At 29.5% G+C, this 62241-nt stretch overlaps 4 protein-coding genes across 5 annotated transcripts; all 4 read right to left on the reverse strand.

Moving 5' to 3' along the window:
* Window positions 1–7485: 7485 nt before the first annotated feature.
* On the reverse strand, window positions 7486–10340 carry LOC109804145 (leucine-rich repeat extensin-like protein 4). The gene has a single exon (XM_020365930.3). The coding sequence runs from the start codon at window positions 10107–10109 to the stop codon at window positions 7971–7973; it is 2139 nt and encodes a 712-aa protein (XP_020221519.2). The 5' UTR covers window positions 10110–10340; the 3' UTR covers window positions 7486–7970.
* A 10978-nt stretch (window positions 10341–21318) lies between these two features.
* On the reverse strand, window positions 21319–25618 carry LOC109804237 (aldehyde dehydrogenase family 2 member C4). Its single transcript, XM_020366029.3, has 9 exons — window positions 25419–25618; window positions 24395–24537; window positions 23247–23630; window positions 23073–23162; window positions 22660–22833; window positions 22441–22578; window positions 21961–22098; window positions 21787–21848; window positions 21319–21677 (listed from the first exon to the last, which is right to left on the reverse strand). Exons 1-9 carry the CDS (start codon window positions 25531–25533, stop codon window positions 21404–21406), a joined length of 1518 nt encoding a protein of 505 aa, XP_020221618.1. The 5' UTR covers window positions 25534–25618; the 3' UTR covers window positions 21319–21403.
* A 3979-nt stretch (window positions 25619–29597) lies between these two features.
* LOC109804144 (aldehyde dehydrogenase family 2 member C4) lies at window positions 29598–34919 on the reverse strand. The gene is made up of 9 exons (XM_020365929.3): window positions 34761–34919; window positions 33574–33716; window positions 31579–31962; window positions 31410–31499; window positions 30769–30942; window positions 30553–30690; window positions 30244–30381; window positions 30104–30165; window positions 29598–30016 (listed from the first exon to the last, which is right to left on the reverse strand). The coding sequence occupies exons 1-9, from the start codon at window positions 34867–34869 to the stop codon at window positions 29743–29745; spliced, it is 1512 nt and encodes a 503-aa protein (XP_020221518.1). The 5' UTR covers window positions 34870–34919; the 3' UTR covers window positions 29598–29742.
* A 10961-nt stretch (window positions 34920–45880) lies between these two features.
* Window positions 45881–54884, reverse strand: LOC109804027 (FRIGIDA-like protein 4a). Of its 2 annotated transcripts, none has more exons than XM_020365766.3 (3): window positions 53874–54884; window positions 46763–46932; window positions 45881–46648 (listed from the first exon to the last, which is right to left on the reverse strand). In XM_020365766.3, the coding sequence occupies exons 1-3, from the start codon at window positions 54688–54690 to the stop codon at window positions 46064–46066; spliced, it is 1572 nt and encodes a 523-aa protein (XP_020221355.1). In that variant the 5' UTR covers window positions 54691–54884; the 3' UTR covers window positions 45881–46063. The 2 variants fall into 2 exon arrangements, with proteins under 2 accessions (XP_020221355.1, XP_020221354.1); XM_020365765.3 differs by having other exon boundaries at window positions 46757–46932; window positions 53874–54882.
* Between the last annotated feature and the right edge of the window lie 7357 nt (window positions 54885–62241).

Raw genomic sequence — 62241 nt, forward strand, 5'->3', positions numbered from 1 at the left:
GCGAATATGAGGTGAATATGAGACTAATTTTCATTCAACATAGCGGGAACGGGTTTACTATTATCCACCCGCATGTGCCCAATTGACATCCCTAGAACTTACTGTTAATCAGTAAGAAATTGTCGTTGAACTAGGATGTCTGAGAAGAAAAGGGGGACTCGGAGTCAAAAGTTTTTCTCGTAAAATGACATTGGGAGTCGTCGAAGAAACAAAATGCAGAAAAAAAAATTCAAAATTTAGATAATAATTTTAAAGTTTGTAAAAAAAAGACTTTGTTTCTTTGTGAATTATTTTTAAAAATAATAAATAATAAAATTATATAATAATAAGTAATTATTAAAAATTATAGATATTTATAAAATAAATTTTATAAACTAAATAAATAATTATAATTTATAAAAGAATAATTATAATGATAAAATTGTCTAAAAATATAGATATCAAATAAGACAATTGTCTTTATTAATAGTATAGATATAATATAATAATAGAATAATTTTTTTTAAAAATATATTCAATTAAGTGAAGGACTATATTATATTCAAGCATGATTGGTGGGTTTTGGTTGGATTGAAGAAAAAAGTTAAAAGAGGATGCCTGGGTGGAATACAACTATATAGAAGAGCTATATCTTAAAACTATTTTCAGATTCTAATGACACTAACAAATTGGCTGTAATGACAGGAAGAACTAAAACTTACAAATGATTTTTGAATTGAAGAACTAGGGAGACGTCATAAAAATTTATTCATTTGGAAAATGTTAGATTTTTTTTAAAATATATTGTTTATCAAATAAGATTTCCGGCCTGAGAGTCAAATTTGTGAGAAAAAAATATATCATTTCATATATATATATATATATATATATATATATATATATGAATTGTTTGGATGATAATCTTAAGTAATTATATTTATATTTTTTGTTATTTAATATTGTAAAATGTAATGATTTATCCAGTCATTACAAATATGAGAATATTGTAAATCTTGCTTAAATTTTAGAAAATAACTTAATTAAAGATGACTGATTTAGTTTTTTTAAAAAAGAATAGTTTGTTTTTGAAAAAAAATTAAAATTGTACAAAATATAAAGATGTAATTTTACAGTGGTCATAACACGTGAATCTGGGAAAACTTCATGTTAACATTATAAGTTGCTTGAATTTAAAAAAAAATATTTAACTTTCCATCATATTTTTTACATGTTATTATTATTTCACTCTTTTATGCTCCCATCATTACAACGCTATATTATCCTATCCTAAAATACCAATATAGGATCTGAGTCACTAAGTCCAACGTTTTTAAGGCTTGAGAATAAATATTGAGCCAAACAGCCGAGACCAAGAGTATCATGAACCCAAAATTGATGCAACCAGAACAGCAAACGCCATACGTTTTTATTTTTTTTACGAGAACGAGAACATTCATGAGTTCATATGTTTTTGTTTGAAATACTCACGAGTTTAACTTTGCACATGGACTTTGCTCATTGATGATCCAACAAGCCCGTCTTAATTCAGACCCAGGATTTGATTCCATTTCGGGTGAAAACCTATGGGCCAGAAGATGGAAAGGGCTATTCACACCCTTTTCTTAAACTCTTTGCACTCCCTGCCATTTTTTTCTATTCTTCTTCACAAAAAATATCTTTACGAAACATAAAATCTAGGGGTGAGCAACGGGTGAGTTTGGTCGGGTTCGGGTGAAAAATATCCAACCCGTTGTAAACCGGCTTTGAAAAAATGTGACCCATATCCGACCGACTGAACTTTCGATTTGAGGCGGTTCGGGTTAAAACGGATTCAGATTTAAGCGGGTGGGTATAATCGGGTTTGAATTTTTTTGTAGACCAATTTATCTTAACGAATATGAAGCTTAAAACGATAAAAAGTATTTTTAAAATAGTGTATAAAAATAGAATGAAGGTGACAATAGATGGTGTAAATAGATTCGTAGTTGAAACATTTATAAACTAAAGAAGCAAAAATAAAAGATAACAAAATTCATAGTTGTTACATGGAAAAGAAATATAAAGCTAGATTACAATCCATAAGAAATCACAGTCACACAAAATGTACTCAAAATGGAGATAAGAAGATGGAAAAGAAAGACAAAGAAAGAAGCAAAAAGATAACTCTAAAAATGGACTAGTGTGTTGAGAAGTTGAATGAGGAAGGAGAAGACAAAATAAATATCTAAGTTATGAGAAAAAAGAAAAAAATAAGTTACAAATTGATGGCTATATTATACTTGAAATAAAGACTTTTAAATTTGGACCATTGTTGTTTAGTTATACAAAAGTAATAAAAATTTAAACTTATCTCATTTTCGGTTGGGTTCGGTTTTTAGCGGGTTTAAAAATTCAAAATCGAACCCGCCCAATATAACCCGTATAAAATTAAAATTTTAACCCGATTTACCCATAAGACCCGCCCGAACCCACCCAAAAGCAATATTTTTTTTCGAGTTTTTCGGGTTCAGTTCGGGTGTCGGTTTAATGCTCACCCCTAATAAAATCATACGGAAATTTATTTATTACGTGCGTAATTCTTATTTTTGTTAAATAATTCAATCATTTTTATGAGTTGAATAACTTATTAAACAGTAATATACGTATTACTGTACTTAATTTAGTTAATTTTGATGTTTAATTTTTTTTTTATGTTAGATAACTTTAATAGTTGAATAACTTGACAAATAAAACATGAAAAAAAAAATGTTATACAAATTTAAATAAGTCAACACAGACATTATTTTGAGATAATGAAATATTTTTTAGATGTCTCATGTATGACGATCCACTATAGTTATCACATTATATAGTTTAGCTATTCGTAATGAAAAGTAAACAACTAATTACTTATGATGTGTGTATTAGTGTATACACACATGTGTAAAGAAATTCAAAACAACTAAAATAATAGAGTAATTATATAAGTATACAAATATGTATAATAATGCAGTACATAAAAAATAATAATTCTAAGTCAACAGTGAAGTAATACTAGCTACTAAATTAGTTACATTGGAGTAGCTCAAAAGATTAATACTTCCATTACAGATATGACCTCACAAAACTCCACCTCTAGCCTGTTCTTGCCCACTCTCATACAACTCTTAAGGGAAGGATCCTACAAATTCTTAGGGCCAATTGAAGAAAGGAATTATCTTTGACTGCTTTAGAGCACCTTTATCTAATTTATCTCTAAAATTTATTAAGAAATAAAATTTTGAAACTCAAGTATTAAAAGAAATATTATATACCTTATTCTTACGGTCAAACTGTATTTATACTAAGAGAAACTGAAACAATATAATCCTCTCAATAATTTTTAAGTTTTGAGAGTTTCTCAATAATTAAACCACAAAATCATCACAACATATAATTTAACAAAATTAGCAAATAAATAAATACAATTGCACAGTGTTACATCATGATAACTTTCATCCTAAATCTTTTTTACACATAAAAAATCAATAAATAAATGAAAAAAAATAGTAATTTTATGCAGCTAATCTAATTATTAATTTTTTTATCAGAAAAATGAAACAATGCAACTCAAAATAATATTATTAAAAGTTAAAAGAAAAGATATAATTAATATTACGTTAAAAAAACTAAAATAACGCTTATTTAAAAAGTCATTTTTATTTCTTATATGACGCAATAAATAAGTGTTACAGTTAGGGGTGGGTATATGGACTTGAGCGGACTGGTCCGTAAGTTCGCGGACTTCACGGATAACAGGCTCATTTTTTTTAATCCGTATAATCATACGGACTTTTTAGGTCCGGTCCGTTTAGTCCGCGGATTTTGCGGATTTAATCCGCGAGCCCGCGGATTACCCGTTTAAATGTGGACTCAAATTTTATTATTGAAGATGCTTGATTCACTACAAGAAAATTGTCGTATAGTGACACACACCCTATAGTGACATAATACGTGTCACTAAAAACTACTTTTACCTACACAATAAATATAATATATGTTGGTATATTGTTAAAGAATGTAGGTATAGGCTATAGTGACACACAAAATATGTTGTTAAATTTCATTCAAAATCAACACTAAAATTGTATGTAGCTATATGTCAAATAGGTATATACCTACATATATTATACCTATAGTGACACTTTTTGTATGTCACTATATAGAACATTTTTTGTAGTGATTATATTTGATAGATGTAATTGGACTTACAAATATTTTATGTTTGTTTTTAAGATATTAATTAAGACTTTGATGTTTTAAGGTATTTAGACTTTGATGTACTTGGACTTAAAAATGTTTTATATTTGTTTGGTTGTGTATTAAGACTTTTAAAGTTTTAAGGTAGTAAGGCTTTAATATTTGGTTAATAGTTGGTATGCTTGGACTTTAAATTTTAAAGGCATTGAGACTTAAATATTTCTATTAGAAATTTAGAATGTGTAAACTTTGTTATTTAAGACTTTGATTTATTATTTACAATGTTTGATTTTATTATTAGAAGTATATTTATATCATTTTATATGTTTTTTTTTTCCTCATGTTTTCATAGGTTAAATAAAGAAAAAAAAATTTAAAATCTGAATCAATATTCATTTAAATAATTTAGATTTAATTGGGCTTGCGGACTTATCCGCTTATCCGCGGGCTTCACGGTCCGGATACGGACTTGAAGATTTAAGTCCATTTATTTCGCGGACTGGATTTATCTGGCCCGTTAAAAATGCGGACTTCGCGGACCGGGCCTTAAATGGGCCGGACCGGTCCGCATTGTCTTGTTAGCATTTCTTTATGCAACAATGCGGACTAGTAGGCGAATCTCATTTAATTTGAGAAATTTTCCCTCCTATTAATAATTTGATACTAGAATATTTTCGGTCCATCTTGAAACAGAGACCCATCTATTTATTTTAATGCGAGGAGGGGGATCAATGTCATGAGCACGATCACTTTATGAAACGTCATTAAATATGTTTGACAATCACAGGCTGGTTGTCCCTAGAGATCTAATTGAATGGTAGTTATTATCGAGTAGAGGTAATCGATTAATAAGACAAGTATGCCAACTTCGAACATCAATATTTCCATTGCATGTTGGATGTCAAAACTCAAAAGCCCTTACAGTACAGGCCATGTGAACTTATTCACGAGGGCCCCTTTCATTCACTTTAAGGTTCAAGGGTAGCAATACCATGGATCATGTTTATTTTCTATCTTATTTTCCATTCCAACACATGATGTGTTGTTTAAGAGAGAGAGAGAAATAAATAAAAACATGAGTAACAATATATGTTTTTTCTATTACAAAGAAAGTGAAAAAGAAAATCATTTTTTTATTTAAATTTCAAATTTTTCTCTCCACCTTTCTAAACACTTTATGGTTAATATGGAAGGGCCAAAGCCAGCAAGGTGCATGGAACTTTCACATTACTTACTAAGCTGCTATGGTTTCTGGTGTTGAGAAAAGGGTCTACATTACTTTTTTTTTTTTTTTTTTAATTATAACGAAAAACCTGCATTACTGACTTCTGCTGTTCTGCATGTAGACCATTTCAAAATGATTAAATGCTTTTCACATATTATTTGGTACATGCATTAAGTGGTGAATAAAATATGCTGTGTCCAAAAAGGTACAAAGTGAATCCAATGTCAATGATTTATATGGCATGAACTTCTAATCCAACCGTAAAATTATGATAATTAAATTTATTGAATAGTAAGTTACTTTTGCAGTATATAATTTATTTTAAATCACGTTGTTTTCGTATACGTACAAATAAAGTTATATATATTCCACTTCTTTTCCCGAATGGGAATGAAACTGCAAACTGGAAACGTTACTTTATTCTATTCATTTTCGTGTCTCTCTCCTCCAGGTAAAAAACAAAGAAACGATGATACACTACAATGTACCATGGAAAGTGGAAAGAGGTTCCCATAAAGACTGTGCTAATTATATTCCCAGTAAGAAGCAAGCATTGATCCCAGCTTGGGTTGTCGATTCCACACGCAACGCATTAAAGGAACCCTTCTGGAAACTTCGGTAAAACAGTTGCTAAATTAAAGACTAGTAGCACGGTAGCTAGAAGAGACAGCCTTTGATGCAATATTTTGTTCTTAGAGTGACAAGTGTAACAACTGATTCATAGTTTTTAATTTTACAATTTATAATGTACGTGTAAGTATATTTTTTTCGTAACTTAATATTTTAATTTCTAAAGTATAGCGATAAAATTGTAAAAGGAAAAGCAATAGCTGAGGGAAATAGACACAAACATGATGAGCCGATAAAGGCTTGGATTAGAACAGAAGAGTCTTGGTGGCTGCAGTTAAGCTTACAGTTATATTGTTCACGATCCAACGCTGAAGACGGTGTGCAAATTTGAATTCAAATCTCGAAACCAAGATTGTTTGCACATGGAGGGGTGTTCCTTGAGCAATAAACTTTTAATCAAATACTTCATTAAATACATTGATCCTCGTCGGTGCCCCTAAATTAATGGTTCTTGGGGATATATCTCTATAGACGCCCCACAACCATAATCTCCATCTGCACCTGTAGATGGTGACCTCCATGGTTGGGGACCATTTCAAACCGTAGCAGGTATGTTCTTTGATCTTGACCGTTGACATAATTACTCGTCTAAATCCAAATCATTCAATGAAGAAATATTATTTTTTTTCTACGTAGTTATCCCAAATAATTCGCTGTTTATTTTTTTTAATTGCACTGAAAGAACAAAAAACATCTTATTCTTTCTCAAACAATTTCTCATTTTTAGTTAAAAGAATTTGAACTTAGATGAAGTTCTGGCAATTTATTAGACAGAAACTATTGGCTCGGTATCACTACAATCTCATAATCCATACATAGTGAATTAGTCATATATATTCACATCATAATCCATAACATGTTAATGGAAAGCCAAAAATTCTACATGTCAAACAAGCTGCAAGAACAATATGTTCCTATTTCCTCTACCCACTAAATGCATGTTTCATTCAATTTTGCACTCAAAGGAACAAAAGGCTTTAGTTGTATGCCAGACGCCCCCGAAAAGAACAATATCTTCCCATTCCTCACACTCTGAACAAATAATTTCATCCAATTTTGAACTCAAAGGAACTAGAATTTCTAATTGTATGCTACGGTAGATCCTTTCAAAGACAACAGATAGGACGCTTTATGCTAAACAACACTGCTGACACTGATGAAGTTGAAGCTCTCAACAATGCTGCCATGCATATCCAATAAAAGATTAGATTGATTATCCCTCTGAATGGTGGAAAGAAAAGGAAGCTTAAAATAGTCAAGGGGGGAAAGAAAACTCTGTATAATACACACGATCTATCATTAAGATGCTTGCTTATGTAAGCAACATCCTTTTTCATAACATACGATCATTAATGAGATGGATAATGACAGCCTAACTAAAGAAAAACATTCAAATAAAAGATCTCATGATCGCTACTGATTTGAGACGCTGATAAGAGAAAGGAATTATCACGGTTTAAGTGGAATGTTGATAAATTGTACTAACAAATTGACAAGCGAAAGAAACAAAATTTATAAAAAAAAATATATAAAAGTATGATATAAAGAGAGACGATAACAATAAAAATAAGTTGCAGCGGCAGCAGAAAGTGCAACCGCTACTGTCATTGCAGGCATAACTTAAAGCTCTCCAATTCATCCTATACATACATTTCTCTGCCATTATTATTTCGCAACTGCGATATTCAAATCAATATGGAGAGATAGTTTCTCCTCTTATCTTACCCCCCCTTTGCTGCAACCTCTTCTCTGTTTCTTTTGACTATTAAACACAGAACAAAAGCTGCTTCGCAAAGTCTTGTCGTTGTAATCAGTTTTCTTCATAAGCGACGAGAGTCGCATAACATTGGAGGATAAAGGGCCGCAATAATGAAGCGTGGTACTTGTTTGGTCGTGGAAGGAAAAATCCTCAAAAGAACTAATAAAAGGGTGGTGGCGGAGGCGATGCGTATGGGACTCCGATGATAGGTGGCAACGGCCCTTCATATACAGGGGCAGGAGGAGGGTTGTATACAACCGGTGGCGGCGGAGAAGCTTCCGGTGGAGTTTCGCATGGAGGCGGCGTTGTCGGCGGCGGAGATTGGTAAACCGGTGAAGGTGGCGGCGGCGAAGGGTAAGTGTATTGAACCGGTGGAGGTGGTGAAGGGGAAGGAGTGTGAGATGGGTGTGGTGGTGGTGGTGATAAATGAGGATAAACAGGTGGTGGATGTGATTTTGGGTGTGGTGGAGGGAAGAATGTTGGAGCAGGCGGAGGTGGCGGCGGAGACTGGTCACAGTAGGGTGGCGTTGGAGTGGGTGAGGGTTGCTCCGGAGAAGGTGGTGCAGGGGAAGAATGTGGTGGCCAAGGATGTGTCGCCGGTGATGGAGGTGAAGGTGTCCCTGGTGATGGAGGTGAAGGTGTTCCAGGTGACGGAGGAGAAGGTAGTGGTGAAGGTGTTGAAGGTGATGGAGGTGTGTGAATTGGTGAAGGTGTTACGGGTGATGGAGGTGTATGAATTGGTGGTGTTATAGGTGATGGAGGTGAAGGTAGCGGTGAAGGTGTCGTAGGTGATGGAGGTGTATGAATTGGAGAAGGTGTTGTTGGTGAAGGAAATGGTGAAGGTGTCGTAGGTGATGGAGGTGTATGAATTGGAGAAGGTGTTGTTGGTGAAGGAAATGGTGAAGGTGTTGAAGGGGATGGAGGTGTATGAATTGGAGAAGGTGTTGTTGGGGAAGGCAATGGTGAAGGTGTCGTAGGTGAAGGTGTTGAAGGGGATGGAGGTGTATGAATTGGAGAAGGTGTCGTAGGTGATGGAGGTGAAGGTGTTGTAGGTGAAGGAAATGGTGAAGGTGTTACAGGAGATGGAGGTGAAGGAAATGGTGATGGTGAAGGTGTTGAAGGTGAAGGAACAAATGGTTTACACTTAAAGGAGTTACAGTCCACAGGCTTAGACAAGAACGACTTACATTGCGCCGGAGGCCTCTGAAGAGGCCTGGCCGGCAAGCAGTTTCTCTGATCATCAAACGCCGGCAAGGCGAGGCACGCCGGAGGCTCGCCGGTGAAGAAGTTAAAAGAATAGGTAAAGTTCTGAAGATTTGGCAACATGCAAATACTAGCCGGAATTTTACCCGATAGCAAGTTGTGCGCCACATTCAGCTGCTCCAGGCTGACGGCGTTTCCGACGGCGTCCGGCAACGGACCCAGCAGCTGGTTGATGCTCACGTCGAACACCGTTAAGTTCTTCAAACGCCCAATCTCCGAGGGCAAGCAGGATCTGAAGGCATTGTTCATCAAGATAATCTCGTTGAGGTTCGACATGTTGCCCAGGCTGGGCGGAATGCAGCCGTGGAAATGGTTGTTAGCGAGCACGATGACGGAGACGGGCGAGTTTCCGAAGTTGTCGGGAAGGTCAAAGACGAAACGGTTGTCGTTTATGAAAATGGCGTCGAGGTCCTTATCGAACAAGTCCCTGGGCACCGTCCCTTCGAACTCATTGAACCTGAGATCCAAGAATTTGAGCGAGGGAAGCCGCAGCACCACCTCAGGGAACTTCCCTGCGAAGCGGTTGTTACTGAGATCCAACTCGTAGAGAAGTTTGAGCCTCTCAAACTTGTGCGGCACAGTGCCGCAGAACCTGTTGGAGTTTACATGGAAGAGTGCGAGATCGACGAGCAAGCCAAGCTCTTCGGGTAAGTAACCGGCAATGTCGCCGTGGTTGAGATCAATGCCGGCTACGGTGCGGATCTTTGGGTTGTCGAGCGAGGGAGCACAGTAAACTCCGGTGTAGCTGCAAACATCGGATCCAACCCAGTCGGTTGTCTGGTTGTGGGGATCGGACAAAATGGCTTGCTTCCAAGCCTGCAAGGCTATGTAAGCGTTTCTGAGAGGGTCGTTTTCGAAGGCTAGGGAAGGGTCTAGCGTCACATTCTCTTCCCTGTCGCCGAACTCGTCTCTGTAGTAGAGAAGCTGGCGTTGCCCAACATTGCCTTGCGCTGAGGCACACGCTGCCAAGTAGAGTGTGGCTAGCAAGAGTGTGAGAGTAGTGGAGGAGTAATAGTATGCTTCTTTCTGCTTCATCTCACCTGAGGAAAATGAGGATGCCTTCTAGGGATTCAGGAGCTGAGAGGGTTTCTTTATGACGGATAGAGAGAGAGGGTATGGGTGAAAATGTGAAATAATTCATCAAAGGGACAGCTACACCACAGCTCAAACCTACCAGATTCTCTCTCACTCATTTATTTTTTTTCATTACTAAATTTTGCTCTTTAATTTTTAAAATATTTCTTTTTCCGTTTTATGTTGTACTATCTGAAAACCCAAATGAGAGGAAAAGACTTGATTCATAGTCTGCCAACCAGCAATATTCAATTGCTGCTAACAGTATTTTAAGTAGTTCTTGTTTCCCTTCTTGAGTGTTATAATATTAACCAGGATTTGGAGGGGTTTAGTTAGTTATATGGTGCAACGCCTCACTTGTTTGACAAACAATAAGTTAACTTGATAATTGGAAGCATCAGGGTGGATTTAGGGAAAATGAGCGAGTCGGTGGCGGGGGAGTGTCGAAATGGTAAAATTAAGAAATTAATGTTTGGTGGTTGATTTGGTAGACATTGGATTGGATTTAAGATGTGGAAAGTAGAGTAAATTTGTTGAGTTGTGTTGGTAAGAAGGGCGTTAAAAAAATTGAATTAAACTAAATTATTTGTTAATTAAATTAAATTATAAAAGTAATTTATTTAAATTGAACAAAATTATAAAATAATTTAGAAAAATTAAATTAAATTATTTTTTAATTTAATTAATTATAATTTTAAAAGTTCAAACTATACTATAATTTAAATTGAACTAAATTATTTTATTATAATATTAATTAAACTACATTATTAAAAAATGTGTCTAACATAATTTAATTTAAAAAATAACTAAAAAAATTTAAGTGGTAAATCAACTAATATTATTTATCAAAAATTTAGGTAAAATAATTTAAATTGATTTTCTTGAACTATATTTTATATTGAATTACTTTTATGCTTTAAATCAAACTTTTTCTTGTAATTTGAATTAAATGGAATTGATTTTGTGATAATTTAGTTTTTAAAATCAAATTTAAGTTCAATTTAATTTTTATAAAAAGATAGTCGAGCATTTTTTATAATTTAGTTCAAGTTTTCTAGTAATTTAGTTTGAAATAATTTTTAAATAGCTCTATCAACTAATAAAAAATTATTTCAACATAATCAATTTTCTCGAATTTTAAGTATATGTAGTTGTGTTAAAAAAAATTAGACAAAAAAAATATGTGACTCTTGAAAAATGTCATTTTTTTTCTTTGTATTTAACTTAAAATATTATAGATGAACCATACATACATAACACAAATTAATTATTGTAATAATTTTTAAGTGTTAAATAGTTTAATTTATAAACAATGTGTTTTAAAAGAAAGTTTAATTTTAATACATTATTTATACAATCAAATCAATTAAAAATCATCATAAATACAAATTATCAAATAATTATTAAAAATATCATATTTAAGATTCTTGTTAATGTATAATTGAATATATACATTTTAAAAAAATCTTTAAAACATATAATTTTATTTATAATAAAAATTATTACTTATACAAAATAAATATAATAATTATACAAAATTCACTACAATAATTTTTTTTTATAATTACATTGCACTAAATTACATCTAATAATAACTTGATTTTTTAAATTGACTTTAAATATAATTTAGTTTTTCTAGTTTAGTTTAATTTAATTTAATTTTTAAATAATTTAGTTGAAAATAATTTTAAGAGATTAGTATCAAGTACTACTGAACAGAAGAAGGAAGGAGAGGGGTCTATAATGTCCACGTCAGTAGCCTTGGACTTTCTCATTGGGTAGGCCTACATTCCGGGGATAAAGTTAGAACCCTATCTAAAAAAAAAAGTTGGAACCCATTATTACCATTACTTGTGATCCATTTATGTTCCCTGACGTGCACACGTACAATGCGTTAGATTAATTACTCCCTTAATCTGTAATAAATATTATTATAGATTTTTTTAAAATATAACCTCAAAAAATTAATAAATAAATAAAATTAAATAATTATTTTACAAAATTAATATTTTTTTTAAGTATACCTTTAATTTTTTATTTTATTTTTTAGATTTATTTTAATATCTTATTTTTTAAAATATTCATTTTAATTATTTGTATTTTATATTCAAATAAATTTATTTTTTTAAATAATAATTATTTTCACTTTTGTGACATGATTTTAAATCAATTATTGACTAATTCAAGATATGAAACTCATAATATTATATTTATTTATATGAAAACTATGAAATGCAATTGATGTTTTAGTTCAAAAAGATTATAAATATAATGAAAATTATGTAAAAATTTATTTCATAAATAAATAAATAAATATATGAAATTAGATCTTTAAACAAATTTTATTTTCACCATGTTTATAACATATTTGGTTTGAATCTAATTGCGTTCATTAGTTTTCATATATGTGAATTTTATAAAACGTGTTTCAATTCTTGAATCAGTCAAAAAATAATTTAAAATAACTAAACTAACCTAAGTTTAGGAGATAAATGACTAAAATATATATTTTAAAAAAAATAAATGATCAAAATGAATATAAAAAATAAGATAAAGGATAAAAAATATAATATTATTGAGATTATAAATAATAAATAATTAATATATAAAAACACTATTTATTTTGTGATTTATTTTCTCACATAACACTTGTGTTAATGGAGTAATAAGATTATACTTTCTTTGTCCCATAATATCTGTTGTTTTGAGTTATTTTATGCAGATCAAGAAAAACTAATAAATAGATGAAAGAGAATAATGATTTTACAAAATTAACCATGTGATTAATCTTCTTTGATAAAAGTAATGCAACACAAAACTACTTTTTACATAACATTATTTGGGTATAAATGGATAAGAGCTAACTAATACGGCATTGAAAAATTATTATGACACTCATTTTAGGACAATTTTTTTATACAACATTTATTATGAATCGCGAGAGTATTATTTATGACATTTCATCAATTTTATGTCAAACTAATTAGATTTTGTAGTACATAGTATTACATTAGCAATGAGTTAAACATTTTGAAAGTGATAACTAATAAACAAACATGTTTCTTTTAACTGTTGTTAATACCAAGTATCTATCAGTTTAGTTGGTGATCAATTTCTAAAAAACATGTTTGACCACATTTAGTGAAGTCTCTCTTTTCAATCATATATTTTCATACACAAGAATCGAATTATAGACTTTTCTCAAAGTAGTTAAGTCTAGTAGACTTGTTAATTATAAAATCTCATTTGCAATCACACAAATAGAATTTCACATTGTTCCAAATGCAAAATAAGGAAGCAACATTTATTTTTTGTTTTGACATTAAACTAATTTTTTTTTATGTTCTAACTCTAAATCAAACACATTTTAAATTGTTATTTTTGTAGCAAATGTAATGATCTGACAAGTTACAAAACTTAATATAATACAATTATTACGTAATGAAAATTATTAATTAATCGGCTACACTACAATTCTCATGCAATAGTCACGTGGATATTCATGAAACAAATATATGTATAAGGTGCAAAAACTTAAAACATTTATTACTTATAAGATTGAAAATCGTGAAGTCTCTTACAGGATTTCGCATATACCTTGTATATATATACGATATACATCAAAATAAGCATGTACCAGTAACATAAATCTATCACCAATCAAGCACCAATGCAGAACCATACTACATTAGAAACATTAGAACATTATATACAAAATTGGTCATCTCCAACATGACCATCCAGTAATAAGTTAGAAAATTTACCCCTTAACTTTATATCTTATTCAATTGGTCACCTTATACATGACTTGATTTGACCCTATATTATTTCCATATAAAACCTATATGATACAACATGAAAGCAACATTAAATTAATTATAACATTTATATTTTAAAAAAATTGATATATCATTTGTTAATTTTTTTAATAAAAAATTAAATGTAAATTTTATGCAAAGAATAAAATAAAAAACAATGCTAAATAGAAATTAAATTATAATTAAAAAAAACAGTTGGAACAATCTTATCGAAAAATATTTGTAAAATAAAATAAACTATTCTATAAGCTATAATAACTATATGTTATTTTTTGTTCATTTTATTTCCTTATTTTCTCTCTCTTATTTTATCCATGATAAACTTTAATTTGCAAAGCTTGCAATTATAGCTTGGGTAAAAAAAATAAAAAAAGTTTTTACAAATTTTAAAAAATAAAATAGAAACAGTGACAGCTAACAGGAGCGTCACTTTGTCCTTGACCAGTTCATTCTTTGATCCTGTGACTTTCATGTTATTTTTTGCCTCTAACGTGTTGCGTTGCGTGTCCATATCAGATTGTTGTGCACCTTCTCCTCTGGGATTGGACCCACCAAACATGACGGATTGAATCCTGTCCACTGCGCAACGCAAAGCGACAACCAATAAAATTGTCGTCTTGGGACCCACGACTCACGTTGTTCCCAGCTGGATCATCAACGTTGAGGATTGCGGACCCATCTAACACTGTTATGGTGCATCGCGTCCGCATCTCTTGCACTTCAACACGCACCACCTTTGCACTTTTCTACTCCAAATCAATCGTCTGAGAGCATTTACCATACTCTCAATCATTTTAAACGGGGCTTACTATGTCACGTTACTCATAAGTAATTCATATTATATTTTTACAATTTTTGCTCCAATAAAAATTGCTTATAAGCATCCCAACTTTTTTATAATTTATACTACACTTTTTGACACCTCACACTATAAATTTTTATAAAATTAATTATTATAATAATTTATGTACATAAATTTAAATGATGAAAAAGGAAAGTAAAGAAAAAGAAAACAGAAGTAGGAAAGCACTGTTGCTTCTGCAAGACACAGAGCCAAATTTTTTTTTCCTTCTTATGCCACGTAAGCCTACTCCAATGGGCATTCCTTGTTAGAGACGATACTTATAAATAAGAATTTGGTTAAGCACCATCCGATGGAGGTGCTCTAAGTCTATACACTCTGCGTGTACCATTCACAAAATTAATTAGCTTTCAATAAAATTGAATTTGTGAAAAATATTTTCATTATAATAAGTTTTGGTATAATGTGATTTATATTTGAATATTTTATTATAAAAATAAGTTAGTATTAAATTCAATATAATTTTTTATGAAAAAAAAATTAAGTATAACTTTTTTTTTATTTAACATAAAAGTTATTTAAAGTTACTTTGAATTACAATCAATTTTAGATTCAAAACTAATTCTTAAAGTTAAATATATGAAACTAGGTTATCAAAGGTTGTTAATATAAGAGACTTGACACTTCTCAAACAAGATTTTAAGTTTGATTTTTGACTTCAAAATGAAATCACAATTAAAAATACTATTTTATTTTTATAGGAATTAAATTGAAAAATAGTTACATCTCCACAATAAATCATGTTTACTAAGTGTAATGTAAGTTATAATACTAGACTATTAGGTGGTGTTATAAAAATAATCCAATATCTAACACCAAAAGTAAAATATTTCATGTAAACTTAAACTATACTTGATAAACATGATTTACCATGGGATGGAAGAGATGAGTGTTGTAGGTAGTTGAAGAAAAAAAAGAGTTTTCTGAAGACAATGATTTGAATGCATTTAAAGATAAATGAGAGTGGGTTTTACAAAAAAAAAAAAAAAAAAACCAAACATAAGATGATTTGTATGGAAATCAAAAAACAACAAAATATGTGATTTGATTATCACTCATTTTTCACTCTTATTTATAGAAAAAAAAAATCTTGTCAAATAATCAAATGTATGTAACTGTCTGTTATAATAATATATAATCGATTATCAATATACATAATCAAATATATATTTGAATATGGATATACATATTCAAACATGCAATCAATTTTATATTATTTTAAGTAAAAAAATTAAAATATAATTAAAAAATAATAATTATCATAAATAAGTAAAAATTGAATAATTTATTTTATATAAATATTCAACTATATAACATACAATTTTAAAATACTAACTATCATCTATTTTTACTTAATTGTACTTTATCAATCAACTATAAATTTATTTTATTTTCTAACAAATCAACCATCACTTATTCTCTCTCACTTCCTTCAATTATTCTACTTCTCTCAAACAAAGCATTATAGTGTGTTTTATAATCAAGATAAATGTGAAGGTTTCTGTTTGATATACATTGAAAAAGTAAAAATATAAAAAATCATAAGCCAAACACAATTTATAAATTAACTTAAAACTTTATTTAATTTAAAGTTATGTAGTTAATTTTTATACTTTTTGTAACCATGTGAGTTATAGGTGTTTAGTTTTTTTTATGTGATATATTGCATGTTGTTGTTAATAGTGTTGTATGAGAATTCTAGAGTCAACGAACTCTGAGAGTTAAGTTGGTTCCTAGGACAACTAAATCAAAGATAAGTTGTGTTAGCTCAAAAAAGGTTTGTAAGAGTTTTCTTGAGTTTTGAGCCTCAAAACTCAAGTTTTCAACAATCTAGAGATAGAGTCTGATGAGAGGTTCTATGTAATTTGAGTGACTCCTCTTCACTTTTATTTGTTATAAACCCTTTTTTTCCTCTCCTTGTAGCTCATCAGGCTTAGTTGAGTTGGAGAATTGAAGTTGTGAAGCTTAGAACATAAGGTCGGAGTCATGCAGAAACATTTTTTCTTCCTTTCTCATTGATTCAGTTCCTCAAGAGGTAAAAGGAGCTTTGTGATGTTTTTTGGGTTGCATGTTAATGTTGTTGTTGGATTTCGATTAATTGTCGATTCCCTAATCGAAAAATATGAGATGATGAATTTGTTGGATTTTCAATTATTTTTTAAGTTTCTCATGGCTAGAATGTGATGATTCTTGATTCTTTATGAGTGCATGTTGTTTTTGTTGATGAAAATGAGATCCTTGTGTTGCTTATATGTTATATTTTGCAATGCATGTTGTTGGATTTATGGTTTTGAGGTGGATTGCACGAAATCAATTTTTACATAAGTGCAAAAAATGATATTGTGCTAGGCGTGGTTTGAAGTCAAGGGTTCTCATTCTCTAGGTGTTGGGCACAAGATTGGTGGTGCCGAACATGGGTAGTTATTTTATGTTGTCTTCTCTAGGTTTTATGTAGTATTTGTATATGAGTAAGGCCGAGATATACATGTATAAAATAACCAACCAAGTAAAGTACGAGGTTGGAGACTAAGTCTCTAACCAAGTATTAGAGGGACACAATACTTAAAGAGTAGTTAACGAGTTAATCTCATATGTCACTTAGTATTATATATAGACTAATGTTGTGGTATAGTCATAACCAAGTTATTTTACCTTATATTAATATTTGACTTCTTAGTTTTAGTGGTAAAACCAGATAAATCAAATTAAGTTGTTAAACAGAATCTTTATGAGACATGAAGTTTATATCTGACTTGGTTGCCATAGGTCAAACAATGTGGTTCGATAGGATATAACTACTTAAAATGATCACCCTTTTGTGGGAGATTTCCTTAGTAGATATGTGTGATAACACATTAGTTATATATTGTTGTATGGTGATTATATCATTGAGATGAAGTTGTTAAGTTATTTTTTGTTGTAAGTTGCATGTTGACGTTGATGTTGTTGTATATGTTGTTCATATTGACATTGAAGTTATGCTCACATGTTTTTATTTTACAAGTTTACCTTGTATTTTCTTTACAGTTAGAACTACGATGATTATACTTGATAGCTTGCATGATGGTGAATGGTTAAGAGATGATCAATTTTCTTTTAATAATTATTGCTCTGATTGTAGTGTTTTGTGTAGTTACTTGACTGATAGTTAGGGTTTATTTTATATATAATACTTACTCTTTGATGTATATAGCTTTATGTACATGATTTTAGTACATTTTTTTTCTCCTCACATAACTATATGTACGAGATTATATACCGAGTACATGATGGTTTTATTTATTTTTCATAAAAATTAAACCATAATAAATATAATGACCTAATGAATCGTTTTATTTATAATTAAAAATACGTGTTTTATATTTTTATATTTAGTCACCTTCGACAATTTAAATTTGATTAAGTTAAAATCAATTTACCTGGCTCTAAATCAAGTAGAGATTTAGAGTTAGAAATCGATCTATTAGACATGAACTTGCTTAACATGCAATGCATCCACATTTGAGGAATATACAACCCATACAGATTTTAAATTATTAAACTTTAGAATACCGAATTTAGCACGATGAAACATAAAGTAGGCAATCACGCTCAAAACTCTGCTAAAGTCATCAAGTTGAACATGGGAGACACCTACTTGTACTTTACTACTCCCCCTCCCTCCCATAAAAAGACATTCAATTTCCTGCAAAATCATATAAAGAAATCAGCAGAGAGAAATTTATAGAATGGAAAAGAATTGGTTAATTATTCATTTCTTTTGTAAGACATGAACTTGTTGGCACGTTAGAATCAACAACGTTTGAGTTGCTCTAAATAAAGGCTGATTCGGTGCAAACGCGTAACCCCACAACAGAGGAAATACCAACCTTTTTAACTCCAGCTCAGTTTGGTAAGATACATCCAGAAGATACAAAATGATGCATGCTAATCTTTTTTAAAATCTAATCTGTGTTTGGCAGAATACTTTTTTCGTTAATTTTCTGATTCTCTAGTCTTCGACCACCTTTTTGATTGCTCAAATAATGTTCATTAAAAGGTAACCGAATGATTGCCTATGATTGGGACTTCCTTTAATAATGAGCGCGGGGCTTGTATTAAGAAAAAAAAAAAACAAGGTGTTAGCAGTAATTCTACTACGTATTAGTACAGGTTTAATTTTTTATTTGACCAGGAATTTTTTTAACCATGTTTGTACACGAAGCATCTATAAAGAATTGTAATAAAAGATAAAATTTGCATTAGATATATAGTTAAAAGTTTAAAATTAATAAATATTTTTGAGTTAAGAACTTTTATTATTAATATATAATTATTTAAAAATGATTTAGGTTTTAAAAGAAAGTGAGATACTAGATCATCAAATCGGGACGATTTATATTTTAAAGTATAATTTAAACTCCTCTTCAAAATATGTTGATATCTGAAATTAAAACCTAAAACTTAGTTCAAGTTTGATTAGGTTAATAAGATAGAATGAGTTGTGCACATTCCTAAAGCTAAGAATGTCTAAAACCTATTTAGTTAAGCAAAAGCCATAGGAATAAACGAAAACTACAAAAGTATAGGTAAATTATAAATAAGGAAATAAATAAAATAATCAACATGTCTTAATTATTTTGGAAAATTTGAATACATTTTAAATTTTTAAAACTTGTAATTGTATTTCTAGACATTTTTATTTTTATTTTTTTATAATCGAGTCCCTTGTGTAGGGTTCTTTGACTTTGACTATTACAATATTTTCAATTAAATCTTTATACTTTTAAATTCATAATTGAGATAAAGACTATTTTGTATAACTTCACGGTTTAGTAATGAAGCCTTACTTTAAGGGAGAAAGGAACGTATTGCAAATGATTTAAAAATTAAAGATTTAATCACATTTTTTTTTAAATATAAAGACTTCTCTAAAACTGTCAAACAATTTAGGAACGAACCTATTAATTTAATCTAAAAAAACGCTAAGGATATCTTTAGGAATGAGATTATAGAGGAAAAGAAAAGATAAACCTTTTTGTGTTTAAACCCTAAACATGCATAAAAAACATTAGGACGTTAAAATCACGCTAATCTATCATTTTATTTTTTATTTTAAAGAATTAAATTAAATAATATTTATTAGAAATACAAAAAAATATTTTCTCATCCTTCTTCTTCTAACATTTTTCTCCCAAACTTACCTTAATACATTTTGTTAAGATACCTTTACTCCGTAATACTCTCCATCATAGTTTTTTTATTATTTGTTTTAGGTCTGGGTTATGTTGTAACTTCAAAGATTTCAGCTCGACCCTTATAAACGCGGGCCATTTGTGGAACCGAATCCACTTGGTTCTATTTTCGGCCCCCACCCTTTAAATAAAAGCCCAACGGGCTATCCTCGTAAGCCCACCGTTTGTGGTGCATGCCGGCGTAGCAAATCTTATGGATACATTTGATTTTTTTTTTTCTGTTACATTTGATTATATAATTTTTTTTTAGATTATGTAAAAAAAGTATGATATAACGTGATTATTCTACATACCAAAGATTAATTCTCCAAGCTAATTAGTTTATTTAAGAAACTGATTTCTTCTAATAGATATTTTTTCATAATGGTAGGAGAATTGGAATAATATGCGATTAAAAAAATTGGAAATCACAACATTGATCACATATTTAAGATATAAAATTATCTAACATGACACACAATGTTAGTCATAATATAGTATGTCATTTTTTTGTCGTATTTGAAACTTGGAAGTAACTTACAATTAACATCCTAAATGGGTGAGCGAGCTGTGTCCATAACATTGAGGGTTGGAATAGAAGGTATTCTCTGAATTTCAAGGTGAGAAAGAGATGTTCAAACCTAAAAAATTAAATAAAAAAGAATAAAAGAAAAGAAGAGTTAAATACACGTACAAACTGGCGGCCCAACTAGCTTTACACTTTGAATTTGGGCTTTATGAATCAGTCTGGTGTCCTTAGTTCGCGCGATTTGTTTTAATAATTTATGGACTAAGGTTCAGAATTATATTTCATGTGATGTTAACGTATACTTTGAATATATATCAAGAATGTCAACCAAAATAATTATATATTTTTCTTGTATCACTTACTTTTACTAAATATAAATCACGGCATTATATTTAATAATATCCACTTTATGGTAGAACACACATTATAATTAATTTGGCTTAATTGTGTTTTTATCTTTCAAGTATTGCAATGGTGCAATTTTGATATTTAATGTTTTAATCGAGTAATTTTAGTTTTTAAAAAATTATAATTGTATGATCCAAAAATATAATTAAGTCAAATAAATAAAAGAAAATATATTAAGATAATAATATTTTTTTCATATGAATTATAATGACGATAATATAATTTAAATATAAAATTATGCATATTATTCTGATTTCAACCACTAAATCGATTTTAATGATTTCATTAATGAAATAATGTGGTAATGAAACAAAGTATTTTCAAGCCACACACCATTAGGAATACGAAAACACAATTTATTCCAGAAAAAAGAAAAAAGAAAAAAAAAAGACATACATTTTCGCTCATACATCAAAGCTTCATGTTCAAAGCCAAGGAGAATTGTGAATGGGTGTAACAACAGATTTAACTTGTAAGTACTTGTGAAGGGCCTCCATTCCCAAATCTCTTCCAAATCCACTCATCTTATACCCTCCAAAAGGAACATCACTCCCTATAGTAAAATAACAGTTTATCCAAACAACCCCTGCACGAATGGACCTTGACACTGTGTTTGCTCTATCAATATTTTTTGTCACAATCCCTGCCGCCAGGCCATACTTTGTATTATTAGCACTTTTAATTGCTTCTTCCATTGTCCTGTTCATATGTTATACTCAAATTCAACATTCATGAAGAAAACCACAAACATTTATAATTTTTTTTGTACTAAAACGACAAAAAAAGAAAAGTTAAAGCTATGACTTACTTAAATTTCATCAGCGACAGTACTGGGCCAAATATTTCATCTTGTGCTATAATCATGTTCTCCTAAACACGTTTTCAATATTATTTTTATCATGAGAAAATGAAAACACGATGGTTAGCTATCAAACTATGTCGAAGATACCTAAGTTGATGCTTTGAGAAAATTAAAATTTACCTTTACATTAGAGAAAATTGTAGGTTGAATGTAGTAACCTTTGTTGCCAACTTTATTACCTCCGGTCAAAAGGGTGGCTCCTTCTTTCTTTCCATGCTCAATATACGAAAGTATTTGCTCCAATTGGTTCTTGTCAGCCTACAACAGAAAACGATTTATGATAAATCCCGTCAAAAAAATTAAGATAAAAGAGAAAATGAATGTACCTTTATTCAAATGTTTGGACTATATAATTGGACTAGTTATTTAATTGAAGACTAACAGTATGGTATGAAAATAGTGCACAGAATCTGCATCCATTCCCAAATTTGAGAATATACATGAAAGTAGATAAAAATTAACACCATCATTTCTTATTATGAACAAATAAAGCTTATATAAACTACTTTCTTAATTAGAGGATTAGTACTATAAATATAATGATAAAATAATTTTTAGAACAAGAGTAAACAAAATGGTGCTACTATATATTGTCCTTACCTGAGGCCCTTGCTGCGATTTGGGATCAAAAGGATCCCCAACGACCCAAGATTTTGCCTTCTCCACCAACTTCTTCTCAAATTCATCGTAGATCCCTTCTTGGACGAACACACGAGAACTTGCAACACAAACTTCTCCCTAAAATAACAAACAATAAATACATAAAAACATTGGCTATTGGCTCATACAATGGTATATGGAGGATGAAAATTGAATCACCTTGTTAAAAAGGATGCCAAAGAGAGCAAGCTCAGCAGCTTTGTCTATATCCGCATCATCAAAAATAATGAGAGGAGACTTGCCTCCTAATTCAAGTGAAACCGGTTTTAAATTGCTCCTAGCTGCAGCTTGCATCACTTCACGCCCAACTTCAATTGAACCAGTAAAACTGACCTGATAGGTCATAAACAACATAATCAAGGAAATTGAAATTTTGGCAGTACAATCAATTTAAAAAACCGGATAAAACGTACTTGCAATATTATATGTGATGTTGATTCGGTTCTTCAATCAAAATTGAAATTTTATTTTAATAATATATGTAATAAGAAAAATTATATTAAATATAAGTATGTATTATTGAGAATTGATTGAAGGACAACATCAAATATAAATATGTAACTTGTTGTTACCGCATCTATGTCCATGTGTGAGCTTATTGCTGCTCCAGCAGTTGGTCCAAATCCGGGCACTACATTGAGCACTCCATCTGGGATTCCAGCCTTAAACACAAAACATGTATTAGCTTCAATTAAAGTAAGTTTGTGAGAAGCATGTTTGATAGGGAAATGAAAAAGGAAACATACCAACTTAGCTAGATGAGCATAAAACAAAGCAGAGAGAGGTGTTTGTTCAGCAGGCTTGAGGACCATGGTGCAACCTGCGGCTAAGGAAGGGCTAACCTTGATGAAAAAGGTGAGGGAAGGGGCATTCCATGGGATTATGTGTCCCACCACACCAACTGGTTCCAACAGTGTATACGCATGGAACTCCCCGTTCATTTTTAGTACATCGCCGTGAATTTTATCAGCAGCACCCGCATAGTAACGTAGCGCATTTGTAGCTGAAGGAATTTCCACAGCCTTATTAAAAAAATGCAGCTTTCCACCATCAATTGTGTCTAATGCCGCTAGTTCCTCTATGTTTTCTTCAATTAGCTCTGCCCATTTCATCAGAATTTTTGCCCTTTCCTAGAATCGACAGAGTTTAAGTATGAAGTGACATTAATTAAAATTGAACATTTTGAATAATAATATACAAGTAAGAAATTAAAATAGAGTTAATCATCTATATACTATCAGTGTAAAAAAAATTTATATTGGCAATCAATTATATCTTTTAATTGTGTCATGTCACTATAAATACAATTAAAAGATATAATTAGTTGTCAATATAAATTTTTTTACACTGATAATAATGTATAAGTGATTAACTCATTAAAATATTATATAAATATTTATCAATGATCATTATGAACACATCATACAAATGCATTCAATTATTACCTACCAAATTCTTAATAGGAATCAAGGGTTTTAGACTTTAGTTTTCCTCACTTGTGAGTTGTTTAATTTGTCTATTCTTAATGTGAGACTTTTTTAATCACATTTTCTATATAATAAAATATTTCATTTAATTCAAACACAATGTCATGGAAATAACGTACAATCCAATAATAAACAAGTAATTCGTTTCTTGAGTTTTATTAAGTAAGAAATGCTAAATAAAGATAATTGTTAGCTAAGCTGCCACCGTCATGCATGTGTTTTTGAAAATCTAGAATAAGTCATTCTTATGTAAACAAGCATGGTCTTAGAAACACAATGAAGTTTATAATATAAGAAAATGAAGATGATTTAATTGGAGAAAAGAAGAAAAATCTCACACACAATAACAGGATTTTTTTTAGAGGAAAAAAAGAAAGTAATTAAAGAAAGGAATTAGAAACACTTACAGAGCCGGGCAAGCGAGGCCATGGACCTGAATCAAATGCCTCACGTGCAGCTTTAACAGCAATATCTATGTCTTCTTTATCTCCTTCACTAACTCTTGCAATTACCTCCTCTGTTCTTGGATCTATAGTCTCAAATGTTCTTCCTTTTTTTTATAAAAAATATATATATATAAAATCATAAAGAAGTTTTTTAGAAATATATCCGAGTATTTTATATTTACATAAAATAAAATCATTTTAATTTTTTTTATATTAGCATAAAAGATATTTTTAATTTTCTTAAAAATAACTAATAATAAAAAAAAGACGTGTCTTAAAATATATATAAAAAAAATGTTCATATCCACATACACACAAAAAAAAAAGTATTTCATTACAAAAATATGAGTAACATGCACTATATAAAAGAATGCTATATTTTTTTTTACAAAGTTAAAATATAAATTCTTACATCGTGGTTTTTTTTTTTTATATGTGAAAATAGAATACAGTACCAATAAAATTTAGAAATACTCACATACGTTAGAATAAATTAACAAGTTACAATTACACTTTTTTTTTAAATGCATCTATCTAGCTGTAACTGACTGATTACTTTAACTAAAAAAAATTATAAATAAACTCTTTGAGATAAAACGATACATTAAAAAGAGTAATTATAGTAGAAATATGAAAAATAGAATCAAAAGATAATACATTAAAATAAAAATAAAATTATATAAAAGAAAGAAATAGGGGAAAAATTGTAGTAAAAGAAATAAAAAGGAGTAATTAACATTTAACATAGAGAAAAGTAAAATGAATGCTATTGAAAGAACAAATTATGCGGAGAGTCGGAGACGAAGACAGACAGGGAAGGTGTTTATCCAAGTACTAAGTTTCGTAATTACTGTTATTTTTTTATTTTGAATTAAAATCGAAATTTTATTATAATAATTGAAAATTGACAGTAATTATTAAAATAAAAAATGGTAAATTTAATTAAAAATAATAGAAGATTCAAATTAATGTTGAATGAAAGAACCTGATATGGAATGAACAAAATGTCCATTGATAAAGAGCTTGGTAAAGTTGATGGTGGGTATCTTGAGGAAGGAGTTGTCGTGGCCACCACCACCGGAGTTAGAGAGAGCACTCATCTCTGTGTGTGTTACTGATCCACAAACTAATGAGAGAGAAGGTGTTGGTAAGTAGTATATGATACGATCATATTATTATAGACGCAGGTTTAGGTGGACAAAATCATTAAATCAGTGCTAGCTCTGCTAAAAAAATGATATAATATATATATATATTACTCCATTATCTAATATTTAAATGGTTTCAGAAATTTTAATCATTCACCACCAACTCCATTTAATCTTTATTTATTCAAATATTTAAATAGTGCTTTTTCCTTGTATTTATTTAAAGAGTCATATAATGAAGCAGCATTATTGGCTAGCACTTGAAGGAATAGGTATGATGACATCAGTCATTATGCAATTGCGGTCTTCTCAGGATACTGTATAGAGGAATTTGGTACCGTTAAATGTTTCTCGTAAAGTTTTGGTAAGCGAAACAACAACAACAACAATTTGGTACGACAATGGATGGATAAGTTTGCAAATTTAAAAAATAAAAATAAAAATATTTGATATTTTGTTTTATTAATTTAAATTAATAAATAATTATAAAAATATTTAATACGTGTTGATTTAAATTAATAAAATAAAATATCAATAATTTTAAATTTTTTAAAAATTTATAAACTTGATTTACGTATTAAGAACTTTAAATTTAATAATTGAATCGTTAAAATTAAATGTAGAATATGAGATTGACAGAATAAGTTTAAATAGAATTACTTTTAAAGTAAATAGATCCCTTCTTTCTCTATATATTATTTAATTTATGTAATTATTTAAATATTTTATGTTTATAAATTTTGTTTTTGACTAAAAAATACTTATTCAAGCGATAATTTTAATTTTAAAATTTAATTATTTAAATATTATGTATTTTTAATGTTTTTCTTTTTTGAGATATAACACGAGAAATAATTTGAAAATTATAAATCTTAAAGGAGAATCATGACTCTAACTACATAGAAGACTGATATGTTCTAAGCTAGCAAAATTTGTTTAAGGTGACCAAATCACCTCTCGAAGCGAACGAAGTTAAAGAACATTCTTGGAAGCATATACATTCTCACTTTGAGTAAGTGAAAATCAAGTTTAATTGAAAAAGTTTATTAGAAAATATTATATAAAAAAATGTCTCTAGGAAGTCTCAATATTCATTCTTACTTTTCGTAACACAATTCTAGAGAGATTAGAGAGAATTTTTGTGAGATCATCCTTGTAAGCACAAATCGCTCAAAGATCCTTCATCTCTTATGTAAACCTTAGTCATGAGTGGCTAAGTTATCTTCTATTGGAGATTGATGTTGTTGATGTACTCATGTAATATTTTCTATTCTCGTTCAATGAATTATTTTTATTTAGTTAATCATTTTACTCTTGTGCTTAATGCATGTTTTGACCAATGTATGATTTTATAATTTTAATTGAAGTTGAAAACACTTTTAGAATTACGATTTATTATCAAATAATTGAAATAAACCTTATTAGTTGACTTTTGATCCTTGACCCTAATGCATGATTGTTTAACAAACTTCACCGAGGAAATAATGATGTTTAAGTCATAACTTAACCATCTTTGTAAGCACAAATCGTTCAAAAATCCTTCATCTCTTGTGTAAACCTTAGTCATGAGTGGATAAGTAATCTTCTATTATAGATTGATATTGTTGATGTTATTACCTATTTACTCATTTTATCTTTCCTACCATTATAGAATTTTTATCACAAGTTAATGTTTAAGTCAATTATCTATTCTCATATAAGTAATTGAACTAACACAAATGTGCATATAAAAAATAAAATAAAATAAAATAACGATGAAATAATAAAAAAATGTAAATATAACTAATTATTATTATTATTATTATTATTATATGTCAACTTTAGACACTACGTACATCATGTGGTTAAAAAAAATGAAATGAAAAGTTATATTCTAAAAAATTAAGCGAGAGAAGAGGATACTTCCAAGTCCCGACCAACTTCAAGTATGATATGCATTAACATTTAACGATTGATGTGGCCTATATTATATGCGCATTTCAAAGTGAATCAGAAGCAAAATCTCCGCTGATCTTTGCTTTAGATTATTATATTTGACTATACTTTTTCATTTATTTGCATGATCCAATTAATAATAAATTTATTAGAAGTGCGTTTGAATGAAAAATTTAAATAAAATATTTTTTTAAAAAAAATTTAAAATACGTTGAAATCAAAAAATTTGTTTGAATAAAAAATTTATAAAATTTTTTAAAATAGTATAATTTTAAATTCTTCTAATAAAATAAAATTTTTTAAAAAATTATATATATTTTTCTTATCTCATATATATATCTTTTATCCCTCCATATTTCTTAATTATTAATTATTTAAAATATATTTTAAATTATTAAATATTATCTATTTTTTTTTAAATTATAAATATTTAAAAATTAGTTAATATTTTTTAATAAAATTTAATCATAAAATCTCAATATATATATATATATATATGTATAATTATTTATTTAAAATCAATTTTACTTTTGGTAAAAATCAAATTATGATATCCAAACTAAAAATTTTAATTTATCCAAATAAAATTTTAAAGAATGATGGAAATTGAAATTAAAATAATTTGAATTCTAATAAATTCAAATTTTTTGAATTTTTAAATTTTTTTATCCAAACACACCATAAAAATTGTTAGCTCAAATTTTAAACTAATATTTAATTCCTTTCTTAAATATGAAGTTGTAATTAGATGTAATATTTTATTTTTATAGGAATCAATTTGATAAGAATAAGTTATACTTTCTTTAAAAAAGAAAAAGAAAAAAAGAAGACATGTATAACTGTAGTTATATATAAAAAAATAAAAAATAAATTTAAATAATTTATTACTAGTAATGAACAAGTGAATAAAATATAAAAAACCTATTCACTAAAAAATTAACTTAAAAATCTTAAAATTTAATTCAATTAATAAGATATCATTATAATCATGATTTTTAAATATTTATTATATATATAGTATTGATTGAATAAAATTAAATATTAATTAAAATGATTAAAAAATATTTTTAATGAATAATTAATTTGATTTTACATATCAGCCAAAGTAGAATAAGTAGAAGCAATTATTTTGGCGTGCTTTTAGAAGCTACTTTTGCCATCTGTTCAAATACAAAAGATTCCATTGAAAACTTAAAAAATTATTTTCAAAGTGTTTCTATAAAATTATAATAAATTTTCATTCAAATATTTATTTGGTAGAAAGTTTAATTAACTTCTAGAAGCAACTTTTGAAAAGCAATTTGGCACGAAAGATATATTATTCACATACAGGAAATCCGTGAAACGGTGGAAGATCTATATTTTTATAAGTACGTGAAACTAGGTGGCATATTCATTAGACCAAAGGTATCATTTTAGGCTTTCACGTATTTGGTGTAATTTTTTAAGAAGATATCTCAAATGGATACTTTTAAAAATATTTCCAAATTGGGGTAATTTGAAAGTCGTGTTTAAAAAGCACGACTTAATTTTCTTATATTTTGCAAAAGTCGTGAACACCAAACACGACTTTACTATTTTTTTCCCCTTTCAAAGTGGTAAGTTGTGTCTCAAATTGAGACAATATATATATATATAATATTTACGTTAAAATAATATTTTTTATGTCATTATTTTTTTTTTTTTGAAAAGAATGGAAGTCGTGTTTTAAAATACAACTTATATTTTATTTGACTTTTTTTTAAGTGAATGGAAGTCGTTTTTATGAAACAAAACTTCTACTGTAAAATTCGTATTTCACAAATACGATTTATACTAATTCAAGAATTTTCTTAAAAAGTTATCAATTCTGGAAATTTAAGAAAAAAAATGCACCATATAGATAATAATTTACCTTTATAAGAGAATATCTTTTATAAAAGTTAATATGATACGACGAAGTTATACTTTCAAAAATTACCTAATTAATTTTCTTTCCTTTCACTTTTTAAATACAAACCAAACAACAAAATTCACTTTTTCTCTTAGAAGATAATTTTCTTTTCGACTTTTTCTCCATTTTATTTTTCCTCCCACTCATCGATCATAAAAACAGAGTGTACTTTTGATAATATAGCAGAGACAAGATTATTTTCATACATTGTGGAAGATGGAAATTGATAGGTAGTGGCCACAAGAAGGCACATAACAGTGCATTTATAAAAATCCACGCAATAGATATATTATTCAAAGCCAAGGAGAATTATAAAGGGGAGTAACAACAGATTTAACTTGCAGGTATTTGTGAAGGGCTTCCAATCCATGATCTTTTCCAAATCCACTCATCTTATACCCTCCAAAGGGAACATCATCGCCGAAAGCAAAATAGCAATTGATCCAAACGGTGCCTGCACGAATGGACCTTGACACTGTGTTTGCTGTATCAATATTCTTTGTCACTATGCCTGCTGCTAGGCCGTACTTAGTATTGTTAGCACTCTTAATTGCTTCCTCAATGGTCCTGTTTTTCATATATCACATAGTTGACATATTAAATACAAGATTTCACCGTAAGAAACACCAGAAAGTAACATCAAAATGAACTTACTTAAACTTCTTCAACGCCAGAACAGGGCCAAATATTTCATCTTGTGCTATAAGCATATCCTCCTAAACGGGTACATGATGGTTAGTTATCTAATTATGCTTAAGATACCCGATTGATAATTTTGTGCACTAGGAATTCACCTTAATATTGGAGAAAATTGTCGGTTCAATGAAGTAGCCTTTGTTTCCCACTGTTTTACCCCCGGTCAAAAGGGTAGCTCCTTCTCTCTTTCCATGCTCGATATATGAAAGAACTTTTTCAAATTGTGTCTTGTTACACTACGATATACAGAAAGTTGTTATTAGGCAATAGATAATTAGCTTAATTATTTCTCTTTGTTGCTAAGCAATTTTCAAAAATATTGAGTTGTGGAGTTATTACAAGAAAACAACCGATACATATTTTAGGACTAGTGTAGAAATACCTATGCCACTGCCTATTTTTCTTACCTGAGGTCCTTGTTGAACTTTAGGATCAAAGGGGTCTCCAACTACCCAAGCTTTTGCCTTTTCCACTAATTTTTTCTCAAATTCATCATAGATCCCTTCTTGAACGAACACACGGGAACTTGCAACACAAACTTCTCCCTGTAGTCACATAAGAAGAAATCAAGTGTTGGCAAAGCTATTTGATAAAAGAAAGGGATTTCTTGAAAGTAAATTCACCTTGTTATATAGGATGCCAATTAGAGCAAGCTCTGCAGCTTTGTCTATATCAGCATCATCAAAAATTATGAGGGGTGACTTGCCTCCTAATTCAAGTGTAACTTGTTTCAAGTTACTCTTAGCTGCAGCCTGCATGATCTCACGACCTGTTTTCGTTGAACCAGTAAAGCTAACCTAAACATGCCACCAAGTTAGGAAACATAATAAAATGTATAAAGTTAACGTAAAGTTAATATACTATTAAAGAAATTAAATCACAAGAGAATTCGTGTTTTAATAATAAATTATGAAAAAATTATCACAATTTATCGATATTGACATAGAAATTTAAAAATGAAAATATAAACTTTTTTCAAAAGACTTATGGAGAGTTCAAGAAAACACCCCAAAAGGATGGGTACTATAGAAAGATGTGAGATTCACTCAGTTCAATTTTTAACCATCTTTTCCTCAAATGTGAATTTCTACGTAACTACATCGTTTCAATAGTGTTGTTCACTTACATGACTGATGACACCATATTATATATACATTATATGACATGGATACTATTTAAAAGTGTAGATGCTTCTTGGTCAGCAAGACAATTCAAGCATTCTTATTTAAGATCATGGTACTTCGAAATGTTTGACATAAATTACCGCATCAACATCCATGTGTGAGCTTAATGCAGCACCAGCAGTTGGGCCGAATCCGGGCACAACATTGAGCACTCCATCAGGGAGTCCAGCCTTGAAAAGGAAAACCCAATAAGCTTATGCTGAATTACCTATAGTGAAGAGCCATGGTTGATAAAGAAATGAGACATACCAATTTAGCAAGATGAGCAGAATACAAAGCAGAAAGGGGTGTTTGCTCTGCAGGTTTAAGGACCATGGTGCAGCCAGCAGCTAGAGAAGGTCCAACCTTGATGTAGAACATGGTGTTGGGGAAGTTCCAGGGAATGATGTGTCCCACAACACCAACTGGTTCCAGCAATGTATAAGCGTGGAACTCTCGGGACATTTTCAACACCTCTCCGTGAATTTTATCAGCAGCACCTGCATAGTAACGCAAAGTGCTTGCTGCTGCAGGAACTTCCACGTTCCTACACATGTGGTACAACTTCCCCGCATCAATCGTATCTAGTGCCGCAAGTTCCTCTGCGTGTTCATCAATTAGTTGTGCCCATTTCATCAAAATTTTTGCTCTCTCCTGATCATATCACATTCGCATATCTCATGTCAATTTTCATGTGTTGCAACTGAGTTTAATGTCTCACTTTAGTACTCAAAATTGTAATTTCATCCTAATTATTTCATATTCGTTTAAGTCAATAATATTTTTAGTTTTCGTAGGTGTGCTTTTCAAATTTACATTTGGCAACATTTAAACCAAACAGATATAGTCACACTTTCATCACAGGAGTAAAAATAATTAACTTTAAAATATTTTTGAGTTAATTACCTATACACTGCCAGTGTAAAGTTTTTTTACACTAGCAATCAATTAGATCTTTTAATTGTGTCATGTCACTATAAATACATTTACTTTTAACAGTGACATGATATAATTAAAAGATCTAATTGGTTGGCAGTGTAAAAAAACTTTACACTAGTAGTATATAGGTGATTAACTTAATATTTTTAATGTAATTTTCTTAAACTATATTTTTTTATTCATATTACAAACAATCATGTAAGTTAATATTGGCATATAGTTGACAAACTTAATTGAATTATAGTTATAAAGTGTATCAAAATTATGAAATAATACGGCAATTTACAATAGAATAGGTGCAATGTTTTACACTATTAAAATTTTTAAATTAAAAGTAAAACATTAGAGTCATATATATATATATATATATATATATATATATATATATATATATGAATTCGTTTCCTCTAATAAAACAATTAAAGCATAAAATAATTTTATAATTATTTGTTAATTTGAATTAATAAAATAAAGTATTAAATAATTTTTAAATTTTTTTAAAGTTTGTAAACTTGATTTATATATTAAGTATTTAAAATTTAATGGTTGAATTGTTAAATTTTGGTGTAGAACATAAGATATTGAACATAGTAAGTTTAGGTAAATTTATTTTTAAAATAAACATTTCTCCTCTCTCTATATATATATATTATCTTAAAGTCATCCTCTAAAAAAAATTATCTTAAAGTCATATTTAAATACGTAAATACAACTCATTGTGAATTGTGAGTGACTTGTAACTTATATATATATATTGAGTTACCAATTACCGTTAATAGAAGTTGAATTTTAAATTTTACATGTTTCAAAAAATAATCTTGAAATAAAATTGTAATTAATAATATCGACATTTCAGATATGGATCACATGGGTTTAGCATTAAATACTCATAAATCACATAAGAATTTTGATGTTAATTAATTATATATCTGTATATCAATCGGAATCGCATGCATATGCTTCAATAATAATAATAATATTTATTTCAAAGATTTACTTAATTTTGTATATCTTTGTTGCCAATTATTTTACCATATCATTTATATTGATATGATATGAACATATTATTTAATAAATTAACTACAAATATGTTACTCTCTTTTTTTTCACGTAGTAATGCAATAAAATTAAATATTGAAAGAGTAATCAAATGCAAAAGGTAATTATTTTTCAAGATTATTATAAGTATCCTCCGGTGAAAGTAATTGTACTTAAGTGAAGGTAATCATATACCTTTAGATGAAGTTGAGAGTATTAGTTAAGCAGTAGCATTAATATTCAATCTTGATTATTTAAAAAAAGAGAGAAAGGGGAAAATGAACGTACAGCACCGGGGAGGCGAGGCCATGGACCAGAATCAAAAGCGTGACGTGCTGCTTTAACAGCAATGTCTATGTCTTCTTTCTCTCCCTCGCTGATCAGAGCTATCACTTCTCCTGTTCTCGGATCTATTGTCTCAAATGTCTTTCCTGTTTTTTCCACGCAACAACACTTTTAGTTTGCAAAATAATTAAGAAAAATAAACATCCTTTCTTATGTCAACCTACCTCTGCAGTCTGCAATTTCTAATTTTTCATTTTTCAAAATCAAATAATACAAAATATTAAATCATTACAAATTTTGATTTTCTAATTAAATCATGAAAATTGCCGTGTGACATGAGTGAGACGAGACACCATAAACAATTCATGTAGTAGGTATAGAGAGCTACCAACAACTTGTTGGTTAAATAAAGTTTTGAATCTGGATCTATAATTAACTTGTCAATTAGATTTTTTATAAAAATTAATTATAAAGTTGATGAATATTTGATGTGATTATCGTAAAAAAGGTATAAATTAAATTATATTTTGTCTGGTATTTTTTATTTGAACTAAATTTAAAGCTCAGTTAGAATCAATTTAGAATAATTCCTTTATTATTATTTTTTATATAAAAATATCTTTTATTAATAGTCATTTATATATATTTAATAAATGATAAATAAAATAAGTGTATGTAAAATATTTTGCAAGTCTTTTTGTTTTATATTTTCATGTATATGGCCAATAAAAATAATACAATAAACATATTAATTATTAGATAAATTAAAGAGTTAATAAAAGTATTATAAAAAAGAATACGAGTATCTTATCTTCTTAATATTAAAGTTAATTAAAAAATATATATAAAAGTCTTCTGGTAAAAAAATTATCAAGAAATAAATATTTTTATAAATTAGTTATTTAGTTCTTTTAGCAAAAAGAGAATACAATTTGAAGAAAAACTTAAAATAGAGAAAGTTTGGGTTCAAACAGAGTTAAAGTACGATTCAGGACTTTACATGTATCTATGAAACAGAGGTATATTGTCTCTAGCTTGTAGGTGTATTTCATTTATGAATCCGGATACATCAGTGATCAGTGATCAGTGGTAAAAAGATAAAGAAAAAGGAATAGAAAGAGCATATAGAAAGGTAAAAGAAGCAGAAATTAAAGAATGAAAGTGCAGAGGGATATTATATTAATATTAACCTGAGACAGAGTCAACAAAATCTCCGTTAATGAAGAGCTTGGTGAAGGTGACGGTGGGGAGGTTGTTGACGGAGGCAGCATCGCCGTTAGTGTTAGTAAGGGAAGTCATGGTTGTGAGAGAAAGCAGAAGGAGTCGCTATGAGAAACAAACAGACTCGCACCACTGTCACTCTTATATAGGCCAGAAAAATATCATCAAGGATAATTAAAACAACAAGCTCTAATGTCAATGCACAATTGCCATTAAATGACAATTTTGTAAAAACTCCCATCTGTTTTTTTTTTTTTCTTTTTTCAACGGTATGAAATTTGAACCAAGTAAAAACCACTTAAATTCTTAATTAAATTACTCGTGATTTTTTTTCATGTTAAAATATATAATTTCATCTATTTAATTTAATATTATTAATATAAATTATTCTTTTTTTAAGAGATATAAATATTAGACTATTTCTTCTTCATATGATAAAATATATAATAAAGTAATTTTTTCTTTTTTTAAAAAATAAATGTCATATTATTATTATTCTATTCTATTATATTAAAATATATAATTTAGAGTATTTTTAACTTAATATTATTAATAGTGTAAAAAATTTTAATATCAATAAAAAGTATTCATTATAAAATTTAAAATATATGCTAAAATATTTTAGTTCGTTATGTTAGCATTCACTCATTTGATAAAAAGTCGTAAAATTTAATAATTTTTAATTTGAAAACTTAAAAATATATTTTGTGAAAATAGTAATTAATAAAGTATTTATTTTAAATATATAATTAAGTTTAAAAAAACTGATAATAATTATATGATAATTAAATATGTAAATTAAGAGATAAATTGTTGAAAGTGTGACATATTTGTATTTACTTAAAGAGGAAAATGTGTATTTTAATACAAAAATAGAGAGTTGTGTAATACTTGCATTTTTTATAGAAATATCAGTGTAAATAATGTTTTGATAATAATTTTTTTGAAAGAAAGTTAACTGAACTTAATTAAATTTTTTGAAAAAGTATATATTAAATGTTATATATTGAAAATATGTTGAGAAAGAGAGCTGTAATTTTAAATTTTCCACATCAATGACACTATTAAAGCATCTTATCCCTTGATAATAAACATGTACATAAAATTATTCTCAGGTAAATGTCATGCTAGTTAATATAATTAGTACTTTAATATGGTGTATATATAATTAAAAATTGTAATATATTTGTGAAATGCTATCAAATTTATATACTATAAAATAGTTATAAATTAACATTAATTAATACAAGTGGTAAGACATATGTCTTTTAATCAAATTATTTAAAATTTGAATCTTAATCTTAAGTATAGAATAAATTATGTTAGGAAGAAAATATTTGACTTGTATATATCCATTATTTTCGACAATAAATACTTCATATCATGAATGAAATAATACTTTTGTTTGTTACGGCATAAATTAATACCATTTTTTAAAATTAAATTTCATAAATGTAATAATTAATTATGTAATATTCAATGTATGAAACTATGAATTCAAATATTCATCGATGACATTATTAAACTTCATTAATTATCTCTTGTTTAATAATAAATATGTATTTAAATTTGCATAACGCACTGGTTAATATAATTAGTATTTCCATTTATGTGCACTACACAAGTTAAATGTTTATAATATAATATATAATAAAAAATTATAATAAAAATTACATAAAAATAATTAAATAAATATTATATTTAATTATATAAATTGTATTATATTTAAATTTTATATAAATAAATATTTTTAAATATATAAATTATATTTTATGTTTATGATAAACAATATATATTGTGACACAAATTATTTTTAATTATTGATAATTTTAAATATATTAAAATTTAATTAAAAATAAATGTAATAAATAAAATGGAGATAGTTAAGAAGTTTAAAAAAAAAATCAAAAAACCTTATTTGTTAAGAAAAACATCTAAAGAATGCTTTTACTAAAAAAAAAATCCTAAAACACTCGGGTAATTATTTATGTATATATAGTGATTTATTGCATAATAAAAAAGATATTTAAAATGTCCGTAGTTTGAACAATAAAGAATACTCATTAATGAATATAATGAATATGTAACATTGTGAAATTTTTTTAGAGTTGCTGTTTTTAAATTATGAGTTATTGTTGGTAAGTTGTTTAATGTTAAAAAACTCTAAAGTTAACTAATCTCATGAGTTGTGTTAATCGAGGATTTTTATGGATAAATGTCTAATTTAACTATGCGGAGCATAATATATATGGTTTTTGTTTTAAAATGAAATTAATCGCATAAGTTCTAATTTTTCATAAATCTTAGAGAGAGATTCCTAAAAGGAGAAGCTAAGTTCTAACTTCTTTTTCTATATCTCCTAGACAAGTGAGATCAATTGTGGAGTGTTGGTTCACGTCCTCAGAGATAAGTCTTTTATGTTGCTTAAGAGTGCGAAACTCATCTACCTCTTCTTCTATCTCGGAGTAGCTTAGAATGCTTCATCGATTTCACTTTGTTCTAAGGTAAGGGAAGCTAAAATTTTTGTTTAATGGAGTTGTTAGTTGTTAATTTCAAAGTATGTTGCATGTTGAAATTGGCTTTTGATGCTCTCTTTCATGAGTTAAGTGAAAATGAATAATCTTGATACTTTGATGGCTACATGTGTTGCTTTTGATTGGAAATGAGTTGAGTGTTGCATATATATGAAATTTAATGTTACATGTGGTTGATTTCTAAACTCCATGTGTGAAGGACTTGGAGTTAAATAACATAGTGTTATTCTTGTTCAAGAGAATTATGGATGTTTTATGGGTTTACTCACTCAGAACATTGATGCGGTCACTCAAAGTGAGTTGGTGCAATCAAGTCACATATGTTCTCTAACTTGACTCTCTTTGAGTAAACTCTGGGCACTTAGAGCAAAATTTAGAGGCTTAAAGTGAGGATTTACTTGCTCAGAGCGAGTTGACATATGATGTTGTAGGGCTAGTCTTTATCTATCATCGATTAGAGCAAATTCTTGAATGCTTAAGGCGAATTATGTTACCTTAAAGTGAGGGTTAACTTGCTTGAAGTGACCAAATCAAGACTCATACAAGGTGTTCTCTGTTTGGGCTCATTCTAAACGAATTCAAAATATTATTAAAACTCATTAGTGACATTAAAAATCACTATCTTCCACTCCTAACAACTAAAATTAAATTTACATTTAAATCTACTTGCTATTAAAATGTTTAATATAATTTATTAAATGAATAAAATTTCAAACAATATAAAAAAATAAATTATTTAGAACGTCCTTCAAAAAAAGTAGCCATTTTTTCAATTTATATCATACTTAAATATGTTTTTAGTCCATCAAATTTAAGGTAAATTTAGTTTTAGTTCCTCAAATGTAAATTTGGTCCTTTTAGTCTCTGTAATTAAAAAAATATATATTATTTTAGTCCTTATACTCAAATTTTGTTATAGAATTTATAAAATACTATTGCATAAAATATGCCTACTAATATTCTTGCTAGTGAAAATATCACATCAAACTCGTTGATAGTGCATAATTGTTTTAATTTGTCACTTTTAGATATATTGTGACTTGAGGGATTAAAACAAGACTTTTAAAAATTACATAGACTAAAGACAACAATCTTAAATTTGAGAGACTAAAAATATTTAAACTTTTATATTATAAATAATATGTTATATAAAATATGAGTAAAAATGTATTTATCACAAGAAAATTGTTATATAATATCACACACACCCTATAGTGACACAATATGTGTCATTAAGAACTATTTTTACCTACATTATAAATACAACATATATTGATATATGTTTAAAAAATACGAGTATAGATTACACTGACATATAAGATATGTTGTTAAATCACATTAAAAAATTAAAATTGTGTAGTTATATATCAAATGGATATATACCTAATATTCACAGCGACACTTATGTATATTACTGTATGTGACATTTGTTGCAAAATTATTATATTTGATATTATAAATGATATGTTATATAAAATAATAAAATAAGTATTTACTTGCAAAAATGTATCTGTTTTTTTTTTCTTTTGACATAGAAATGTATCTGCTAAGTAAGTATTTACAAACTTATGAAAATCGGTAAATATTTTTAAATACTTGTTAAACTAATTAAAAACATAGAAGTTAAAACTAAAAAAAAAAAAAAATTAAAAATATATTTAATTATACTAAAATTAAACTCGCTTATTTCTTGAAGATTTTGTAACATAAAGTTTAAAAAATTACTAGTTTATAGATTAATGATTTTATAACTTTTATTTTATATATGCAGTTAGAGATATCAACGGACAATTTTTTTTTTTGCCATTCTATGATTGGCGGATATACTTTGACGTTTTCTTTAGACGTGAGCTTTGACTTTAATTTATTGCTGTGTATTATTATATAAGTCAAATTATATTTTTGATTTTATATTTTATCTTTTAAATATTTAATTGATTTTTTATTTTCAAAATTTAGTCAATATGACCTTTTTTTTAAAAGATAATTTGAGACATAGTTTTTTTAAAAAATTATATACATTAAAAATATAAAATTTATTCTCTTAATTTAATTTATATAAAAATTATAAAATTTAATTGACATTTAAATAATTTTTTTTACTATATATATTAATAAAAATCGTATAAAAAATAAATTACATAAACAATTAAAAAAGTCTAATATTAAACATTTTAATTTTTTTGATTATTTAGAATTTAAGGTTAAAATATTTTTATTATTTGTTTGATTCATTTTTATGTTATTTTTATAATATTTATGATTTTCTTAGTTCGAATATTAATTGGATTCAATAACTTTTATGTTATTGAATCAAATAATAACACATATGTTCACATATTTAATTAATAAAAAATAATTTAAAATTACATTTTAAAATTAAAAAATAACAATTTTGAAAAGATAAAATTAACAAAAGTTGAGAAATAAGCAACTAACATTAATCTTTTGAACAATAAAAGACAAAAATAAATCTTAAGAATATTTAAATGATAAAAGTATTATATATATCTTGAATGAGTTATTTATGAAATTTCTCTTACGGAAATGACAGAAACGTCCTCTTATATAAATTTACGTATGTCGTGTAAGGATAATGAGTTTGTATTATTATTATTATTATATATCATTTTATTTTTATTTTTCATCACATCCTTTTTTATATATTATTATCATTCTTTATTTTATATTTTTTTTAACAATTCATTATATAACCTATTTTTTCGGTATATTTTCTGTAAGTATTTTGTAATCATCATATTATAAGTATGAAATATCTGTTGATTTTATTTAATGACTAACTTTAAAAAAAAAAATTAACTAATAACTTATAATTAGTAAAGTCTTTAATCAATCATTTTTTTTCCATTTACAAAATTTAAATATGAGATAGTATTTAGAAAATTCAAATACAATACTGCTTAGAACTAGCTACGGGTTGGTATTGCTCGTTTATTTTGCTAGCATGAGCGATATATCTGTGAGAGCTTTATAATATGTATACAGATTACAGAATCAATAAAAATACAACATATATCTTCACACATAGGCTAAGACAAAGGGGATATTTTTTTCTCAAACAAGATATTTTATAAGTAAACAATTGTGTCTTGTTCAGACACCTTCGGCTTCTACTTTTGTTTTATGTATTTACGTTACATCGTGACGATATTTTCGGAGCCGGATTTTAAAAAAAGGGGGAAAATGACACATAAATAATATTAAAAAAAAATGTGAGATAAAAAAACGAAAGACGAGCATTGAACCAGAATTAACGACGCGACAAAGACACCATAGCCAGAATTTTGTTAGCACCCAAAATCAAAAGCCAATTTTTATCTTCTCTCTGGCCGTCCAACACGAGAGACTGAGAAACACGAAATAATTTGGCGTTGAAATTCAAACAATAAAGTTTATTATAATTCATAGATATTCATTCATGCATGTACATAGACATTCAATTTTTGGTTGCGTATGTGTAAATAAAAGATTTTGTTAGACAAAGTAAAATTTACTTAAATAATATTTAGTTTTTCATATCTCAAAATAAATTAATTTTTTAAATAAAGAAAAAGTCTTGAATTTGACGATTCTCTTTCCGACAAATTATGGAGGTGCAAGCGATGATTTTGAGGATTGTTATATCATACATACCCATATAATTAATGATTAATCTGTATTTTGTAAAATGTAATTATTAGTTTATTATTGATTAAATTTTAGTTTAACACAGACAAAAATTCGAACACTATCGACTCCTTTAATTCTGAAACAAACCTTATGATTATTGTATCAACACACTGAATTAGATACATGGATATATTATGTTTTAAAATAAATCATTTATTAGTAATATGATACATTATATTAATATATAGTTTATATATATATATATATATATATATATATGACTAGTAAAAATGATGAGAGTTATATCTATGCATATGGACCAAATAAGTCTGTTATAATGTAAATCAATCCATTTTTTTCCCTTACACCAGATATGAGTTTCCCATAAATTTTGATTATTAGTAATATCTCATTTTAATAATTTTTTGTTTTCTGTTTAGCATGGTGTGTGCGTGATTGATGGGTTTGCATATTATTTATTAATATATTGGATCATTATATAGGGGTTCACATATCAAAGCTATAGCTGACTATGGAAGCTGGTGAGCGCAAACATGGAGCAAGATGCTACAAAACAAATCCTAAGAGGGAGACAAATAAGTTGAACTTTACCCTATAGCGGCAACGGATGTCTTAAAATATTGTTTTGTATAGATGTTATAATGAAAATGTTTAGTCAATACATGTTCCCACATGCATATATATATATATATATATATATATATATATATATATATATATATATATATATATATATATATATATATATGAGGAAGGTTCAAATGACACCAGTGTAATTTTTACTAAGTGTTACACTACTCAATAATTTTAAATTAAATGTGAATTTTGTAAATCCAACCGTTAGATTGAAAGTTCTTTACTCTTAGATCATATATACAAAATTTTATATTAATCCAAGATGATTTGATACTTCATTCTTATAAAATAAAATTGACGTAATATATTTATTTCAAAATATATTAAAATACGAACACTTTGATTACCCTCAAATTGTTGTTCAATTTTAACAAAATTTGATATACACATATAAAGTGATATGAATTTTCAATCTAACGATTAGATTTATAAAATTCACATTTAATTTAAAGTTATTGAGCAGTGTAACACTTAATAAAAGTTACATCAGTGTCGTTTGAACCCTCCTCATATATATATGTGTAACTTTTGCTAAGTGTTACACCGCTCAATAACTTTATATTAAATGTGAATTTTGAAAATTCAACCGTTAGATTGAAAGTTTATGTCTCTTAGATCATATATGTCAAATTTTGTATTAATCTAAGATGATTTGATACTTCATTCTCATAAAATAAATTTGTTTATATTAATCTAAGATGATTTGATACTTCATTCTCATAAAATAAAATTGACGTAATATATACATTTTAAAATATACTAAAATATGAACACTTTGATTACCTTCAAGTTGTTGTTCAATTTTAACAAAATTTGACATATATGATCTAAGAGACATAAACTTTCAATCTAACGGTTGGATTTTCAAAATTCACATTTAATATAAAGTTATTGAACGGTGTAACATTTAGTAAAAGTTACACCGGTGTCGTTTGAACCTTCCTCTATATATATGGGAATGCTAATATACTCCCACCTATTTTTTAGTGGGAGTATGTTAACAACCTACATCCAAATTTTAGGACAAAAAAATCACTCATTTCTTTTGATTTGATTAATTTGTATAAAGGATATTACAGTAATTTAATTTAATTTTAAATGAAAATAAATTTTTTTTCCTCTTATTAACTTCATTCTCTAACACATTTCTCTCTCTTATTAAATTCTTTCTCCAACTCATTTCTCTTTCCTATTAAATTCCTTCTTTAACTCATTTCTCTCTCATCTCTCATGATATCACCCCCCTCTCTCTCTGAACAAATAAAAACCAATTAATAAAAAATAAATGAATTGGAGAATGAAATTAATAAGAGAGATAAAATATTTTATTTTTATTTAAAATTAAATTAAATTACTATAATATCCTTTGTACGAATTAATCAAATAAAAAAAAAATGAGTAGTTTTTTTGTCATAAAATTCTGGTGTAAGTTACTAACATACTCCTACTAAAAAATAGATGAAAATATATTAGCATTCTCCCACCTCCCCCCCACACACACACACGCACGCACGCGCACACACACAGACAGAGATACATATACATATATATATATATATATATATATATATATATATATATATATATTAAGTACACATATACATATACATATATATATATTAAGTACTATCTTGCTTTAAATAACCGGCATCAGTATTATATTTTATTTTATTTTAGTAATATTTACCTAGTATTATCTTATTTTTGTAACATTTGAAAAATATTATCTAATTATATAAAAATGTTATTAAAAATTTTTATACAACATTTGTAATATATCACAAAAATAAAATAATAATAATTATATATAATTAGATAATATTTTTAAAATATTATAAAAATTCTTTTTGTTGTAGTATATACCAAAAACATACGTTTGCTGCCCTTGTTGCAATAAAAAGTAATAAAAAATGAATTTTCTTAACTGTCTAATGCTACATAACATATTAATCTTGTCTGGTTATATCTTCTCAACATATTTATCGATATTTGAATATTATATTTAATAAAAATAATAATTTTTTGACGTGTATACAACCATAATAAATTTATGCTGACAAAATTTCAAATTTTTGAGACATGTATACAATCATAATAAATCTATTTATTCTAAGATTTCTGAGAAGTTGAGTTAGATGTGTTGATAAAACAAAGTTCATTTAATTACTTAATGCACTTAAAAATAATTTGCAAATAAAAAAAGCTTTTAGCAAAAATAGAAGCAAAAGATAAAGTAAGAAAAGTGTGTTAAAGATTAAACAGTTATAGTCAAGCATAATATTAAGTTGATGATATAGTTGATTTTTTTTGTCTTAAAACTGTGATACCTTTCAGACTCGTAATCAAACAAAGAGATTTAACGGTTGAAAACAAGAGTTAAGATGAAATCAATGGCTTGAGATATATTCCTAAACCATTTATTCTCTTCATTAGGATAGGTTGTTATGTAAATAGATGGACTGTTATTTCCCTGTTGAATGTTTGGCATATAATATCTACATTATATTATCTTTCTTGTAGAAACCCTTCATCACATTGCTTTTACAGTATTCATGCTAAAATTTAATTTGCAGATCGATTTGACTTGGTCAATAACAAATTATCGTGTGCTGCGTGAGTCGGTTTGCATAGTATTTTTAAATTCTATCGCTTTCTTTACGCTAGACGGATCCTTGCTTGGATCATGGAAGCTGTTGGAAGCAAAAAAAGGATCAGACATATTACGCAACAAAACTATAAACAAGATATAGATGATGAACTTTGACCCTTTAGAGGCAATGAATATCTTAAAGAATTGTTTTGTATGTTATGAAAATATCCAATTATTGTTTGATTATATCATCTCAACATATGTATTAATTGAATATTAAGTTAAATACTGCAAACAGAATTCTAATGTGTGATTAATGATTGAAATTTGTTTCAAGGTATAATATAGATTTTCATGAATCACATCAACAAGAATATATTCCGTCTAGCAATGTCATTTCGTCGAATATATTTGGTTGGTAATTACTAATTAGTAATTTCATAAAAAAAAATTGAAATTGAAAAATAAAAGATATTTGGGGAAAGAAGTACAAAAAAAGTAATTATCTTAGAAAATAACTTTCATTCCTACAAGATATTCACCTCTTATCATGGAAATAAGAAGGATACAAATGAGCATATTTTATACTTCAGAGAATCAACAATTTCTGAGAATACTTTTTCAAATACCAATTATAGGAAGTGACATTCTCAACCTAGAACCATTTCTGATACTTTGATTTAGCAAAAACAAAAGGAGAAAATGAAAATAAAATATCCAACTTTCCTGATATGTTACGTGGTCTGTCACATATCGTTAATGGAGATTATTGTGGATTTGAATAGCTAGTTCAAATACTAAAAAGTAAAAACCCTTTTTTTCATTTATTTCACAATTACTTTAAAAAATAATCATATAATAAGATTATAGTTTAAAAATTTAGCGGGGGCATTTCCACAACTGATTTAGTCTAATTCTCTAAACGCATTAATTTGGTCACAAGAGATACCATCTTCCTCTCCCAAGGTGTTGAGTATCATTTATTAGGAGATTTATAATAGTAAGAAAACTTTTTTTTTTTTTTTGAATCGATCAGACATTCTTGGTGAGGCTAAGTCTTGTTATGCCTTCATGGCGTAAAGCCCTAGACGGATGAATATGGGTCTGGTGAGCTCAAGATTTGGACCGTGGCACCACAACCAAAATGCCATTCTGTCCTCCACGGACCACGGACTCGGTGATTCTTTGTATTTGGGCCATGACTTTAACAGACGTTAGTTAGTCCATTTAGTATTTAGCTTCTATTTTTTTCATAACAAAAAAAAAATCTATTTTTCCTTGCATCCAATAGGATATTCAACACGTTTGTGAAAATTAATGTCTTCTATTAACTGTTGTAGAAAATGTTTTGGTTTGGAGCAAATATATTCGTAACTGATAACGACTAATTTTTTTAAGATGCAAAAATTCCTAAACTGAAATTCATTTATCCCAACAAGGCCTTTTTGACATTTTCGGTAATTGATAGTTAACATAGACTAATTCTGTAATGAATATGTTGATCGCATTTTATTGCGATTAGAATAGCATTTTTACCATTGCTTTCAGAAGCTAATTTGTCAATTCAACGAAAACTAAACGGCATGGCGATGTGGGAAATAGCTAAGAAGAAATAAAAGAAAAAGGAAAAAAACGAAACAAGAAATAAGGTAAAAATTACGGAGTACTCTAAAAAACCTGAAAAAATTGAACTAACTTTGCCTTGGCACATCTATCTATGTATTAGAAGAAATACATTCTAAGGACTTGTTACATTTGCAATTTTGACATGCACAAAATGAGAAGAAGAAAAAAAAAAAAGTTGAAAGTAGCATCAAAATGAGACAACGGGCAGCCGGGCAGGAAGGGGAAACACGAAAACTTATCCCCTGTAGCTGGTTTGATCTACTGTGTATGGAGGTGGATAAGTTGAAGGGGCAACATTTATGTAATCGTATATGCCATAGCTAGTCTGTCCTGAATAGGAACCACTAGACCGGTAACCAGATGGACCCAAACTGTCAACAGGAATAGAGTAGTGCTGTTGTGTTATTCCAGCTGGACTTTGAGCGTGGGAACTTCCATAGGTTGCTGTGTAAGGATTTGCAGTTGCACCTTCGAAAATTGTCTGGCTAGGGTAGTTGAATGGACCAGAAAATCTTGCTCCAGCACCACTGGATTGTCGAGAAGGTGCCAGGTTCCTGCGACTGAAAGATGTTGAGTGCGCATTGTTAAATTTGGCTGATTTAGCTGGACGGGAAGAGCTAGATCCACTGCCTCGAGAGCCTCGCTTGTTCTGAGGTTTAGTTCCGGATGTTGAAATCTTCTTCCTTTCAGCCTTAGTTTTCTCCAGATGGGTAGCCCGCTTCCTCAAATTATCAAGGTCAAACTCTGATTCAAGCTTGTGATCTTCTACACATTTGATTATAGCCTTGATGGAATTCAACTCCGAAGTGCTTGAATCATCCTGAAAAAAGATACACATTTTAAGAATGAAATGCTTCAATGGAATACATTCTCTTTGATTTAACATAAACACTAATGAAACTGAAATCAGAAAGGTACTTATGCAGACCGTTACAGCATGATTATTGTTTCCCCTTTTCGATGTGGTAGTAACATTCTTTTTAAAGTTCTGATGATAGGACTTGAGTAGGTTGATCGGTGAAAATCTTTCAGTCAAACCAGCTTCTGATGCAAAATAAACAGCTTCTATCTCTTTTCCATTTTTAATTAGTTCATCTATAATATCTGCATGAATCATTTACTTTAATTAGTCTATGCAAGAATGTATGCATTGGCCACAAAAAATGAATCACATAAAAAGTTATGCTATATATATATATATATATTCACATCTATTGCATGGAGAAGTGTAAAATTATGACAGTGTCAAATACATCAGAATCAAGGTAAAATCTGCGTGAACTCAATTGCCAATTGATTTAAGCTATGCCATCTTGCTTCTGCTTTACTGCTGAAAAAAAAAAAGAATTAACTCTGCAAAGCAGAGCTACATGCATGCAAAAATGGGTGTGATGGGAAAATTAAGGTGAATTTTTGGAATTATTGAAAATCAAGATATTTGATGAAAGGTTGCTAAGAGGGAATAGAAGACGAGTAGAAGGTTGTGGCTTGTTAACATATATCAATATCAATGAGCAGATGCAACATTGAAAGAGAATATCAGAGCGGTAGCACATAGATATACAGTGAAGTCAATAGAAGTTATTTCTAAGAAAAAGAAGCAAGCAAACTTATCTAAGAATAACTTCAAAATTTCCATAAACCCCTCATGTTAAAATTGTGATGACCCAAAATCTCACATCCCTGTTTTAAATTTTGCTCGACGAACCAAACTCTTGGGGATCAATCAGAATTCCCTTCCTCTTGAAATTCATGAATATAGGAAAGAGAATACCATATCCACATACTAAGAGATAAAAAAAAGAAGCTAATACGCAAGGAGCCCCCCTTCAACTATGGTTATATGCAGAAAACCCAGCATTTACAAAACTCCCCGATGTGACTTACTGAATGCAGAAATTTATCCAGAAAATGATACAGGACTTGCATAAGGACATGTGTCATTAGGAGATTTAATGAGTTAGTTAATTCTGTTAAACTTCCAGTTTGGGAAGTTGTTAGTCTGTTAGAGAATTGCTGCTATATAGCAGATTGTAAAGAATAGCTCGGGATATACAATGAAATCTCTGAAAATTCATATAATTCAATAAATTCTTCTTGTTCGGATTCCATTCAATTCTTTGGATTCCCTACCCTTCTTGGTTGTTCTTCGAGACAATTGATCCTCCTAGAAGAACCCTAACAATTGGTATCAGAAGGTGACCTTCCAACCATGTTTTTGCCATGGCCAACAACACACGCTCTGTTCGTGATGACTTTGAGAGCTTTAAGGCTTCAATGGAGGCGCGTTTCTTAGACATGGGAACTTCATTGGAAGCCCGCTTCATGGACATTGGGGCTTCCCTAAAGAACAGTCTTGAGGAGATGTTCCGTAACCGTGAAAACCACACTTTCCCTGGTAATGGTAATCAATCTCGCCCTTACTCTTGTCATACCCGGTTGGCTAGGCTAGATTTTCCTCGCTTCAATGGTGATGGTGTGAAACAATGGTTAATCCAATGTGAAACTTTTTTTTCTGTCGATGGTACACCGGAGGATTACAAAGTTCGGTTGACAGTGATTCATTTCGAGGACAAAGCCCTGCAATGGCACAGTGCCTATGTCAAGAATGTAGGTTTATCAAATCTTCCATCTTGGGATGAATACACCAAGATCTTGATTGCTCGTTTTGGCGAGGTATGCGAGGATCCTATGGCTGAATTGATGAGGTTAAGACAAGAATTCTGTTCAGGAATATCATGAAATTTTTGATCGAATAGTTTCTCAAGTGGAACTCTCGGAGGTCAATCAATTGAGCTGTTTTTTGGGCGGATTGAAGCAGGACGTGCAGATGATGGTTAGGATGTTCCAACCCACCTCTGTGATGAAAGCTTTTTCGTTGGCCAAGATGTATGAATCTGCAAACAGCACTAATTCTCAACCTAAACCATTTTCCAAACAACTTAAACCAACCTTATTACCTAGCTCTTCCAAAAACCTGGAAATCAACCGACCCAAACCACAAACTACTAGAAGTTTAACCCCTGCTTATATGAATGAAAGGAGAGCCAAAGGTCTCTGCTACTTTTGTGATGAACCATTCACCCCTGCTCATAGCTTAACCCACAAGAAATTACAGATCCATGTCTTGGAGTTGGAGGAGGCCAATGATTCTGATGAGGAAACCCCACCAGCAGTGGAAACAGATGCAAGCAATGTGGTTGAACCTTTAATTTCAGTTAATGCCTTGACTGGAGTTACTAGCTTTAGAACAATGAGGGTCACTGGACTTTTCAAAAAGAAACCTCTGCATATCCTAATTGACAGTGGAAGCACTCATAATTTCCTGGATGTTCACCTGGCCAAAAAGCTGGGATGCGAGATTTCTAGCATGGATCCTTTGAGTGTCACGGTGGCTGATGGTGCTAGGGTGCAGATCAACAGTATGGTCAAAGGATTTTCATGGCTGCTGCATAATGCATTCTTCAAATCTGACATGCTGCTGTTACCTTTGGGATGTTGTGACATGGTGCTGGGTATCGAATGGTTGATTACATTAGGGGATATCACTTGGAACTTTGAGAAATTGACCATGGAGTTTATGGTGAATGGTAGGAGGCTTGTGTTGAGGGGCACCACAGGTACAGGACTTAAGACAGTCAGGAAACAACGGTTGGATAAGACCCTTTTAGCTGGAGTCCACATATCCATGCTACAGGTGTGTGAAACAGGAGAAGGTGTTTTATTACACTCCTTATCAACCCATGCTGATTCCATTGCTGTTCCTAACAACATTGAGAAATTGTTGTTGGATTTTGAAGATGTGTTTCAGGAGCCAACTACTCTTCCCCCTAAAAGAGCTGAACATGATCATAGAATTCCGCTGGTTCAAGGTACAAATCCTGTGAATAAAAGGCCCTATAGATATGCAAAGCAACAAAAAGACATCATTGATGGAATCATACGGGAATACTTGAAATCGGGCATCATTCAGAACAGTAGCAGTTCTTATTCTAGCCCAGTTGTTTTGGTTGGTAAAAAGGATGGTGGCTGGAGACTTTGCATAGATTACAGGGAGTTGAATAAAGGAACAGTAAAGAACAGGTTTCCTATCCCTTTAGTAGATGACTTGCTAGATGAGTTACATGGTTCCAAAATCTTTTCTAAACTTGATTTGAGATCTGGCTACAATCAAGTTCGAGTGGCTGATGAGGATGTGCACAAGACAGCTTTTAAGACTCACTCGGGGCATTATGAATACTTGGTTATGCCCTTTGGGCTGACAAATGCCCCTGCCACTTTTCAAGGACTCATGAATACTGTGTTTCAAGAATTTTTACGGAAGTTTGTCTTGATATTTTTTTGATGATATTTTAGTATATAGCACCTGTCTTGAGGACCATTTGGTTCATTTATACCAAGTCCTATCCATTATGAGAAACCATTCACTACTTGCCAAGAAATCCAAGTGCTACTTTGGAGTTACAAAGGTGGAGTATTTGGGACATTTCATCACAGAAAAGGGTGTTGCTACAGATCCTGCTAAGATAATTGCTGTGCAACAATGGCCTTTACCCCAATCTGTGAAGCAATTAAGAGGATTCTTGGGATTGGCGGGCTACTATAGACGATTTGTCAACCGGTATAGCACCATAGCTAGACCATTGCATGACATGCTCAAGAAGGATGGTTTTAGTTGGTTAGAGGAAGCTAAGTGTGCTTTTCAGAAATTAAAAACCCAATTGAGCAACACACCAGTTCTAGCCTTACCTAATTTCTCTAAAGAATTTGTGCTTGAGGTAGATGCATCCGGACAAGGAGTTGGAGCTGTTTTAATGCAGGACCGACATCCAATAGCCTACATTAGTAGGAGCTTTAATCAGCAGCAGCAAGCACTTTCAACTTATGAGAAGGAACTGCTAGGAGTTATGTTTGCAGTTCAGAAATGGAGACACTACTTACTACCTAAGAAGTTTACTATAAGAACTGATCATCAAAGTCTAAAGTACATTCTAGATCAACGGTTTTCTACGGCAATCCAGCAGAAGTGGCTAATTAAATTGATGGAGTTTGATTTCAATATTGAATATAAGCAAGGGCGTGAGAATGTAGCTGCTGATGCATTATCCAGGATGAATTGTTCAGCTCTACTAGTTCATCAAGCTACTTCAGAGTTACTGAATTCAATTAAAAACACTTGGCAAGCTGATGTAAACTTACAAAGGATCATCATGGAGTTGCAGGCTGACAATGCTTCTCATAAGCAGTTTTCTTGGCAGAGGGGAGAGCTGAGAAGGAAAGGGAAATTGGTAGTTGGTAAAGATCAGGAAGTAAGAAGACAAATTCTGGTATGGTTACATGCTTCTGCATGTGGGGGACATTCGGGTAGAGATTCTACTCTTCACAGGGTAAAATCAGTAGTGTATTGGAAGGGCATGACCAAGGATGTTAGGAGGTTTGTACAGCAATGCCAAGTGTGCCAGAGGAGCAAGTATGATACTACTGCATCACCTGGGTTGCTGCAGCCATTACCCATTCCAGACCATGTATGGCAGCATATTACAATGGATTTTATAGAAGGATTGCCTAATTCTTTTGGCAAGCAAGTTATCTTTGTAGTAGTTGATAGATTGAGCAAAGCAGCCCACTTTATGGCCTTACAACACCCTTACACAGCTGCAACAGTAGCTCAATGCTTCCTAGATAATGTTTTCAAACTACACGGATTTCCCACTACCATTACAAGTGATAGGGATTCTGTGTTTGTAAGTCGGTTTTGGAAGGAGTTTATGGCAGTCCAAGGCGTTCAAATCCAGCTTTCCACTGCTTACCATCCTCAAACAGATGGTCAGACAGAAGTGGTTAACAGATGTGTTGAAACATACTTGAGGTGTATGTGCTGTGATGAACCTAAACAGTGGTCCAAATGGCTTCCTTTGGCTGAATGGTGGTATAACACCACTTATCATAGTTCTATAAAAGCTAGCCCCTATGAAATTGTGTATGGACAGACTCCCCCTACTTATTTGCCATATCTACCAGGAGAGTCTAAAGTGGAGTTAGTAGACAGAAGTTTACAAAAGAGGGAGGAAATGCTTAAACTAGCCAAATTTCACATGAAAAGGGCACAGGAGAGGATGAAACAGTTAGCAGATAAACATAGATCAGAAAGGGAATTTCAGGTTGGGGATTTGGTTTTTGTCAAGCTCCATCCATATAGACAAATATTTGTGGCATTTAGAAGGAATGCAAAGCTGGCTCCTAAATACTATGGACCTTATCCAGTCCTTGAAAAGATTGGTGCTGTGGCTTATAAGGTACAATTACCAGCTAATTCTTTGATACATAATGTGTTTCATGTTTCACAATTGAAGAAATTGGTAGGGGAAGCACACACTTCAACAGATTGTCCAATATCAGAAGAAGAAGCTGTCACCAAGGAACCTGAAGCTATCATTGACAGAACCACTGTGAAGAGAGGTTACAAGGCTGTTACCAAAGTTCTGGTTAAGTGGAAGTATCAGCTGTATGAAGATGCTACCTGGGAGTTCTATTATGACTTGAAGAAGAAGTTTCCAAACTTCAATCCTTGAGGACAAGGACTTGCATAAGGGGAAGGGATTGATACAGGACTTGCATAAGGACACGTGTCATTAGGAGATTTAATGAGTTGGTTAATTCTGTTAAACTTCCAGTTTGGGAAGTTGTTAGTCTGTTAGAGAATTGCTGCTATATAGCAGATTGTAAAGAATAGCTCGGGATATACAATGAAATCTCTGAAAATTCATATAATTCAATAAATTCTTCTTGTTCGGATTCCATTCAATTCTTTGGATTCCCTACCCTTCTTGGTTGTTCTTCGAGACAATTGATCCTCCTAGAAGAACCCTAACAGAAAACCTGTTAACCCTATCCAAACCCTAAAATCTTAACTACTAATATTTCTCAAGCGTCAAGCTCATTTCCACCATTTTCCACTACCACCCTCGTAATTTTATTTTTGTTGTCACACTTTCATACTAAAAGACTCCCCTTTTCCTCATCCCTCACAAACTATTAGTGAATTATATGCATATATACGAGTTTTATAAGTTGCATACGATCTTACTATCCTTGTCATGATCCCACAATTTACAATCTTATTTCTCTTTTCTGATCCGGAGTAGAATATCAAGTTTGACTAGCATGGCACAGAGAAATGCTTTCAAATCTTTAAAGACTATTATTTCTAAGGAAAAGAAATGCTTTAAGAAAAATAAATAAATTTCAATAAGCTCCACTGTAATTAAAATTTTGATGTACCAAAATCTCATAGCATGTTCTAAAGTTTGCTCCCCATACCAATCATTTGGATATCTATCAAATCCCCTTCCTCTAAGTACTGATTAATATAGAAAATAGAATACCATACCAACATACTAAGGGATATAAAAATGAGCTAATTAATATGCAACGAACCCCCTTCAACTATCAATCTATCATCATGAGCAGAAATCCCAGCTATACTATAAACACCCCAACATGACTCCCTGAACTTAGAAACATGGGCAGACAGCCTGTTAACTCTCTATCCAAACCCTAAATGACCAACTACTAATTTTTCTCAGCTCATCCCCACCATAAAAATTCAGCTCCCTTCATTTCCAACCCCTCCCTTCCATCTGTCTCTGCCACTGCTGCAGAGCACAGATGGAATGGACCCCATTTCCAAATTCCTTTGACTAATTAGAAAAGACAAGTGGTTGCCATAGTCGATGCCACCATCACCAGATACATCCCACACCTGATGCTACATTACTTTCATCCTAATTTTGGAGAAATAATCGCTTTCTTTTGAAAAGCTCTCTGAGGAATTTACAAAGAACAACAACAATAACAACTATTTTCCCCCAAAATAAGCTAATCCACATGCATTGTAAGGAGAAGGATAGGACCTTGAAGGGTGGGTACCAAAGGCAATTTAAGCAGCACTGACAACAGGCGTTAAGGTATTGAATATAGAGTATAGAGTAAACATAAAATGTGTACAAAACACTGAAAAAAATGTAGCATGTTCCAAACCGAACCTATGATTTTGTCCCCGAATTGCAATGAAGCTGCAAGCTTGGCCATGTCCCTTCTAGAAGCAAACTCCATAACGAACTTCCTGAGATAATCATCATCAAACCTGGACCTCAACCCGAAGCACACCACCATCTGAAGAAACATAACAACTTCAGCGGCACCACTCTCCGATTCCCCATCCAATAGCCCCTTCCATGACTCCACAACCTTAACCGCTCTCTCCACGATCCTTCTAGAATATTCCCTCGGCTCCGAAACCATGAGCGCCTGAATCACGAGCCCGCACGCCCACCTCTTGTCCGTCACCCCCGACTTCGCCACCTTGCTCTTCAGAAACTCCTCCACGGCCTCCACCACCACCCGCGGCGGGTCCACCGCCTCCGCCATCGCCGCCGCTATCTCCGCCCGAAGCGACGCCGACTCCTTCCGCTTCGAGACCACGAACCGCAGCAGCGCCGCCGCGTCCATCTTCCGCGAGAGGGACCTGAGGGAGGCCGAGAGGTCGGGTTCCGGCGGCGCGGTGGAGCGGAGCTCGGCGAGCGCGGCCTCCTTCTGGTCCTCGATGCGGGCGGCGGCTGCGGACTCGCGCTCCGGGATGGAGGCTTCGCGGTGGTGGAGGGATTCTAGGGTTTCCTTGGAGCTGGATTCGAGGGCTTGGAGCTTGGAATCGAGGAATTGGGATTTCACGGTGAGGGAATTTTGGAGGGAGGAGAAGTGCTTGGAGAGGATGGTGAAGAGATTGGTGCATTTGGCGAGGATGGTTTTCTTTGCTTCTAGTTCGTCGAAGAATTGGTGGACCCTGTCGGAGGGTGCCGCCATTGGAGGGTGCTTTCGCTCTGTTCTCAAACTAAAACCCTAATTAACCGTTCAGATTCAGAGGAAGAGCAACATTTCGATTTTCGAGTTGCTTCAACTTCCACATTCCGGTAACTATGGACGATTCGTGTTTCTTTCTACCGGAAGTGCCGAACAATGGATGATGATGATTTTTTTTTTTCGTCTTCTGCTAAAATGTTCAAAATTTTAATTAGAATTTACAATTTTTATTACATTTTCATTCATCGTAATAAAATTTGAATAATAACATTAATTCATTTAAAATAATTTTTAATTAATTTATAATATATGATTTTTTATATTTTAAATTCAATGAAAAATGAAAGAAAATGGATGATTTGCTGGCTTTCTTAACAGTATTTTTTTTTTTAAATCATTTAGCCGAAAATTAAGAAATATTTTTATTTACATGTTTGTGATCATTTTTGTTGCATGGTATTGGTAGGTTATTGTATAAACGCTTTGTTCGTGTGTATTTGCTTCGTGTTTCCTTAATAAGGATGATAATGATAAAATTTGTTCATGGAAATATTTATATATAGATAATTACATAAAATAATCATTTAATATAATTATTTAAGTATAAAAATATATTTTAAAATTTTATGAATTATAATTAAATTGTTAATTTTAGAACTAAATTATAAAAATATTAAAATAAAATTTTATTTAAAATTTTTGAATAATTAAAAAATATATCAAATTAGTCTTAAAATTATATATCATTCTCAATTTAGTTCTCAATTCTAATAAAACTCAAAAAATTCCTAAAAATATAATGTGTCACTCATTTAAATATTTCTGTTAAATAAGTTCTATTTTATTAAATGGAAATGTGTACATACATATATATATATATGTCATTACTCAAATGGGATATAATTTCATTAGAAAATTTTGTTTAGTATTTACATCAATACAATTCATTTCATTTAGGACATAAGTATTTTTCACAATCATGATCGATAGTTTTTAGAGAATCTAAAACATTCATTGCATATTAAAAAAAATAATTTTTTCAACATCTTTTTTATACGCAAAATAAAAATCTCATCAAAATTTTATTCTTCTATCAAATTCAAATTCAGAATTTTGTCTCCTTAAATAATTAAAACTTATATGGAATCCTCAATTCCAGAATTTCTCAACATAAAATAACCAATCAACTCAATAACTTATATTTAATAAATCAACAACAATTACTAAAAGGAACACTATTTTACAAACAGTGTCCATACAAGAAACATGTAATTATTTTGTTAACACAATATATATATATAGATTTTATGTCCACTTTTGAATTTATAGCCTTGCTCAGATTTTTTAGTTGCCCTAATAACTTTAACCGTAACAAGTGGCACCCAGAGTCAAATTTTAATTCAAAATGAATACGACAGTGGATCCCTATAATTTGAAATTGTTAGTGTTGAGTCAAATATGAAATGAGTAAACTAGAGAAAAAACAGTCTGAAATTCTTCGACGACGAAGTTTTACTGCTTCAAATGAAATATAGAATGAAAGGTTGGCGATGTCTTTGTTATGAAATGATGGTTAAGGTGTTACTTTCTTAGAGGTTATTAGGAATTCTGTTTGACATTTGTTCAGGAAAAAAATAGAGATAATTCCCCATGTTAGTGCTGTGCATGATCTAGCTTCTTCGAGGATAAACCTATATTGATAGTGACTTTGGCTCATTCGGAGATTCCTACAAACAACATGATTGACTTTTTAGCTTGCAGCAAAATAATTCATCACATTAATTTTATATAATTCATGATTTAGTTAATTAATTACTTTGTTTAGGATTGATATTTTTGCTTTGAGCAAGCAACCACAGAAGGAGAAAATAGAGCATAAACACAACACAACACAACACTGAAGTTCGGAACATAGACCACATAATAGTTAACGTTTTTCTTTTATGTCCTCAGCCATGACACTATCAGCTTGTTTGTTTGGAAATCCATTTTTTTAACGAAAATCCTAAACCCTAAACGTAAAAATACTCTTTCCAAAACATCAAAATATAAAGCAGTTTTTTTTATCTTTTCCGTTGAGTAGTGTAAGTTTGCAAAATTTTAAGAATAAAGAAACACACACTATATATATTTCTTCTAGGAAATAAACAAAAAAAATTAACACGACAGTGGCAGATATATTCTTTTCTTCTTGATGGAGAAATTTCATTATCCTTTTCCCCAAGCTCTCTTCCCCCTCTCAGTGGTTGTGTAAACTAAAGACACTAATCAATAGACAAATTTGAAGAACCATCAATGAAACTAATTTTCACCAAGTGATTTGCACATACGTGTACTGACAAACTTTATAAATATGAATCTAAATGTTGAGGGGAGAATGGATCGCCATGTCTCGAACCTGCCACGTAATATTGGTCTAACAATTATGAGGAAATTAACCACAAGACCAAGCTCAAAAAACAAAAGATATACAATACAGACATAAGACATAACCATAGGTGGCATTCAGCATATTCAATTCCCCTTTCTTGTTACAAGTAATATAGAGGGATCGGCAAAGCGAACAGAAAAAGATCTAGAGAGATTATCTGGTTCATCAAGTGCAGTCCCTTGATCGAAATTCTGAGAATAAGTGTATTGATCATAAGGGGCCCGAAAGGGTGATGCAGACTCAAAAAGCTTCTTCTTCTCTTTCTTGAGCTTCAACCACAACAGTTTCCACCTCAACTTGCCTGTTCCAATAGCTGATATCGAGTTTGCATGCTCAATCTCGTTGTGACACTTTCCCAATTGGATTGTTCTGCTGGAATTGCGCCAATTTTTGATATCCATGCTGCACTAGAACAAAAGGTTCCAGCTCCTAGGAAGCTCAAAGTCACACGCCAAAGAGTGTAAATAAGCATAGTGAGAAGTGACAAAACTTTAGAATATAAAAAAGCACATGGTATTGGATTGGCTATTATTTTATTTTTATATTTTTGGCTTCATTTGCCAAAGTAAAGCTAACCAGCTAACCTCAAAGGAAAAAAAACCCTCTCACTTCAATTAAAAATTAAAAACACAGGTACCTGCGCCACCAAATATTTCTACCCTGATTATGTGGATCACATTCTGCATAGTAATAACTCAGGCACGTGACAGACTGCATGTCATTGCTACGTGCAACTCTTTTCCAGGACAACTATGCCATGTGTATATGTGTGTGCCTAATACTAGTTACATGATGAACATCTGGAACAGCCTATATTAATCCCTTGGCTTAGTTTGTTTCTTAAGATTTATTCATATCCTTATGATAATACAGATTGTAGCATCTATATTGATAGAAAATATATAAACACACATTTTTCAATCAAGCATACAAGTGGCATTTTACTAGCTAGTGCCTTGATATAATTTTCTTTATTTGATATCGTGCATTTGGCCGGAGACATAATGCTTAGGAGCTGAAGTTCCAGTTCCGTTAACTTGATACTTGCATGCATATGCCACATGAATAGCAAGATTGAGCAATGAGCAGCACTCGCTATTCATTTGGCCACATCAGCAATGTACTGTTTGGTATAAAAGAAATAGTTATTTAGAATTTGTTGGTACTGGGGCTAATTATTTACGGGCGTTTATTTCGTCTAATTTTTTAGTTCATTTAAATTCATATAAGATTCCTCCATGTATGAATAATTTTACACACACACATATATATATATATATATATATATATATATATATATATATAAATAAAAGAATCACTTAATCTACTCAATAACTCATATTTTCTATATAATTTTAATAATTTAATTATTAAATGAAAAATTTTAATTTATAAATCAATTTACAAAAGTTTTTAAAAGATTTAAAAATTATTTAATTCTCCATTTCATTAATTCAACTTGACGAATCATAAAAATATTTTATATGTTAATTTGAACTAATGAAATAGAGTACCAAATATTTTTCTAAAATTTTAAAATTTTACAGACTTGATTTATGCATTAAAATATTTTAATTCAATGATTGAATGTTGAAATTTAATATAAAAAATGAGTTATTGAGTGAAATAAGTGTAGGTAGATTAATTATTGAAATAAGTGAATCTCTTCTCTCTATATATATAGATTTTAAATATCTTTTTTATCCATAAAAATAGGGAGTAACACCTCTATGATTACTAAATATGAAACCAATGATATACTATAAATCTTAAATATTTGGTAGAGACATTCATATAACTATCGAACAAAAAGTTAATGATATATTAAGGATCTAAAATATATATTAAATAACTAATATATGTACTATACATCGCATAGTGATATACTGATATATTGTTTTATTATGTAGAAAAAAAATATAATTATAATTATAATGTGATTATAAATATTTAAATTAAAATTAAGTCAAAATTTAATTTTATTATTCTTATCGAATAATATTCAATACGATTAAAATATATTTAAAATAATATGATTGGAATGGATAATATAAACAAAAATAAGATTAAAGATATAAATTTCTATCATTCGGACAAAATAAAAATTTAAAGTTATTTAAAATAATAATATTTACAATTTAAGTCGGACAATCTTTTGTTCAAGTAAATGTAGATTGAACAATCTAGGAAACATTAATTGTTTTAACCAAAAGTTTTCCAAACTTTATTAAAAATCTCTAAAACTATAGAATTCCTAGATTATATCTAATTAATAATTACACATAGAAATGGGAAATAAATTTGTATCTGCAAATACTATTTGAATTTACTCTAAGTTTGAGATAGAATATCTAATTTGACCTAGTACAAGTATGGATAATATTCAATTTATTAAATTGGGTATGAGAACAGGGACATGGATGGATATATACTTACTCACTATATATGTACTCGTCCTTGTCCCTGTCTTATCTCTGCTTTAAATTTTTAAAAACTTAATTTACTTTTTTTAAGATTTACTTGAGATTTGTAACACCGTACATTTTTATTAACTATTGTTGATTTTGTTGATTTACGGTGAATTGTTGTCTAATTGTTGAAAAACTTTGGAATTATAAAATTCCTAATGAGTTTAATTGTTTAAGGGTTTTTTTGGGTATAAATTTAGTTTAACTTATAAAAGGGAAGGTATATAAAATTTTCTTTAAGACTTAAATTTCATAAATTTATTCTTAAAAAAACTTAGAAAGATAGTATAGAGAGAAATGTTCTAGAGCTATTAAGAGTTCTTTTCTTCTACTGACCTCCAAGAGCTTGGAGGATTATTACCCTGATAGTTGTGATTACTCATTAGCGATCCAAGAGCTGAGGGTTGGAGTTGCATGGAGCTCCCTAGAGAGAGAGCTCGAAGCTCACTTCTTTATTCTTTATCATGTTTTCTTTAATTTTGGAGGTAAGGGAAGTTAGACTTGATCTTTGTTGATTGTTGAAGTTGTTATGTATCAAGTGGTTGTTGAATGATTTCATCTTTATTGCTAAGCTTAATGATTTTGAAGTTTTACTTGTGAAACTTTTGGTTCTTTGTCCTCAAAAAGAAGAACTCGATGAATTTAAATGATCTTTGATTGCATGTAAAAATGAGAAGTATATATGAATTGTTAATGATGTGTAATTGTGGATTTTGGCATTGCATGGTTGGATTTACTAATTTTCAGGTGAAGAGAACCAAAAACGTGAATCATATTTTTCCAAAATGCATTTAATTTTATAAATAATTAAAACACATATTTTATCCAAATACATTCTCTAACAAAATAATTTTGGAAGTCTTTTATTAATTAAAACATTCATAATTATTAACAATGTCTAAAATATTTCATAAAATTCCTTTAATTAATTAAAACATTCTTTTAATAATTTTAGAAAACTTAAGATGTTACAAGATATGTATAATTAGGTAAGAGTGAAATAATCTTAAATAAAAAGAGAGACCAAAAGTGACTACAACATAAGTAAATAATTATTTATACCTATTATAAAAAGGATACACGATAAATAAAATAAAATAGTCATTCATATTTTTAACCACTTACAACTATCCATTCAATTTATCTCTTTATTATTTTATTTATAATTTTAAAAAAAATTAAGAGACAGAAATTCCTCTTTTCTCTACTAGTTATTGATAGATTAGATAGTTATTTTTTATATATACATCTTTTTAAATTTACTCTTACGAGATATGTTAATAGAAGAGAAAATTAAAATATAATAAAAAATATAAATATCTATAAAAAAAGGTGAAAACTAAATGGAAGTAACTTTTATATATTATTATTATTATTATGTTGTTATATATAAACAATAAAGAGTTATATTTGATTTATTGCATTACCAGATTTCATGTTGGATGGTTTATAATTAACTATAAATTAGGTATTAATTAATTATCAATATATTTAGAAATAATAATTTGAAGGGGATAAACATAAAGTTTCCAAATATAATAAGTTTCTCGTTTGTCTTTTCATGATGCTAAAAATTTAACCGTAGTTCACGTAGGATATGATTCTCATTTATTGGTATTGTTTTGATTTATTTTTTCTCATTTACTCCATCATGTTCAAAGATAATATGTTTCTCATTTTTCTTCGTAACAACATATTCCACTCCTTTCTCTTTTCACACTCTACGTATTTTTAAACCTACTATTTTTTCTCTTCACACGCATTCTTCATTTTTTTTCCTTTATTTTTCTATACTCTTCAGCTTTCTTGTATTCTCACTCATTTCTAATACTTTTTTTCTTTCTTTATTTTTCTTCCAATTTATTTTTATTCTCTTACAATTTTTTCAGATTCTATTTAGTCAGTTAACTCCTTGAACATGTACTTTTTTTCTCCTCAGTTTAGTTATTAAGACTCGTATCTTTTATTATTATTTGCATCTGCATATTAATATGGTTTCAATTAATTTTGTTATTCCTATTTGATGTGAGTATTCAAACTTAATACATTTTGATGTAAGATAATATATCTATATATTAATAAATTTTCTTGTATAAGTTTCATCTCCATAAGATATAAATATTTATATATACAGAAAAATAAATAAATATTCACTAATATAATCATTTATGTACTATATTATTGATAAAAAAAACTATGTACTATATTTTTGTAAAAAATATTTTACCTCAATATTAATATACATTAAGTAAATTTTTACTTGCTTATGATGGTATGAGAAGAAAATAAATATCATATTAAGTAAATTTAAAAAACAAAATTCATTTAATATATATATATATATATATATATATATATATATTCAAAATAATAGTTCAATATCATAACATTGGATGAAGAAGGCTAATAAAAAAATTTATTCTAATACTAATTTTATCTGAGAATCACAATTTTCTACATAATGAAATAAAATTAGTTAATTTGAAATAAAAAATATATATTTCTTTTACTATTATCTATTTCCTCAAAATACTTTTTTTTAGGTACATTAAATAAAAATTTGAACTTACAATAATTTTACCTAAAGAAGAGATATATAGATAGAGATGAAAAAAATTACAATAAAATAATAAGAAAATGTGATAATAATAATAA

Source organism: Cajanus cajan, chromosome 2 (assembly GCF_000230855.2).
Source record: "Cajanus cajan strain Asha chromosome 2, NIPB_CcT2T_4, whole genome shotgun sequence".
NCBI lineage: Eukaryota > Viridiplantae > Streptophyta > Magnoliopsida > Fabales > Fabaceae > Cajanus > Cajanus cajan.

Coding starts and splice junctions, on each gene's coding strand:
- LOC109804145 (XM_020365930.3), bottom strand. CDS start 10,109: ATGAAGCAGAAAGAAGCATACTATTACTCCTCCACTACTCTCACACTC.
- LOC109804237 (XM_020366029.3), bottom strand. CDS start 25,533: ATGAGTGCTCTCTCTAACTCCGGTGGTGGTGGCCACGACAACTCCTTC. Junction 22,834..23,072: donor CACACATGGACATAGATGCG/GTAACAACAAGT, acceptor ATGACCTATCAG/GTCAGTTTTACTGGTTCAAT. Junction 22,099..22,440: donor AATCGCAGCAAGGGCCTCAG/GTAAGGACAATA, acceptor TTTCTGTTGTAG/GCTGACAAGAACCAATTGGA.
- LOC109804144 (XM_020365929.3), bottom strand. CDS start 34,869: ATGACTTCCCTTACTAACACTAACGGCGATGCTGCCTCCGTCAACAAC. Junction 33,717..34,760: donor TTTTGTTGACTCTGTCTCAG/GTTAATATTAAT, acceptor TGGAAAAAACAG/GAAAGACATTTGAGACAATA. Junction 30,382..30,552: donor AAGTTCAACAAGGACCTCAG/GTAAGAAAAATA, acceptor TGTATATCGTAG/TGTAACAAGACACAATTTGA.
- LOC109804027 (XM_020365765.3), bottom strand. CDS start 54,690: ATGGCGGCACCCTCCGACAGGGTCCACCAATTCTTCGACGAACTAGAA. Junction 46,933..53,873: donor ATTCGGGGACAAAATCATAG/GTTCGGTTTGGA, acceptor TGATTCATGCAG/ATATTATAGATGAACTAATT. Junction 46,649..46,756: donor ACAATAATCATGCTGTAACG/GTCTGCATAAGT, acceptor ATCTTTTTTCAG/GATGATTCAAGCACTTCGGA.